At 38.8% G+C, this 72,089-nt stretch overlaps 2 protein-coding genes, 1 long non-coding RNA gene and 1 other non-coding gene across 9 annotated transcripts; 3 read left to right on the forward strand and 1 right to left on the reverse strand.

Annotated features, from left to right (window-relative positions):
- The first annotated feature begins 4,068 nt into the window (after positions 1 to 4,068).
- On the forward strand, positions 4,069 to 7,316 carry LOC122023992. Of its 6 annotated transcripts, none has more exons than XR_006123278.1 (6): positions 4,069 to 4,347; positions 4,457 to 4,641; positions 4,998 to 6,543; positions 6,683 to 6,731; positions 6,796 to 6,872; positions 6,959 to 7,316. It is a non-coding gene; the product is annotated as an uncharacterized LOC122023992 (long non-coding RNA). The 6 variants fall into 6 exon arrangements; XR_006123277.1 differs by having other exon boundaries at positions 5,038 to 6,543; XR_006123281.1 differs by having other exon boundaries at positions 5,091 to 6,543.
- Positions 7,317 to 10,168: 2,852 nt separating this feature from the next.
- LOC122022368 lies at positions 10,169 to 12,838 on the reverse strand. Its single transcript, XM_042580334.1, has 5 exons — positions 12,704 to 12,838; positions 11,862 to 11,914; positions 10,850 to 11,023; positions 10,613 to 10,693; positions 10,169 to 10,514 (listed from the first exon to the last, which is right to left on the reverse strand). The coding sequence occupies exons 1-5, from the start codon at positions 12,752 to 12,754 to the stop codon at positions 10,343 to 10,345; spliced, it is 531 nt and encodes a 176-aa protein (XP_042436268.1). The 5' UTR covers positions 12,755 to 12,838; the 3' UTR covers positions 10,169 to 10,342.
- A 12,911-nt stretch (positions 12,839 to 25,749) lies between these two features.
- Positions 25,750 to 28,420, forward strand: LOC122022915 (protein IQ-DOMAIN 19-like). The gene is made up of 4 exons (XM_042581021.1): positions 25,750 to 25,883; positions 25,961 to 26,123; positions 27,200 to 28,114; positions 28,191 to 28,420. The coding sequence occupies exons 1-3, from the start codon at positions 25,750 to 25,752 to the stop codon at positions 28,091 to 28,093; spliced, it is 1,191 nt and encodes a 396-aa protein (XP_042436955.1). The 3' UTR covers positions 28,094 to 28,114; positions 28,191 to 28,420.
- Positions 28,421 to 34,682: 6,262 nt separating this feature from the next.
- Positions 34,683 to 34,894, forward strand: LOC122026011. Its single transcript, XR_006123994.1, has one exon. It is a non-coding gene; the product is annotated as a small nucleolar RNA U3 (small nucleolar RNA).
- The last annotated feature ends 37,195 nt before the right edge of the window (positions 34,895 to 72,089 follow it).

The following is a 72,089-nucleotide window of genomic DNA, read 5'->3' on the forward strand; positions in this document are numbered from 1 at the left end:
GACTTCTCTGCCTTCAACGAAGGAGATTTTTAGTGCTTTCTTTTGCCTTGGATTAACAATCATGTAGATTGTAACCAAATAATTTCTTTGCCTCTTCTTTTTAGTTATTAATCTAATTGAGTATAATTGTGCTACTAATTAGAGTTAAAAGATCGAGAAATATTTACTTTATTTTACAGGCAATTCACCCCCCTCTTGATGGCCTACCTGCGCCAACATAGGATATATCGTGGATGTGGATATCAAGGTGTGTCACATGACAAACACAACTGTCAAATTTTGAAGCAAAGGTATGTGTAAATTAATACTGCATTTCTATTATAATTTTACTTGCAAACCCAAATTCTTTTTGTTTTATTACATTTTGTAAATATTACGGCATGTCGATTGTCAGATCAATTAAAGATAATCATCATAACAGCGTTCATTGTGATAAAAAGGCGAATACGCTCACCCCCAGCGCCCCCGATCATAACAGTGTTCATGACACATATAAAGAAAGTTTGATATCTTTAGCTGGTACTATCAAAATTTTATTTTATTAAATTGTAGTGGTTCATTGAGAAAATGAGATTAATAATTATCTTTATAATTGCAGGTTCTAACAACATGTGCTAGGATGTTTATAATTATCTATGGTAAGTAATCATCTATTTCCTTTATTTGTACAATTGGAAAATACATTTCATCTTATTTTTATTGAGCTATTCAATAATACAAATATAATTTCTAACTTGCTCCTTTTCTACATGATTTTCACTGCTAACTTTACTATGTTAATCCTTTTTCTAATTAGCTGCTTGATCAAATAGAATCTATGATCAGTTTTAATGCATCAATGAAATGCATTATTGATGCACTTTCCGTCTTTGGCTGTGGAAGTTGCATAGAATCACTGTGTTTATCTTCATTCTCTTGTCTTAAAGAATATTAATATGGGGTCTACTGTAGTTCATTTAACAATCTGTAAAGTATAAGCAATTTAAGTTGATTAATTACTGTTTGTCTTTTGTATTTTTTTTTTTTTCCGTTGAAATCTTCTGTTAATAATTGCTGTCTGTCATTTAACAATAAGTAAATGGAGACTTTTAGTTAGGATAATCAGAATCAGCACTTGTATTTTAGATGCTGCTTTTAACTTCCACAAATTGTTTGCTCAAGCAAATTATAGACTTCCTTACACTAGAATATTGTAAAAGGATCTAATGGAGATCTCTGTTCTAGGTTGTCATTGTTGTATGTATTGTAGGTAATGTTGATAAGTTGTCTTAATTCTCAATCTGTCAAGTGGAATCAACACGGTGAATTTCATGTAATATTGATGATTTGATCGGTAATTCAAGTGGAGCAAGATGTTAAGAGGTCTTAGAAGTTAAACAATTCTTAGATATGGTATTAGTTTGTCTTAATAAACAGATATCATCGGTTAAAAACTATTTTTTATAAAGAAAAATATATATAATAATAAAATAAAAGAAACAAACTGAATCATTAAAGGTGCTAAATTAAAATTAATTAAATTTGAACTAAATTTAATAAATTCAATAGATAAGTAAATTAAAGATAAATTTAAAAAGAATTATGTATTTTCGTTGAAATCTCTTTATTTTTTTCTCTCCTCCTTCTCTCTATACACGGAGTAGCCACACTGGGCCCCCGGGGCTGGATCAGTTGGTAAGTTGATGGTATGTTTGCCGCATGGTGCGACGGTTCGAGTGTCGTCAGTTGCAATGTCGGATAATATCCCCGTCTGCTGGCTTAAAGCCTCGAACAACCATCAACTTGCCAACCCAACATTCACCCTGATTTACCTTCCTCCTACAATACCATGGGGCAGGCGTAGGGGGCCGCTGGGCGGCGGAACCCGCCTTTTGCCGCACGGAGCAGCCACACTGGATCTTACAAGTCATCCGAGATGGTAAGTAGTGACATGCTTGCCACATGAGGTCGTGGGATCGAATCACAAGGTTATCGGAGCGTAAATCTTTAGATCTTGTGTAACTGACCCCATCATCACCTGTCCTCTCGACTGTCATGATTTATCTCTCTTGTGATGGCCTGAGGTCGGATGTGACGAACGATTTCATTTTTTGCCAAGGAGCAGCCACACTGCCACCCGTGCGCCGCCCCATCCCTCCGCCCTTTTCTTTTTCCCTTTTTCTTCCCCATTTCTCCTGTTCATTTTTTTCTCCTTCCAGCGTTAGCAAACTCAGCAGCCCCTTCCCTCTCCTCCTTTTCTCAAGGGCAGCATCTTGCTGCCGCAGCCACCGACCCTGCCTCTCCCTTTTCTCCCTCTCCTTCCTCTTCTCCATCAAAGAGTAGTAACATTTTTGTTGCCTTCTCCAACAGCCAACAGTAGCCGTAAGGGCTGCTGTCCTTTTTCTCTTTGAATTTAAAGTTAAAATTGATCTCGAACTTGAAGTTGCAAAGCAAGTTGATGAAAATTTTTAAATGTGCTTGAAAAGTTTTTCACGACTCTTCTCTATTTTTGTAAGATTGATATATGATGCTTTTAAAGTCGGTAATTTGTCTTGATGCTTTTATTCGCGATTCATACATATCCGAATTATGTCCAACAAAGATAACATATTTTTTCCCTACATTAAAAATAATATTCAAAATCTTGTATAAACAAAATATTAAAATTTAAAATGAAACAATTTACTATTCTTTGATAAATGGAAACGTGTTTTGCAGCACACAACAAAAATATGAAAAATAAATAAGGTTGTGTAACTTTCTACTTACCAAAGAAATAATTAACAGTTCAATTTTGATCCATCAACATATTGTAAAATAAATTACTAATATGTTAAGTATCAAATTACAATAAGTCTCAACGTATAGTAAGTATAGACAATAAATTATTCATATGATGATTCTTAAAAGAGAACATATCCTTTAACTTCATTTTAGATTCTAAATTGTTTAAATAGCATGGCTAATGAATCTCGTGTGAAGAATTTCAATCAATAACTTAGAAATAATATGTTTATATTAATCAAATTCCAAGAAACCATTTAATGAATCTATTGCGTGAAGAACTTTAATCAGTAATTTTGAAATAATATGCTTACATCAATCAAATTCCAAGAAATCATTTTGCTTTGCACATAGCTTATGCCTAAAGATACCAACAAAGTACATCAAAAAGATCTCTCTATGTTATTAGAATATCCAACCACATACTAATAGATTTACATGCAACAATATAGCAAATACAAGTTAGCAAGCATGGATCTCTATTTCTCTCGATCTTCATTTTAGCAAATTTAGAAGGAAAAAAAACACATTTATAGTAAATATATATAATACACCTGATGATTTTGAGATGTATGTATCAAATGAGAAGGAACTTAACAGAGTGTATAACTTACAAAACTTGGCGCAGTGATGAAGGAGACTATCAAGATAGATATTTGAAGCTTAATTATTCTCCTAATCAGCTTATCGACAGGAGATGGATCGGCGAGCGAGGAAAAAATTAGCTTCGTTACTATAAGTGAGGGACGCGTGGGAAAAAAAATTAGCTTAGTCATAGTATAAGAAAAACCTAGCTTCGTCAAGGCAAGGGAGGAGGCTCAGCGGGCGACGGTCAAAGTCGTGGTGAGGGAGGGTAGGGCACGGAAAGGGTTGGAAAACCTAGACTTACAGGAGGATGCGACAAGAGAGGGTAGGGCACAGAGAGCGCAGGTCATGATGAGGGAGTGCTGTGGTGCGCATGCTACAAGAAAATTGGGATTCTACAACACTTAAAAGACAACGTTTTTTTTAAAAAGCGTTGTCTTTTTTTTTTTAACAACGCTTTTAGTGAAAAGCGTTGTCTATTTCATTATTTTCTTATTAATAGACAACGTTTTTTTAAAAACCGTTGTCTATTAGTGATTTTTATGGACCAAAGACAACGCTTCTTAAAAAGTGTTATCTATAAGCATTTTTTTAGTGTCTATGACAACGATTTTTAAAAAGCGTTGTCTATTGTCAAATCCTCATCTAAATCTAGATTAATATGAACCGTTGGATCAACTAAAGGGTAGAAAAACTTTAGATTTAATTCGGCACCCACTTATCTCCCGAACCCCTATCACCCGAAACTCCCCTCTCCCTCCAACTTTGTGACGGGATCTCCTCTATGGTTCGCAGTTCGCACGGATCTGGGAAGATCACTATCGCTCGGCCCTCTCCTCAACTCTCCTCGCCTCTCTATACGCCTTCTTCGTCACCCTCTCTGTCATTTCCTCTGGCGTATGAGCTTCGTGAGGCTATCGACGGCGCCGGCCGTGCCTGATCCCATGGCAGTCGCACTGTACTCTTTGTCGATGAGATCCACCGGTTCTCCAAGTTCCAGTAAGACTCCTTCCTCCCTGCCATCGAAGATGGTTCCATTATTCTCATTGGTGCCACCACCGAGAGAACCCTAATCTCATTTTCCAATTGTCTGAAATTTTCTCGCCAGCGACGCCATCGCAGCCTCGAAAGCTCGCGTCCTCGCGAGCTCTGCAGTTCACGGGATCGCGAGTGTTGCTGCCTGCCGCTTGTAGCCTCGTGTGCGCTGTTGCCTGCCGCTCGCGAGTGTTGCTGCTTGCTGCTAGCGATGTACAGATTTCTATGGCAGCTTTCATTCTAACTTTAGGATCCATGGTATTCCCAATTTTGAATGTGCTACGTAGTATCTTTGATACACGATTTTTTTTCCTGGCTTACTTTTAATAGAACTAAAGTCATAATTTGGTTGAGTTTGTAAAGGTTGACGCTGCTAAGGAAAACTACAGGAAATATCAATGTTTCCCTCAATTCACCAATGAATGGTGAAGTAAATGTGTCTCTAGATATTTTACAAATTTATGATAAATTGTCTAGGGTTGAAACAAGGCCAATAGGAAATTTCTTTGATTCCTTAACCTGCTCTTATTGAGTGCTTATTGGGTCATGATGAAATGTAGAAGTATCTATTACTCGTTTTGCATGCTAAATATTTGTCTTATATGTGTTTGCAGACTTGCACTCTAAATTGACTCATGGGCTTTCTTAATGTAGTTGAATTGAGAGCATCAAAATATTAATCATCAAACATGGATCTACAATGACAGTATATGAAAGCTGGACAAAAAAATGAGTCAAAAAATATAGCAGATCCAAGGATCTACAAAAGCTGGACATACGAAAGTTGGACATGGATCTACTTCTGGCTCTACTGAAGTAGTGATCAATCCTCTTATTAAAATGAACAAGAAAACATATAGCAGATCCAAGGTGTCCAAGAGCAGTAAGATGAAGCTAAGTACTTTTGTTGCCCACAACTGTAAATTTAGTAAAAACTTATTTTTTTTAATTTTCTGATTATGATGGTGGCATGCAGCATGAATTATTTGATATTATGAAATGAGTTCATGAACCACAATTGCTTTAGCAATTACACCTACTAAAGCATTTAGTATCCATAAATTCACATCTCCTCTTTTATCCTCCATATAAGAGTGTTCAATAGTGATGTGGATGCAGAGGAATCATTCCTGTAAGGGTATGATTATATATGAAAATCTGGTTAGACCATGGGATTAACAAGAGCCAAGAGATGTTTATGGAAGTTGCATTATTTTATTAGGCTGTTCTGGCTGTTAGGCAAATTTATGCAGTTCAATAATGCTATAGTTGTTGATACATTCATTGGACTTGAAATTTTATACAACTCATCGTTTATCAAATTAAGATGGACTCAGCCATTGTCAAGTTTTATACAATAAATCTAGTCATTGTCAAGTGACTCAGCCATACCCCATCAAGTTTTTCAATTGGACCTAAATCCTAATCCCCTGCTGAACTAGTCCATAAGTCCTATTGATATCATATTTTTGTTTAAATTCAATTAAAAAAATACTTATTTATAGATGAATTTTTCAAAGTAGACTTTTGGAATTCTTTAGTTTACTTCCATGTACTAAACTGGAACAAATTAACTCCAGGGGTACTATTTCGCATGAGTTAGCTTAACATTTTGCTGCAATGTTTGAGTAGCAATCTCCATGTCTTATAAAATGGTCAATGAAAATGATAGAGAATCTTGAATTAGTATTCTGTATCTAATTTTCCATTTACCACTAATCATGAAAATAATCTTGCTAATCATGCAAAAATTAGTGCTATAGTCATGATGATATCATATTTTGGTCACCATCCAACATATATGTGATTCTTGATTCTCTTGTTGGTAGTTGCCGATATGATAGCTCTTTAGGTGATTGATTTATCTCACTTTCATAAAAAAAAGTCAAGTTTTCTTTATCACTGGGAATTCTTTTTCATCATCATCTAACTTCACCATCAAGGCTCTTTACCAAACGGTTTATCAATCTACTTAAACATGCACAAGATGACATTCTTGACTTGAATAAAGCTGCAGAAACACTTGAGGTGAAGTATATGTTGTTTGCATAATTGTTCTTCTTTTATACATAATTAGAATTTTACATGTAGGTGCAAAAGAGGCAGATTTATGGCATCACTAATGTGCTTGAAGGGATAGGATTTATGCCAATGCTGCAGGTATGACTCATCATTGCTTTCTTGGCAAAATCAAATAAACCCATTTTAAATCTTCATGTTTTGAGTAAGTTGCTGTTAAATTTTTTGCTGATATACAAGATCATCAAAGTTTGCCTAATATTTTCATCCCTTTAAACAGAAGTTGAAAACCTAGTCTCGCAAGAATGCCAGTTGGATGAGTGCATCAGGTTTGGTTCCAATACTAAATGTAGCTTCTATCTACTGATGCCTAACATGCTATAATATGCATAGTGTGCAGAAATGTTCTAGTTTTAAAGCAGAATGCAAGAAAGTATGAGTGTGTTCACTGAAGAAGAAAGTAATCAAAAGTATGTTATTTTTTTCTTACATTTGCCCACATATGTTGCTAACATCTACAAATGAAAAAAATGTTCTGTTACTTGTAAAATTTCAGGCCGCTTTACTTGACCAAAGATGACATCAAAAGCAACAACTATATGTTATGTGGCACTGCATCCGAACCTCAGGAGTGTGACTGAGAAGTACTTCAACGAAGAACTATCAAGAAAGCTTTAAGCGAGAAGATGGTTAAAGTCAATGATTAAAGAACATTTAAGTCAAGAGGATAAGTAACATTTATCAATATCCTTTAAGTTCATGCAATAAGATGTAGTCGATAGAAGTAGGTTTGAGTGCCTTCTAATTAAAATTTCTTTGTATGCAAGTAATTATGTTTATTATAGAAGTGTAAGAATGATAATTTGTATATTTATCTTGGTTGTTTATTTAATAATATGTTGTTGATTGAAGTATATTCGTTTTCATTTATTTGTTATTTGTCTTTGGTATTAAAAAATAATAGTTTAAAACCTCTTGTCTTTTGCTAAGAAAGACAACGCTTTTTTATATATCGTGAAAGTGATGTCTTTGCTAAAAAAAGACAACATTTTTTCTATGTTGTCTTTAAAAAAGACAACACTTTTTATGCGTTGTCTTTAAAAAAGACAACGTTTTTTATGTGTTGTCTTTGCAAAAACCGACAACGCTTTTAAAGCGTTGCAAAAAGCGTTGTCTTTGCTATAAACGACAACGCTTTAAAAGCGTTGTCGTTGAGCAGACTTTTAACAACAGTGCCTTTAACAACGCTTTTTCAGACACAAAGTCAACGCTTTAAAAGCGTTGTCTATTAGCTTTTTTCTTGTAGTGACGCATCACAATAAGGGTCGACGTCACGACGAGGGAGGGCAGGGTTTCGTAAGCGAGGGATTGCTATGGGGCGGTGAGGATAATCGCGTGTGGGACTACAACGAGTAGAATCGTGTGTGGGGTGGCAATGAGGAGAATGGCATGTGGGACAATGAGGAGGGGTTCGACGGAGGAAAAGTTGATTTTCTAAAAATAAAAGGAAAAAAGTGATGCAATTTTTTTTTAAAAAAAATAATGACACGGATTTTACCACATGAGCCGTCAGTAGAAGGAGAACGAAAACGCGGGTAGAAAATAAATGAGGTAAAATGAAAAATCTGAAATTGATCCATATTTTTTTTTTCATTGAATGGGGAAAAATGAGAGTAAAAAACAATCTCTTTCACCATTTTAAAGGATGACAATATAAGATCAATTGTGTTAATCAAAGCATTATATATATATATATAATTTTAATTGAATAATTAATATCTCATATTACTAGTAAATAAATTATATATAATTAGCACAGTTCTACGTCAAACCAATTTTTAAAAAGGTTCTATAAAGTCCAACCGCTATAAAAATGTTCCTCAGTTCAAATTAAACAAACTTAATCAAATAAATCTAATTTTAGGGGTGAGAGTAAAAATTTGAATAAACCGATTTAATTGACTAAATTTAAAAATCAAGTTTGATTATTTCAAAAAAAAAAAAAGCGAGAGGGAGAAGCGCATTGTGAAAAGCAAGAGGGTGAAGCGGAGGGAAAAAATTGCAAACTCCACCTCTGAAGCCAATGGTGTGCTCCATGGCCCTCGAGCTAGGGATGGCAATGGGTCGGGTTCGGGTCGGATTCTATATCCTCCGTACCCATACCCATCGGATATAGGATATCCAATGGGTATACCCATACCCATTAAAGGACAGGATATATTCTATACGTATAATTTTTCTTCTTTCTATCGAGCTATTATCATTCAACAAAAACATATTAAAATTAACATCCTATTAAAAAATATATATATAATTAAAAAAATAGATTAAACATCTATATAGGCCTACTAATATCAACAAAAAATAGTAAGTTGATTTTAGAAAAGGAAAATTTTCTTTAATATATGTATATATATTATTTAATCGGGTATTCGGGTCGGGTATCGGGTATTGATAGTCCCTCCATACCCTCCTCCATTCGGGTCGGATGTCGGATCCTCCATCGGGTTCGGGTGAAATTGCCATCCCTACCTCGAGCAGCTTAGCTAGGGCGGTAAACGAGTCAAGTTAAATTGAGTAAAGTTTTGAGATGTTCAAGCGTGTTTGATAAGATAATCGAGCCGAATCAAATCGAGTCTAAAATGCACCAAGCTTTTGAAATGATTATTCAAGCTTGGTTTGATTTATGTTTTATGAATTTAAGATTGTTTAAAGCTTCGCTTGAACTTGGTTCATTTAAATGTTATCGAACTCTCAATTTAGGTTTGGCTTGAGCTTGATTTATTTAGATATTATCGAGTTCTCAATTCAAGCGTGTTTGATTGTTTAAAATTTTTAATTGTTTGATTAATTATTGAACTTGATAATTCAAATTTATTATTTATTTTATTTTATTAATCATTTAGTATATTGATAAAAATTTTATTAATGAATATAATTCACGAACGTTAACGAGTTGAACACATGTGTTCAAACTTGTTTGTTTAATTTCACGAGTTGTTCGAACTTGTTTGTTTAATTTCACGAACTGTTCGAACTTGTTTGTTTAATTGATCTTGTGTATATTAAACGAACATAAACAAATTTACTAAGTCGAATATCAAATTTATTCATGAACATTTGGTTCATTTATAATGCTAAGCTCAACCTTGACATGATTTGCACCTCCGGAGCCATGGTCTGCTCCATGGCCAATTAGCAACACGACCTTGACCTCTCCGAATGCTGCTGAAGCTCTTCGTTCGTGGCACGAATTCTTCCTCTCCTTGTAACAGAACAAAGGAAGAAGAGGCCGTCATCCAGTCCGAAGAAAGAAGAATAATCAACGAAACCAGATCAAGAGAGGAAGGGAGGAGCCACAATCATACCTCATCCATCCCTAAATCTCTCCAGATTTATAAATCTTAAAAAAACCTTCAGTTAATTTTTTTTTTTTTAACCAATATATATTTTTGATTCAATTTATTCATTTTTTATTAAATTTTTTTCAATTAGTTCAAAAAATTTTGATTTATTTGATTTTGGTTAATTAAATTTGGTTAGATTTTATCATTTTAATAGAATACTCAACCCTATTTATAGTTTTATTACTTAAACAACATTGTCAACCCACTTCTACTCGCCTAGGTCGAGTTGTCTGTGGCTCGACTGACCCAATCCATTTCGACCAAACTCCAAGTGATTCGACTGCATTAAACCTGAACCAAAAACCATGTCGGTCTTCTGTAGCCAACTTTACTAACTGAGATGAGAAGTACACTGCTACTAGATTGAAACTTTTAGTAAGAACAATTATATACTCCAAAGATAATATGGCAATGTTACAACACCAAAGAGCGATAATAACGCATTGACTGAAATCTTCGGAAGGTTCAAACCTTGAAATCCAGTCTAAATTACCATATAAAGTTCCGAGACTAACTTCAACAATGGATACATACTAATTCTTACTCAACAAATTACCTTTGGATGAAATGAGTCGCAATGCTTGATCTGCATTTTTTAGAATGGCGGATGATCGTGAAACCTGCATCTTTCTCTTTTTTAGAAACTCCAAGGAACTCTCCAAACATTGAGGCGGAGGAATCTTGTTTAGGAGAATAGTCTCAGGACTAAAGAGAACAAAAATAGACTATTTAGCATCAATTAAAAAACAAACCATATCTTCAACTATTTGGGATTGATTTCATGAACATTGAAGAGTAAATACCCAGAATTTCTAAGCTTTTTCTTTCTTTTCTTAGGCTTCTCTTTTAAGGCTTCCTCCTCAGAATCCGATGAGAAAGTTTTTCTGTAGAAAAGGATTTGATCATCCATTAGTGTCAGGATCTGTGAACAATTGATTAACTATTATAACATGGCAAAATCCTAACGTAGTATATAAACATATCATCTAGCTGAAGATGCCCGATAACGAGAATGCAGGGATTATAAAAGTAGGGTATACTTTTCTCGCGCTGCTAGAATTTCAACAATGTTGCTTGGAAGCAATTCTCCAATATTAGGCAGCTCCTCTGGGTTTTCAGTTGCCGCAGCTTCAAGATCAACATTCTTCTTTGATTTTGGTCGAGTTTTTCTTAGCGCCCACTGTCTCCTGCGTTCTTTGTTCTCATGGGCAACCCTGAAACAAGTTAAATAATTGAGTTGTTTTGCTACTATTTTAAGCTCCAAAAAGAACAAAACACCAGAAGAGGGTAAAACAAAATTTCTATGCATTTATGCAATTGCACTGATCCTTTTAAGGCACCTAGATAATTCTTCACTAGTTATATCCACAACTCAATAGCATTATGCTGAAAATTGTTCGAGGGTTAATCACATGTAAAATAAGGTTGATGGCAAGAATCACGTTTAAATACAGGCTCTGATTACTTCACAACACGCAACATGAGAAAGTATGCACCTGTTCTAACTTTATATAATTCCAAATGAAAAGTTCAATTGAACTTTACATTTTATATAAATGAACTCTAGCAGCAGTTTCCAACCTCCTCCTCTTAGGTAAAAGATACTAAACACCATACAATAACTACAAACACATCATAGTAATCAAAACTCGTCAATAGCACGACTTGCAAGCATTAGTCTTTTCTTGTAGCTATAGTAGAAATGTAAATTCCTTCAAGCATTCCATGGGAGACATGTGCGAATGCAAAAGCTTGATAATGATCACCAATGCTTATCTCTTGCAAGGGGACCAAGTGAGACAGTAAAGCAAATAAAAAACTAAGACATCAAAAAGATCATGTAATCATAAGATGCATCACCATAAAAGCTAACACGACATTGTATCTAAAAACAACATGAAAAGGAAAAAAAAGAGTAACGTGCGTCTTAATGGATATGTAATTTGCAAAACATATACATACCATCAAAAAATTAGACAATGCAATTACCTTACCATAAGAAGGTAATTATAAATTAAAGTTAAAAAGTTGTGCAAGATAGAAAAATATTACCTTGTTAAATTCTCTCTTTGGATTTTTCTAATTTTTTCATCTTCCTCAATGCCCTGCAAAGCAACAATATTCAATAAAAATTGTGGACAAATGTAAGAACACAAACGTCATAATTTTCTTCATTCGAATCCCAACACAAATAATTGTTCACTGGCATACAAACGACATCATAATACCAACATTAAGAAATGCCACACTTTCCTGCATAATTGGTGTACAAACTTATTTTTCAGAAAGATTTTGAATTAACATGCGGAATGTAAAAGTCTGCATAGAGATTTTGAATTTGGAGAAATGATGAAGATGATAGTACAATTTTTGTTAGGGTTCTGTGGTGTTCTCATGGCATCGGTTCTTCATAACTTATAAGTTGTTCAAAGTAAACATAAACAACCATATTCTACTTGTCCACTATGCCGCCCATAGAAGAGGTAAATCTGACAATTCAAGCAAATAGGACACATACGGCATTTACAACTGGTAAGATCTAACATACACATAGCATTGAAAAAACTATCATATAACTAAGAAGTGAGCTCGCAGGCTGTAACAAAGACACATAGAACTCTACTGAAAGGGCCCCAAAAGACGATACGTTAATTCCAGACAGTAAGCACGAAACTCTCTCATTAATCTGATGCAGCAAAAAAAAAAAAAAAAACAAATCATTTCTTTTCTTCACTATATCATCACGCTTATATGTAAATCAATAAGAAACAAAAACGTCGAGGGAAAGCTCGAAAAACCAAAATCGATCACTTGATAATTAATATCCACATAATCAACGCAAAGCGTCTCCAATAACATTCCTCCTAAGACAGCACAAAGTAGGATAGCCGTACCTGGGCAGCGGTGAACTCTTCCGGAGCTTCGAGATCACTTCCGTCCGTCATCTCTTTCGACGCCCGCCGCCGAACAAGGTTTGGGATCCTCCCCGTGAGCCCTACTGCGTTCGATTATTTAGCTTCTCTAGTTCCGGTTTTAAGACTCTAAAACCGGTTCATATAAACCGGGATGTAGCAAAAGCCGAACGGTTCAGCGGCCCAATTTGACCAGAGTTCGGTCGGCCTAATTAAGCAAACCGGAGTGCAGTTGGCCCAATGACGATCAAAGGGTCCATTCCCTTATATGCCCCAAACCTTTGGTTCAAAATTAGACAAAATTGATGGCATCGTTGCTTGGCGATTGAAGCTGGAGTAGCCTCACAAGAAAGAAAAAGATAGATTGATAATCTTACTCTCTTATTCTTTTCCTCAAGGTTAAGCAAAGACTAGTAACACCTCTATTCTTCGATGTTTTTTCCTTCGATCGTTTCATTTCGGGTCCTAAATCAGAATGTAATCATGAATTAGCATGGCATCACAATCTTGCTTGGCAGACACATGACAAGTTAATTATGGAGAAGAAATCATGTGATGGCTGTGCCAGTATGATTGCCAAGCACATGCATTGTATTCTCAAGGCAATTAAAGTGCCCGATTGCTGCGTACTAAAGAATAACTTTTATTACTTTCTAAGGGGAGAGGGAGATTGAGACCTGCTGGTCCTAACATTGATAAAGTTGAGGTTGTTATTATTTTTAATATATATATATATATATATATATATATATATATATATATACAAAGCTGCTCTCCTGCGGAACAGTTCATGCGGAACGCTGATTTGGCGTTGCCACATCACATGCGGAAGAAGCAAAAAGAATTTAAAAAATTAAAAAAATTAATGCACAGAACATAATTAAAAAAATTAATGCACAGAACCCACAACTCTCTCTGCATGCTCTCTCTTGTAACGCACGAAGAAGTAAAAAAAAGTAAAAAACAAATAACCACAGAACCCATAACTCTCTGCCCTCTCTCTCTCTCGACGCACAGATCACGCCCCAGCGAATTAGGGTTAACAGCCGCTCCTCCCTCTCTCGCAACGCGCCCCCTTTCGCCGCAAGCCCTCCTCTCCTCCCTGCAAGCCCTCCTCTCCCCTTGCCGCGACGCGACGCGGCCCTCTTCTCCCTGCGAGCCCTCCTCTCCTCTCGCCGCGACGCAGTGCTCTCCTCCCCGCAAGCCCTCTCGTCGCGACGCGAAGCGGCCCTCCTCTCCTCCGACCGCGACGTCCTGGTCTCCTCTCCTGCGACGCCCTCCTCTCCACCCCGCAAGCCCTCTCGCCGCGACGTGCTACATCCTGTCAGGTTAAACAATTTTCTCCAGTGAAACAAATTGCCCACAGAACTGCTTATGTTTTTATTTCGCAAATTTGCATTTTTTTTTTTTGGAGTGCAATGTATCTTGTTTTATATTGTTTGTGCTGTTAAAATTACTTATTTGTGTTTCAATTTTGTTTCTGTTTCTCCAATAAAATTTACTTCTTTATTATTATTATTTTTTACAAGAAATATTTCATGTCCCTTAAAATTTGTGTTTCAAATTTGTTCGATGTTCTTGAATTATGAGAGAACTAATATGTAGATTTGTTTGTAAATGTTTCTTGGGACCTAATTTGATCAAATTAGGTTGAATATCTCTGGCCTATATAACTTTATGATCACTGGAATAGGTTTTACACGATGGGCAGGTAATGTTAAGTGTCACATTATTGGATTGAATTGAGACATTTTATGCACGTTTGTGGGTAATGTTAGCTTTTTTCGTCGAAAATTACATGCTTTAATTGATTTTATGTCTTTTCTCATATTGCTTCTATTCAGGCACTGATTGCAAGAAAAATCATGGAAGTCGGCTCTTCATCATCATCATCGTTCACTCGACGACGTACCAACGACGAGCAATGTGGAGCTCCTCACATATTGTGTTATTGTGGGTTACGAGCTACACTCCAAACATCATGGACGGAATCTAATCCAGGAAGGCGATTTTTTTCATGTCCAAAATATAGAGTAAGTTTTCGTTATATTAATACGGTGTTGTAAGTTTTTAAATTATTGAGTTTTGATTAAGTTGATTTGAAATTCAGCAAAGGGGATGTGGCTTCTTCTTATGGCACGACCCAGAATCGTCAGAGAGAAGTAAGATAATTATTAATGAGTTGAAGAGGAATAACAAAAAATTAATGTTGGATATTAGTGAATTGAAGAAATGTACTAGTTGTGAGGGTACAGTTGAATACAATGATGTTCTGGACGATGGAAACAATAATCAAGTAATTATGCGGATGAGTGATGAAATACATTCATTGAATAGGAAATTTAGATTTGTTATGGTTGTAGTTGTATGTTCTTGGATTTTGATGATAGCGATATGGTTGATGTAACTTATGTTTTGATGTAACTTGACATTGTAATATAATTCTAAGTGGTGTAACTTGTTTTCTAATGTAGCTTGTTTTGTTGTGTGTTTACAACTTTAAGATGGTCTTATTACCGTCAAAATAGAGAGAAGAAACAACACCTTGCTCAATATGGTTATGCATTTAACAATTTTTTTTAAATATAAATATTTAATATTCTAGAAATTTTATACGAATGTCTCTGACATTATTATTATCTAACTGTTATATTCCTTGTTTTATAGGTTACAGATTTAAATAGCCTTGTGAATTCATACGTTGTGATACATTTTATTTCTCCAACACTCCCTATCATTTCTCACTTGTGACATAGATAATTTTATGCCTATTCTCAAGATGTATTGAAGGCACTAGTTGTTCATGCACTTAGTACACATCAAAATTCTATATGAACTCAGCTTTCAGAGGGCTTAAACATGTACATTTTTTCCAATTAGACTTTTACTATTTATCTTCCAAGTTCTTGTAGATTCATTTTGGTGCTGGAAGTGCAAATGTTCTCACACGGAAAATTGTGGACTCACAAAACAGACTTAAAATTATTGAAATACTATTTATTTATGCTTAAATATTTTTGCTCAGTGGTTGTTGCCTAACAAAATCAACACTCAGAGCTACTTGAGATCTAGTATGTGAATTCTATTCTTTCATTAACCATGTGTTTATACGGAAGGTTTCTGTAAATTACGAGTTGATTGAATTCAACAAAAAAAGTTGAAGTTGATCTCGTTGTTTATAGCCAGTTCTTTGGGAATCACGATAGCTCATGCAAAACATGCACGAACTAGACGATGAATAACTTCCCGTCCTTTTACTTGAAGCTACATTATGTTCATTGATTCGAGCCGTCTTTTGAGGTAATTTCTTGAATTTAAATTGCTGATTTAGTCAGCCTATCAAGAAGCAATCAATAATTAATTATACATCTAAAACTGTAAAAGAAAAAAAAATAGTCTAACTGTACACGTAATTCTGAAAACATAAAAAAGATGCACAAGTATAGCTCAGACAAAGTTCCAGGCTTTTAAACACCAGCAATTGTGCACTACAATTGATAAAAGATTAAGAGAATAAAAAGGCATCAACGCATTCATGAATCGAATTTGACCATCTCAGAATATATGAACCAACTTGACAATGCGGCCTTAAACAGGCATTTCCCAACTCACAATCTACAGTTGAAGACAATGATACCCCCAATAAATTACCCAAAACTAAAAAAATGATACATAGGAAACCTACTCAAAAAAATGGTGTAGTTGCAATGGCGAGGGTATAGTGTGCTTGTTCCAAGTTGTTCTGGTTCTGATACATAGAAATCATACAAATTTCTGTAAACATTAGGAGAGAAATAAGTGAACAATGCAACTCAATAAATCATACAACACTGCAAAATCAATACAAAATGATATTAATGATGATCCTGTGAGACCAACTTGAGCCACCTTAAGCTTTTATAAAATGATACTAATATATCACCACTGCATTCAAATTTTAATAGCCTACAACACTTAATTCTTATCAAGAACATCAGTATAATATTATTAAACATATACCACTCCATTCTAAATTTCACAGAAGGATAATAATATTGATCCTGTGAGACCAAAAAAATCCATATTAACTCCTGTTGTTTCTCCACTTGCGCTGCTTGCAAGAACTTCATTTTCAACTTGCACTGTTATCTCCAAGAACTTCATTTTCAGCTTGCAAGAAGCATCCTGACAATTCAAAATACAATATGAAAGCATGTCATGAACCAATATCTCACAATTCAAAATACAATATGCAAGCATCCTGACATCGACAAGCTTGAACTTTAGAATTCAAAATCACAACCTACTTCTTGTAGAGACAGTAGGGACATACACAATATGCAAACATTCTAACATCCTAGCGCATGTTGTTAGAACCTGCAACAATAAAGCCAATTTATTAATTTAATTTTCTCAATAAACCATTATAATTTAACAAATTATAACTTTGATAGTACCAGCTATAGATCCCAAATTCGGTTCATATGTGTCGTCAACACTGTTAAGATTATTATCTTCAGTTGATCTGCTAATTAACACATTGTCATATTTACAAAATGTAATAAAATAAATTTGTGTTTGCAAGTAAACTTATAATAGAAATGCAGAATGACGCATACGTTTGTTGTAAATTTGGACAATTACGCTTGTCATGTAACACTCCTCGATGTCCGCATCCACGACAAAGCCTGGAATTTGAGGCTGATTTCTCCTTTGATGATTTCAATCTTTTTCCACATCCCTTAGTTCTTACTGCAGAAGGATCACTAATACCAAGGCCCTCATCAATGGATTTCTTTTTTTTTACTTCTATCATTGCATGTTGTACTAATGGACATCTCTTTCATTTTGTTGTAGATACAATCGAATTGTTCTTCCAAGAAGGTTGTTCTCTCATTACTCATAGATGCATCATCAACTAATACTGAAGCTTTATAGGACAATCTCGAGTGCCTCGACATCAAATACCTTTCTGAATCTGGATCATCAATGACATTTTGCTCCCCTAAAGCATATATTACTTCAACTTTTGCATCTCGTGTCCATCGTTTGAGTATATACATATCAGGCAAAAGAAACACTTGGTTAATACGAAAAAAAGCTAACATATGTCTGCATGGAATACCCTCAAACTCAAATTTTGTGCAGCTACACGATATGTAGTCCCTTTGTTTGTCATGCGTTAGCACTCTTGATTTTGAGGAAGAAGGACTTTGAAATTTCATCACATGGTAAACGGCTGAGGCAACTCCTGTAAATGTCTGTTGCACATAATAACTATGACTCTCGGTCATTTCACTTTGAAACTCTAGCCATTTCTTTTTTGTGTACAGCTTAACCATTTGAGCTTCCATTGGCCAGGTTGTCACAACTTTGGGATGCTCATTCATATCAACATGGTCCGCAACTAACTCATTATATCTTTGGTGTCTCAGTGCTCTATTAAAACGAGTGATAAAATCCATTAATGAGTTCTTATTTGAGACATATTTCTTGAAAAATGCATGTGAACCTTCAGATCTTTGACTACTTGACATTCCTGCAGAAAATACATGACTAAAATATGCTGGCACCCATCTGTGTCGCAATTCATACATCAAGGACAACCAATCATTTGTCTCTAAGTTAGCACACTTGATAGTCTCTTCCCATGACTTCTCAAAATCATCAGGTGTTGTAGAATTTACAATGACATTCTTTATGCTGTGATAGTGGTTTCGAAAAGTCAAAGGGTCTAATTTATCTGGAAATTTATTTAATATGTGCCATAAACAATATCGATGTACTGTTTGAGGGAAAACTTGTGCAATGGCTTTTGTCATAGCTGGATCTTGATCAGTGATGATAATAATTGGTGCACCTTTAGGCATGGCTTCTAAGAACTTTGAAAGCAACCAAACAAAAGACTCAGTTTTCTCATCATTTAGAAACCCACAACCAAAAAGAATTGTCTGATGATGATGATTAACTCCTACAAATGGTGCAAAAATCAAGCCATATTTGTTGGTGTTATATGTCGTATCAAATACAACTGCATCACCAAATACACTATACGCCCTTCTTGATACATGATCAGCCCAAAAACACCTACTAAATCTATTATCTGAATCAGTCTCATAATCAAAGAAAAAAGCAGAATTCTTCTCTTGCTCAGATGTAAATAACTCAATCAATGTTTCGGCATCAATGCCCTTTTGTTCATCCCTTAGATTCCTTTCAAAGTTTCTAATATCTTTTTCTGTACAACCAACCACCTCAGGGCCTCCATACTCTATCTCCAACAATCGCATTTGTTGACAAGTTGGTACATTAGCCTCTGAAAATTGTTTTGCCAATGTTTTCTTTGCTGCTGAAACATTACGATGCGAGCGTAACAAATGCACCTTTGATGGAGTCGAGAGTGGATGATTATGAGTTTCTATGAAGTTACTGACAACCCAATTAGGTCCCATATGTTTCTTGACAAGCGCAATATTTGCTTTACAACCCGTTCTAACTGCACCACGTGCTCTTTCCCTTGTTAGTTGATCAGCGTTTACATGCTTATTGTTCCGCATTATATCTGTATGTCCTTCTTTAAAGCATACAATTTGTTTCCACGTCACTTCATTTGTCATCTTGTTTTTCCTGCTCGTGTTATTCCTTGAACTAAATCCGGCTTCTCGTGCATATTGGTTATAGAACGAATATGCATCCTCTAGTGATACGAATTCCATTCCAATTTTTGGCTTTCGATCATCTGCAACTTGGGGAATGAATTCCTGATCATCAACTCTATTTTCTTCCATTTCTGGACACCCTTGCATTATATTTGACAATAGATAAATAAATAAATACTATAATTTTCTAAAACAAAATAACAGTAATTAACAATCAATCTTTCACAGATACACAAAGAATCAATGAGCAGGACACATTGCCCTTTAAAAAAAATGCAGATTTCAAAAATGAAAAATATCAATGAGCTAAGATTGATGTATCAAATATTTGTTGAAATTTACAAAGCCATAACAGATACTAAATAAATTTTATCAAGCTTACCGTCTAAAGGAGCAGTTATATTCCAACTTCAGGGAAATCTTCAGCCACTGTTGATTTTATGTTTGTAGCTGTTGCAAAATAAAAAACATCAATGAGCAGTTTTGTGGGCAAGACAGTTCTGTGGGCAATTTGTTTCACTGGAGAAAATTGTTTAACCTGACAGGATGTAGCACGTCGCGGCGAGAGGGCTTGCGGGGTGGAGAGGAGGGCGTCGCGGGAGAGGAGACCAGGACGTCGCGGTCGGAGGAGAGGAGGGTCGCGTTGCGTCGCGACGAGAGGGCTTGCGGGGAGGAGAGCACTGCGTCGCGGCGAGAGGAGAGGAGGGCTCGCAGGGAGAAGAGGGCCGCGTCGCGTCGCGGCAAGGGGAGAGGAGGGCTTGCAGGGAGGAGAGGAGGGCTTGCGGCGAAAGGGGGCGCGTTGCGAGAGAGGGAGGAGCGGCTGTTAACCCTAGTTCGCTGGGGCGTGATCTGTGCGTCGAGAGAGAGAGAGGGCAGAGAGTTATGGGTTCTGTGGTTATTTGTTTTTTATTTTTTTTTACTTCGTGCGTTACAAGAGAGAGCATGCAGAGAGAGTTGTGGGTTCTGTGCATTAATTTTTTTAATTCTGTTCTGTGCATTAATTTTTTTAATTCTTTTTGCTTCTTCCGCATGTGATGTGGCAACGTCAAATCAGCGTTCCGCATGAACTGTTCCGCAGGAGAGCAGCTTTGTATATATATATATATATATTAATAAAAAAAATGATTTTGTGGAATGAATATTTTGTTATCAGAAAAATAAATCGAGGATAGTTTTTTAGATAGTATTGTTTCATTTAAGTATTTTGTTTTAAAGTAATTCTTGGCTTATTTCAAGTAGTATTTTATTACTACATTTCATCTTCGGAAAGGATGAACATAGGAGGGACCCCAGGGGTTGGTGGGTCAAGCTGATTGGAGGAATAAGTTGAAGGTTAAGTGAGTTAGACGAATCAATTGGACCGTATGGATTGCACAAGCTAAGCTAAACACAAGTTAATCGGGTTAGAATCGGAATAGTGATGGAGTGCATGAGTCAATTATTGAACTAAGTAGAGATTTAACTGAATGAATTCCAAGAATTGGTGGAGCATGACAAATCAAATGGCCTGTCAAGTTGATCAACATAATATTTACCATGCGCCTACAGTACATGTACATATAATAGAATTATCCATAAAAATTGATGATTTATATCCTTAGAATATTCTAAACCCAAATTTAATTAGGTGGGTCAATCACATAACCTCTTACAAGAATAGACAGGTACACTAAATTCTCATCAGTGAAAAATCTCAAAAAATATATCCAATCATAGATTTTACAAGCTCCTCTTAGACCCCTCTAACACAAATATTGTGGTAATTTCAATTGATTATTAGATTTCCCTTCCAAAACTTAGGCATATTTCTAATTTCTTATCGGGGAAAAAAATAAAATGATATTGTTTCCTAATAAAATTTGCTTCTTTATTTTCTCTAGAAAAATAAAAATATAACAAAATAATAAATAAAATTCAAAATTTCTTTTCTATAAACTTCTCAATATTTTTTTTTAATCCAAGTGTCAGAATTTATAATCCTAGAGATAAATAGTCTTCTCCTTAATTTGCCTAAAGAATAAATTCGAAACATAATTTATGCACATTAAAAACTTCTCCAAAATATTCATGTCATTTAAGATTCAAATCTTCCTCTTTTTATTATTCTTTATCTTACCACCTCACTACTTCTTGATGTTGGTGCAACCATAGGTCAAGGTTGACCTGGTTGACCTGACTCGAGTTGACCTGACTCAAGTTGTATTTTGATGTTTGACTTAGGAAGATTGTTGGTGCAACCTTAGGTCAAGGTTGACCTAGTTGAGTTGTATTTTGATGTTTGACACTCGTGAAAGAGTTGTATTCTTGATATGGGACAAGAATAGATGTTTGGGAGATTATTGGTGCAACCGTAGGTCAAGGTTGACCTGGTTGACCTGATTCGGGAAAGAGTCCAAGTATGGAGACTTGGCAACGGAAAAAGTCCAAGCAGGGAACTTGACACTGGAAAAGTCCAAGCAGGGAGCTTGGCACGCGAAAAGTCCAAGTGTAGAGACTTGGCACGGGAAAAGTCCAAGTATGGAGACTTGGCACTGGAAAAGTCCAAGTATGGAGACTTGGCACGGAGAAGTCCAAGCAGGGAGCTTGGCACGAGGGAAAGTCCTAACTGGGATGTTAGGCAGGTGGAAAGTCCTGGTGAGTGAAACCAGGCAGTGGGAAAGTCCTAACTGGGATGTTAGGCAGTGTGGAAATCCTGGTGAGTGAAGCCAGGTGAAAGTCCTGGTGAGTGAAGCCAGGCAGTGAGAAAGTCCTAACTGGGATGTTAGGCAGTGTGGAAATCCTGGTGAGTGAAGCCAGGCAAGGGAAAATCCAGATGGATCAGGGATGATCGGACATCTGGTGTTGAGGAAAGTCCAAGTAGGTCAAAGGGATTGACCGGACACTTGGCGGGGAATTCTAGCAGGTCAAGGGAGTGACCAGATGCTAGGAATGAAGTACCAACAGGTCGAGGTTGACCGAATGTTGGTTTGGAAGGCTTGGGACTTGGTTTGGGCAAAAACCAAGTCACTAGTTATCTGATCGGTCTGGTGACCGATCAGTAACCGATCAGTGTGCTACTGATCGGTATCTGATCGGTCTGTAGACCGAGAGAAAGACGCCTGATCGGTCTGTGGACCGATCAGGAGCTTCCCTGATCGGTCGTGGCGACCGATCAGGAGACGATGTCGCGGAAGGAAGAGCTTCAAAGCCAAGAGTTGGGATCGGTCTGTGGACCGATCCAGCTGTGGCCTGATCGGTCCACAGACCGATCAGAGTACGCACAGAGTTTCTGTGCACTGACTGATCGGTCTGGGGACCGATCAGCGCAGGGCCTGATCGGTCCACAGACCGATCAGGGTTCTAGCCGTTGCAACGCAACGGCTAGTTTCTTCGCTGTTTCTTCTTTCTCTTCTCTTCTGCTACAGAGCTGCTGTTCTGGTGCTTGAGCTTTGTTGAGCTCTTCTTCGCAAGCTTCGCGTGAGCTTCTTCCTTCGGCTGGGACTCCGACTGAGCTGCTGCTGTGGTTGGCGTCTGAGAAGCTGTTGCTTCTTCAACAGTCGACAAGAAGGCAAGGGTTGTTTACATTTGCTGTGTATTTACTTCTTGCTTCTCTTGTATTTGTACTCCTTATCTTGCTGTTGCAAGAAGTAGTTGTGGCGAGGTTTCTCCACCCATAAGGAGCTCATATTTAGCCGGTTCTCCGGGGACTCATCCACCGACGAATTGGTAGGCTTCGTCCACCTTACAGACACGCCGAGGAGTAGGAGTTCATCTCCGAACCTCGTTACATCGGTTGTTTTTCTTCTCCTTAGTTTCTTCCTTGTATTTCCGCTGCGACTAACCCTAACTGTAGGAAGAACGCGAGAATTTAGGGCGACTATTTACATCCCCCTCTTTAGTCGAGTACGAACGATCCCAACACTTGAGAGCTATCAGTAGTTTTTTTTATATATATAATCCAAATATCCAAGCTTCGTCTAACTAATCGTTAATATAAATAGCTTTTCTTGATTCACCTACATAATAAATTCGAAATACAATTTATACACAAACTTCTATAAAATTTGTCTCAGTTAACATTAATTCTTATCACTGTCTATAGGGCAGCTGTTAGTTATTTTGACAGTGCCTTAAATGGTAAAACAAATAAAATAAATCGGTCCATAGAAACCAAACCAAAGTAAATTTGGATACTTTTATATAGGGCCGGATAAGTCACCTCTAAAATTAATCAATGAGTTATCCGTGCCAACTAAAAATAAAGATAAATAAATAAACCAAATTAAACCTTCCTAAAGAGTTGGACGAGTAAAGAGGTAGGATTAATGGCAGCATGTGATTGCCAACTAATCCTTAAATTAATTTGCCCAATTTAGTTTTGTTATGGTCCATGTCACTTCCATTAATTTGGACAAGGAGGTGTCATTAGGGTTAGGACAGGAGTCCTTATCCTTCATGAGGACCGTGCATTTGGTGGACATCGACTCAAAGCTGCTTCTTCCTACCTTAAAATGTGGGTCAACCCGCATGTGGTATGGTGCATGAGCCAACAATGCGAGCCAAAAACACCAATCAATATTTCTATTTGACTTATCCCCTTTTTAGTTAAGAACAAACAGTTTGAATGAAACATATCACTTCTACTAATTTAAAAGGAAAAAAAAAAAATTAACACTCGATCAAAATAAAGAGTGTCATTGAGTAGAATTAACGATCCATAGTCTATTGTTAACACGAACTTACAGTTACTTGCTCCTAGTTTAACAAGCCATGTTGAGGAAGGTGAAACTTATATCCTAATCTAAAGATGATTTAGAGTTTGAACTGAATAACCGAACAATCCTATGGAGATTAGAAAGAAAACCAAACTTAACAATGATAAGAACAAGGCACCATCATGCACAATGAGGATAATAGAATCCATACCAAAGAATTAACAGGCGTACCTTTATTGCCAGATCAATGGAAGCAGCAGGGCACCGCAAGCCAAAAGATAGGATGAACTGCCAAAGTCATTTAATTTGAAAAAAAAAAACAAAACAAAAAAAAGAGTTATGTTTAAAAACTTACTACTACCAAGAACATAAATTCTATGGAGGCTTCCATAGTGTTGTGTTCTCTTTGCCCTTTGCCTTTAGTTTATGCTCAAATTCATTAGAATCATTTATTTTATAGCAACTGATTTAGAAAATTGTACAATATGAATCTAAAATATATCAATTCGGTTTTGTTAGCAATGGTAACCAATTACAATGTCATCAGATAAGTTTTAAGTTCTCACCTCTTTATCAGTGGAGCTGGTGAGGCCTTCTGGATGTTGTCCCTGTGCGAAAGGAACCTGTAATGCTGCATGATCCGAGCCGATCAATCTCGGCTGTCCAAAACGATATGGATGGTTGGCATTTATCTAGTCGGAATCGAATAGTCATCTAGCTGCTGCTGATTGATTAATAGAAATGGCTTGGAATCAAACCCGGATCGAACTAGATGGCTGAAAGAGGACTCTCCAAAGGAAAATTCAACGAGGAGCCGGTCGATAGATTCGTGTGGTGTCAGCTGTTCTTTGCAAAGCCAATGATGTGACAAACCTTGGCGAGAAGAGATGCTGACAACGCTAACTGGCTGGCCATGCACCCTTCCATTCCCCACCACGTTCATGGCTATTTCCTTCACATGCCCCATTCCTTAATCCTTTTCCTTCACTGTTCATGTCTCCTTCACAATCCACACCCTTTCTATTTGATCCACCACCTCAGCGGTCCACTAGGGGCATCATCTGCATGAGGAAACAGACAACTTTTAGCAGTAAAAAAAATCCACGGATCAAATCTTGTAGAGATAAACAAAACGAGTGGCAATGAGAAGAAGGATGCCTTTTCCTGGAAAGCACCCTTGATTGAAGGTACTGAGGAAAGAATTGACCAATATAAACATATTTAGTCAAGTGTAACTAAGACTTGTAAAGTCTTTTATTATGCCAAAATTGTTAAAAAAAAAAAAAAGTTTACCTATTTAATATTGGAGTTAAATCAATATTTAAGAACGTATAAGAGTAACAAAACTGGATGAAGACTGAATCTGAATTTTTGGTCGAATGGACCGGTCTTAATGGCTATGAACATCACATCATTTTCTACAGGTAGTGTAATGATTAGAAATAAAATGAGAAGAATTTTAATGATTCTGAAATTTTAAGGAGCATTTTGAAAAATGAGGTAAACCTAAGGAAGGGTATGGAAATTTTTGGGTTAAATTCATTTTGGCCCTTATGTTTTACGTCCGTATCTATTTAGCCTCCTAAGTTTCTTCAGAACAGAGACATTCCATGGCATCCATTTGAATTAATGAATACCTTCTTGTCTGATCGAGCTTTTTCCAGCGTGCAGCCTCCTCGTCGTAGCAGAAGCGGGAATGGGGAAAGCAGGCAAATGGCTGAGAAGCCTCTTGATGGGGAAGACATCGTCGGACGAGAAGAAAGAGAAGGCCGAGCACTCCCTGCCGCCGTGGCCGCAGCCGGTGGCGGCGGTTCCCAAGGAGAAGAAGCGGTGGAGTTTCCGGAGACCCACACCCACCGGGATCAGCATAAGCATGCCGGGCCACCGCCCGTCAGAGGCTGAGTCAGAACAGAGAAGGCCCTCGCGGTGGCCACGGCCGCCGCTGCGGAGGCTGCTGTTGCCGCGGCGCAGGCTGCAGCCGCGGTGGTGAGACTCACCGCCGGTTCCAACCGGCCAAAGGCCGAGGAACTCGCGGCCATCAGGATTCAATCAACCTTCCGTGGATATCTGGTTCTCCTCTGCTCTTCCCTTTTTGCTATCTGATTCATGCGTCCGATCAATAATTCAGTAACTATAGCCTATAAATTGCCTAATGGAATGAAACAATTAAGAACATAGACATTAGCGCATCATGATTTTGAATTTTTCACAACTAAATTAGTGAAGTTTTAAAGATCTAACAAAGGATACTTTGGTAGGCAGATTGCATTCCAGCATAAATATTACAACTCCATCAAATTAGAACAGTGTTTTTTTCTAAGTATAGACATTAATCGGTGATATGAATATGGTTTATGATGAGCAAACGCATTAGAAGCCGCAACAAACATTATATCGATCTTCGCGTTAGAAGTAAAGGCGCAACGTAGAGCAGAGTCAATGGATCTGCAAAAAGGTTAAAAAAACAGTGAATCAAGTTCCAGTAAGGATTCGACGTACCTACTCAGGGCGAGGGAGGTGTGGATCGAGCTTCTCTTCTGCTCAATCAGGCGGATCAAGCGTGGATCGAGCAGGCAAAGTACAATCCGTTGAAGAGATTGAGGCAGAGCTCGATTTGTTGGAGATCAATTGAAAGGAAAATGATGTGTCGAAAATCTACCTCTTTGCTGGATGTCGATGATCATGAGGTCTCCAACGGTGGTGTTGACCAATCTGCGTGGAGTAACACACATTAAAGGGCACCGATGTGCTCCTCCGACGATCAAGTTCTAGAAAAAAGTGAACTTTAGAACGTAAGGTTGTCCACTACTGACTTGATCTTCGAAGGGACCTTGCAGGATTCCACGGGCGCCATCTAACGTGTTATGTGCAGGTTGACTAGCACCACTATCGGGGATCTCGTCATCGACATCTAGCAAGGAAACAGACTCCTTATCTTGCAGCAGACAAAGAAATAGTCAACTTCCCTGGTTTTAAGTTATTTTCTGTGAAACATATAGGGAATATAGATGACCTTAGGTGAAAAGGAATCTTAAAATCTTACGTAAAAGAATTGCAAACATAGATGATCTTAGGTGAAAATTATTCTGGTAGGAGAGAATTGTTCAAGGGATCTTGGTATAATCTTACCCTTTTTTTTTCTTTAGGCAAGGAAAGCTCTATGTGCATTGAGAGGCTTGGTGAAGCTGCAAGCTCTAGTGAGAGGCCACTTGATCCGAAAGCAAGCTGCTGCTGCTCTTCGATGCATGCAGGCTCTTGTCACAGCTCAAGAGCGAGCTCGACTGCAAAGGATCCAAATGGCAGAAGATTCTCCGATCATCCAGCAGCGTAAATCCATCCACAGGAGATCACCACAGCATCCGAGATGGCGACAGTCACACTCAAGTCCAATTCATGTTCTAGTAACAGATGAAGACATTGAAAAGTTGCAGTACAGCTTCATGGACAGAAATGCAGAGGAGGACATCAAGATTGTGGAGATGGATCTTGGGGTGTCGAGAGGCAGCACAAAGAGTAGAAACAGCTACTCGGTCACACAGAGCGAAACAAAACAGAATGAACTCTCAGGATACTATGGCCATGCCGGCACACCTTCGAGGGTCGATCAGTACCCAGAGTTCTCACCTTGCTCTAGAGCTTATAGTGAACACTTTGAGGACTTTGCATTTGCGAAAACACAAAGTAGTCCACATTACTTGTCCTCTATTTCAGTACCTGATGCAACAACACATCCTTATGACTGCCCCTTCTTTCCTAACTACATGGCCAACACTGAATCTTCAAGAGCAAAGGTAAGATCTCAGAGTGCGCCGCGGCAGCGAACGGATACTATTGAGCGGCAAATGAGCAGGCGGAGACCGTCGGTGGAAGGAAGGAACATTCCTAGAAGTATGAAGATGCAACGATCGTCCTCCCATGTCGGTATGATGGCCAGCGGGTACCAGTATCCTTGGTCTATCAAGTTAGATAAGTCCAACATGTCATTTAAAGACAGCGAATGTGGTTCAACAAGCACAGTGCTTACAAACACCAACTACTGAAGATCACCGGTGGGAATTGAGGTACAAATTCCTAAAATAGGCAAACAATCTCTTTGTCGTAAAATGTGTCTAATATGCCAAAATGTTGTGCTTTCAGGTTAACAGAAATAAGCATGACTAGCTATTCTAACAGGAGTATGCAGCAAATGAAGCTGGAAGCCATGCAAATCTGGTATCTGACTTTCAATGTACAATTGCCATTGTCCTTGAAGTGTAAATGTGAGTTTGTATGATCTATATTGTTCATGCTATTTCTGCTTAAAGTGGACTTTAAATGTGTTGTAATCATGATTTGGTTAAGGGAAAACAAGTACAATTTCGCCCCTATTTGAACCAATTTGTGTTGTCATCAAGACCTTGAATGCGAGATGGAAAAAAAAGCTAAGAAATTTTCTAAAGACACTATTCAGTCTACTTTGCAGAGGGAATTAAGAAAACAGTGACAAAGTCACTTGAAGAGGAAGAAGATAACTAAAAAATATTTTGAGGAGAAAACAGGGAACAAAAGGAAATACAACTTTACAGTAAACAGTGAACAATAAAGGACCCTAACAAGGCACTTTAGATCTCAGTTTGCAGAACATGCCATGAAATTTGTATCTCTTATTTTGTTTCCACCTGCAGGTTATTCACGTTACTATATAAAATGTTAATATATTATGTAGGTTTCAGGTGTAGATTGATAAGAAAAATGAATTTTATAAGAGTAGTTGTATAGGTATTGTATGACCAAAGAAATCTCATAAATCCTTCAAATGGTTTGAGTTGAAACTCAGAAGAATTTACCATCCAATACCCTCCAGATACTCTAGGACATGTAATATCATCCATGCACTTTATCATCATTATAAAATCACGTGTCCCAGTTGTTGGAGATTGGATACATCAAGTTTATCCCTCTATTAAGTTCCATGAAAAGACTATATCACTAATCATTTTCAAATCAATTGAAGCACTTGTGAATTCATTTTACTGACCTTCAAGGAATCTAGAAACTGTATATTACCAAAATATGAAAGAACTTAAAGAAATTAGGGGAAGGCATATCAGTCAATCATTTTTCTTCATCAATGACATTAAAGGGCAATTTGGTGTACGAAGCTCCCGCTATGCGGGGTCCCGGAGAAGGATCCATTGTACGCAGCCTTATCCTATTTTTTTTTACAAGAGGCTGTTTCCAGGATTCGAACCTGTGATCTTTTGGTCACATGGCAACAATTTTATCGTTGCGCCAAGACTCCCCTTCCAATCCAATTCCAGTCCTAGCAAATCAAATAGACACAATAAAGTCATTCATCAGATCAGGAAGTGAAGCACCAAGCTTCCCAGAGCATTTTAAAATCTATAATAACAACACTATGAATTGTATAGGAAATGGCAAGCATATATCAATCAATTAGAAATACACAGTAGTGAATATACAATTTCAAAATTAGAACCCCCTTTTTTTCTTTCCTAATAAAGCCCTGCACCCCCACACACACAAAAAAACAGTGGATTCTAAAATAAATAGCTTTCACTCTCCCACACATACAAATCAACAATATACTAGGCATTGTAGGAAATGCCAAGAGTTGAAAACACAGTTACTTCTCAAAACCTAGAACAAAGGACTAATAACCTAAATAGTGATTTCCTACAGCACAAGATAGCCAGTGTATTTGAAAATCTATAACAACATACAATTCACTTTCGGAAATGCCAAGCATAAATGATTGGGAACCCACAGAAACAAATAATTTGCTTGTCAAAAACGCTAAAACGATTTTAGATTCCAGTACCTATAATAAAGTAAATCGATTTGCCACCAGAAAAACCTAAATAGCTGATTGAAAACAGAGCAAGAGCATACTAAGCACTGTAGAATGTCACTCATATAACAATTAAAAACAGAGTAGTGAATAATCTACTTCTCAAAACCGTAGAACGACGACAGTTCCAAAAGTTTTTGAGAAAAGAAAACGATCTGCTTCAGGATAACATAAATAAAGATTACCTTTGAGGATCTTCTCGATTCGGGAGATAACGGCATATGCATCAGAATGGCGGAGTTCTTCTGGCGTTCGCAGAGAGGAGAGAGGAAGGGGAAGCATGAAGCGGGAAATGGGAAGGAGAACATGTAACGGATCGGACCGGCTCATGGACCTACTTTATTGGGCCTTTAAATGATTTATATACGAAAATTTCCGGAACATTTTATCAAATTACACCTTATATAGTTACCAAATTATTGGGCTAGCACATGAGATGTTGCCACACATGAGATGTTGCCACCAATGAAGTCTGGGGTTTGAATCTCGGCAAAGCCGAGGTAAATGCCTCCCTTATGTGCTAGTCACTATTCCAAAGGCTAGTAGCCACCCGTGATTGGATTAGCGGGGGGAGGGGGGGGGGGGGGGGGGGGGCGCTGGGACGAACGTATTGACATTTTTATCACCAAATTAAGCTCCTACCACAAATGTTTTACTTAATTTGCCCCAAATTGATCTTCTTGTCAAAATATCTTCGAAATCTTAAAAAAGTTAAAATAGATTTCCTTTTTAAAATTTTTATTAAAATACAAAATGATATTAGAACATATTTTTCAATTTTAAAAGATATTTACATGAGTTATATTATACGAAGTTAAATGTTTAGATATGAAATAAACACACTAATAAAATATAAAAAATCCTCTGGATGAGAATGTTATCATGAATATGTGAAAAATAAAAATATTAAAAAGAAAATTGATGTTACACTTATTGAAGATAATATTATTAAAAAAAATTAAATAGAAGGGTGGATCCAAGAATGAATGTTATCATGAATATGTGAAAAATAAAATATTAAAAAGAAAATTTACGCTTATTGAAGGTAATATTATTAAAAAAAATTAAATAGAAGGGATGGATCCAAGAATGAAAGGTGGGCTGGCTGATCTTGAGATGGTCTAATTCGTCAAGAGATCCGAGTTCACTTTATGCGAGCATATTTTCATCTCGCTTTTTTTTCTATAATATACTAAATTTTAAATTTTTATTGAATAATTTTTTTATTATTTATAAAATTGCTAAATTATTTTATAGGTAATGATATATAATTCGTAGACTGTGAGCATGAGCGCGGTGCAAGGTCATGCTCAAGCATCTCACACAGGACCTCAATCAAAAGCTACTTGCTTCCAACATAGATGTAACTCGTAATAGTACATTGACATGGAGGACACGTCGATCTGGTCATTGCAGCCCAACCGAGGGCAACCATGTCGACAACTATGCATCCGAGGGAGAGGGCCTGGCGACAAAGGGGCTTGGCGACGAAGGGAGTGGTCATGACCATGAGTGACCACGAGTGGAGGCTTATACGTAAGACAGTGGGAGCGAGATGACACATGTGGAAGAAAATAAAAAGAAAAGAGAAGAGAGAATATATTTTCTTAAAAATTCTCCAACTTTAAATCGACTAAACCGACTTGACCCAATTAAATTTATTTTAGTCATAACTTAGTCAAATCAAGTCTAAATTAATCCAGATTTGGGCTAACATATTTTTTATCTCTATACCTACCCAATGAATTTTATCTGATCCCAATCCAACTTTAATTCAGCACCTTCATTTCATATTTGGTTTGTATTGATCAAAATTTATATAGATAATAATAATAAAAAAGGTGGATTATATCCTTAGATAGTCATGCACATGCATCCGTCCACGTGAAGGAAGGAGAATATCATAAGAAGTTATAGGATAGATGTATGTGAGAGGGGGAGGGAGTGAATCATGTGATTTTAAAAATTTATTCTTTATTAGGTTTTGAAACAAGTGTACAACGGAATTTAAAGAAGACAGAACGAAGTAAAAAAAAATACGTGATCGATTACTTGGTTTGGAGCATTCGTCGACTTTTACTCCAAGACCCACGATCCCTCGGATCGTATCAATGGGAAATTCACTAAAAACATATTCCGGAACCCCTGGAAAAAGGAATTGAGTACAAGAACAAAGTAAAGAACAGTGTAACAACGTGCATTGCCCTAGTAACAAAATAAACAACTTAAACTAAATTGTTACCCACACAAGATTATCAAAGTTGAGTGTTTAGGTGTTGGTGTCAGTCTGCTGATAGCAGTCGGATGAAATAGAACAGTAGCGTGGCAACAACATAACATATTTTACGTAGTCGAAGTAGTAGAAAGATCGTTGAAACTTGTATATGAGCTATGTTATTGATGCTGCTCATGACTTTCTTTTAAAGCTCATTAGAGGTGCCTCCAATGGCTCTGAGGTGCCTCGTTTGAGGCTTATCAAATCGGCAATGACCATAGAATATCCGCGCAAAGTCCACAACTTATGTGCGCGAAGGCACCTCCAATAGATGCGTGAGGGCGCCTCTAACCCGTGCTCGAGGGCACCTCCAACACTTGCGTGAGGGCGCCTCCAGCTTGTGCGCGAGGGCACCTCCAATTTGTCCAGGACACCTCCAGCACTGTTCATCCAAGGCTTAAAATGTATTTCACCCCTGTAAAATGTGTTAGTTCAAATAATAAATTATACTTTGCAAAATAGAGTTAACACAATTAAATATAAGATTTATGAATTAGATCATATCTTTCCAAGACCATGATCTAGTCGTGGTCTTAGCTTAGATTTCCAAAATAGCTCTAAATTAGACCAACGCCTATAGTCCTATCAAAGCTCGTCCTCATTGGATCACTGTCCTCTAATTCCAGTGACTTGCCTCACTTACTATTTGTAGTCACTTGACTTACCTTTTAATCCACCAGGTCTTCTTGTTAGATGTTAGGTCCCCAGACCTAATTGGACTTCAGCCAGCTGTTAGGTCCCACAGACCCCAGCTGGGCTTCCTGTAAGATATTATGTCACACATGTAGGATCGGTGCAGCCGAGAGAAGGGGGGGGTGAATCTTGATTTTAGACATCAGTAAAGGGAATTAAATAAATAATTTTACCCTTAGTATTTAATGTATTAAAAAAAGAATTTAAGTATCTTCACTTCATATTCAATAATTGGTTGATTTATTTATTAAATACAATATGTGATTAATATTTAAGAATAAATAATTATGAAAAATTTTTAAAAATAATTTTAATGAATGATATTAGATTAGAATTTAATATCTAATATTTAATTATTATTCATTAATTTAAATTCCAAGCTTTGGCTATATGTGATTTTTTCTTTTTTTAAATTTTTTTTTCAAGTTTTAAAATTGAAAAATTTTAGTAGGATCGGTTCAATAATTTTTTTTTATTAATCATGCGAATAAATTAAGAGGTGCTCATAAATAGAATGCCAATATTTTTATACCCTATTTAAACATATAAATTTGCTATTTTTATTTTTTTGTCAGCAATTGTTTTTCTTACTACATTTTCAAAAAAAAAAGTTTGATGACATTTTATATTTGTTTATCACCTCGTTTGATCACTAAGTTTGTGATTTTTAATTTGTTAGTAAAACAAATCCTGGATTTTAATTGGGGCATGTGCTAGTTTAATTGGATGGATGCTTAATATTAGTCCCACATCCTTTATTTTTGAAGTAAATGAAGCTTTTATTATTGCAGCGGTAGCAAAGTTAAGCATGATCATACTTGAACAAGATATGTTCTATAGGCTCGTACAATTGTATCCTTGAGCCTAAAGGAGATAGGCAACCACTTTGGTTGATGACAAGATTTTGCTGGGGTGGTCTCGAGATTGTCTGACAGACATCAATATTTTTATTTTATTTTTTTTGTGTCTGGTTTAATAAGCTTACGTTTTCTAAATTTGTCCTCATATAATAATTAAATAGTAAAGGGCATTTGATTCAGATTTGTAAATTGGAATAACAATGACTTTAATTATATGATCAATAAGAATAAGAATTATATTATGAGTGTTTTGTTTAAATCGACGTTAGTAATAGGAATTAAATAAATTTTAAATTTTATCCTTAGTAGTTAATGTATTAAAAAAATAATTTGTGTATATTCACTTCATATTCAATAATTGATTGATTTAATTATCAAATATGATATTTGATCATTATTTATGAATAAATAATTATGAAAAATTTTTAAAAATAATTTTAATGAATGATTTTAGATTAGAATTTAATATCTAATATTTAATTATTATTTATTAATTTAAATTTCTAGCCAATCCTACTTTCCAAGCTATCAGCTATACGTGATTTTGTTTATTTTTTTGAAATATTTTTTCCAAGTTTTAAAATTGAATAATTTTAGCGGTCCGATAAAACTTTTTATTAATCATGTGAATAAATTAAGAGGCACTCATGAATAGGACGCCACTATTTTTACACCCTATTTAAACATATAAATTTGCTATTTTTATTCTTTTGACAACTATATTTTATCTTAATACATTTTTTTAAAAAAAGTTTGATGACATTTTATAATTTGTTTATCACCTCGTTTGATGATTGAGTTTGTGATTTTTAATTTGTTAGTAAAAAAATTCTTGGATTTTAATTGGGGTACGCGCCAGTTTAATTGGATGGACACTTAATATTAGTCCCACATCCGTTATTTTTGAAGTAGATGAAGCTTTTATTATTGCAGCGGCAGCAAAGTCAAGAATGACCTTACTTGAATAGGATATGTTCTATAGGCTCGTACAACTGTATCCTCGAGTGTAAAGGAGACATGCAACCACTCTGGTTGATGACGTAAGATCACGAGATCAGAGCATGATTAACGGTTCTGGTCCCTTGGGATTCCTAGCTGTAGAGGATTGTTCCTGTTGGTGTAGTTAACACTAACGATTTAACTCAGGTTTTGATGAATGATAAAGTAGGTTAAGTTAGTTGACAGGTTGATCGGACGTCTGGTAGGTAAGTGAAGGTAAGTCACTGGAGGGGAGTGACAGCGAGAACGCCTTCCCGGGAAGGGAACATTAGGCGTCGATCCAACTTAGATCCATTTCGAAAATATAAGTTGAGATCGTGATTAGATTCTGATCTCGAGGAGATGGAATCTAATTAATACTCTGTTAAGTTGAGATCGTGATTAGATTCCGATCTCGAGGAGATGGAATCTAATTAATACTCTGTTTGTTTATTATAACTATGCTAACACCTTATTTTGCAGGGTAATATATATTATTTGCATTTTGCCTTGGACTAACTCTTTCTTGTAGGAGAAGGACTTTCTAGAGAAGAGTGGTTCAGGCGCCCGAAAGGGATCCGGACACCTGGAATACAAGTTTTATCCCCATCAGTGCTTCGCCACGTGGAGTTTCATGGTTGGCTTGGCTACGTCACACTCCAGGCACCCGGAAGGGATCCGAGCGCCCGGAGCATCCTATATAAGGAGGATGCATCCTGGAGCAAAGAACAACAAACAACAAGATCTTCCAACACTTGCTCTGCCGTGCTGTGCTCCTGCAACGTTGCAAAGCTCCTCCGACAATGCGCTTCTTTTTCATTCATTATTGTTGTCGGTATTTTTCCTTTAAAGCAATTGTAATTTCACTTGTAATGTAAAATACCGAAAAAAGGACGAATAACCATAAGGGATTTTTCTAGAATTTTTAGAAATTTTTCGAAAAATTTTTAGAGCTCGTATGACTTAGGTTACAGGGATAAATATTGGGTCGGGAAAGCCTGTTTAGGCTATCCCGTTTTAACGAGGAAAAGTTGAATTTTTTCCTTTTCCTTTCTTTTTTCCTTTATTCCTTTTCCTTCGTTTCTTTCTCCTCCGCCGCGACACCGAACCCGTGCCCTAGCCTCGCGACGTTGTTTCCTCCCTTTCCTAATCGGTGCCACACTCGACGGTTACTTCGTCGCGATTAAAGCCGAGATAGAGGGATTTTCTTGCATCTCCTTCTTCTCCTCTTCCTCCCCGACTCTCTTCCTCGCGATTCCTCTCTTCACGACCGGGGATCCTCTCTTTATCTTCTTGCTGTTGCCGACACAGATTGATCTTGGAGTGTGGAGGAGGGAAGCCCTTTGAGTTTCCGGCCTCCTTCAAATCTCCGGTTCTTTCTTCTCTTCGGTCATCACTGCCCAAATTGCTTTCGTCGGAGAGAAATCAGGGCTATTGGCATCGGATTTGTCCAGCGACGACGATGAGGGTGAGGTAACAACCCTTGTCTTCACTGTTTTTGTTGAATCCTCTTCTCTGTTCACCTATCCTCTATTCTTGATCCTCATTTTTCTTCGCGGTTGATTTAGATCACAGATTTGTGACGTTGGGGATTAGTGAGGTGTGCTTGGGCTGTCGGGCAGAGACTAGAAGGGTTGTAGCTTGATCAGTGACCTACTGCTTGATCTGATTGATATCAGTGAGGTAAGATTAAGTTGTAAGATAGATTGTTGCTTGATTTGTGATCCCCACTTATTAATCTAAACCTGATTTGATCAGAGGGAAGGATTTCAGCAGGGAAATTTTGTTCCGTGGGGTGATCTTGGTTCCGGCAGCAACAACCATCTTGTTCCAGCAGTAAACAACCCTTCACCAGCAGAAATCATCAAGCACGACTGTGAATAAGGCTGTGAATTGAGGTAAGGAGTAGGGATTTAGTTACATGTTGTGGATAATGGATCTTTGTGGTAGATCATGGTGTAATTTGATCATTTAGTAGTTGATTGTGCTTAGATTTATTTGTTTAGATTAATCTAATGGGATGATTAGGGTTAAGGCAAATAACCCTAGTCAACTGTTGGATTTATTTTAGGTTTGAATTATTAATCTAATGGGTTGATTGGGGATTAGGTAACTAACCCTAATTAACTGTTGGATTTAATTTAGGTAGGTTGAGGTTTATGGTTTAGGGGGTTTTCCTAAATTATTTTTAAGGATTTTATTTAGCTATTCATTTGAGTTGTAGCTAAATAAAAATGTATATATATTGGTGACACAGGACTTTGACGTGAGACGAGCATCTCGACGTCGGATTTGGATCGGATTGGACCTTTCTATTAGAGGCGGGTACATTGACTTATCTTTTAGATAATGTCTTGTTGATATGCTTAGTAGATTTTAACAAGTAGTAATAATTATGTTTATATCTGCATCGGTATGCCACTATTTGTTTCTGAGCATGTTTTGTTTGTTACCTGTTTAGCATTCACGCCCTTGGTTATTATTTATGTTATAGAGGTAGTGACATACCATGCTATGTGATATACTGGACTAGTCATTTACCATATTTGACCTATGTACCTAGATCGGTTTATTTGATCCATTTATTTTTGATACATGTTTTATGGAGGTAGATATGGTCAGGATTTACATGCTTAGTGTCATGCACCATCTCGCATGATTGCATGCTGTGCGATAGTCAGCTCCATTATTGTTGAGCACATCGCCAGTTACATGGATCTACATACACAACCACTCATGGTTAGTGGTTTTTATTCAGGCAGGGTGTGCTGCAGCAGATTGCTCTGTTTGGCTCCGTTGGTGCGCTCATGGATAGTAGGACTCAGCGTGGTAGCCGGCAGGGATCCCTCATCTGGATTGTCTCAGGGAGATGAGAGCATTGCACTCCCCCACTTATGATTTGGGGTAGGAGGATAGGTATACTCCGATAACATCCCGCCCACTCGGTCACTCATCAGGAGCAGTGACGACAGAGTGCACGACTGTCATAACTCTACCCACTCATTCTCACCATTGTGTGTGAGATGACTGACTAGAGTCAGGGGTGACCAGGACATGTCATTGGCATCATATGCATGATGCATTTATTGCTTGTGTTTGCTGCACTTTGTTTGCTGCATATTGGATGGATGTATATGATTGACATGCATACAACGACATGTATTTTCGGTCTGACGACCTTGTTATCCTGATAGGAAGTCCTGGTGAGTACAGTTTCTCCCTTATCTTCAGTTGTGCATTGTTTCATTACTTCTAGAGATTGTACACATATTTATTATTTACTATACATGTCAACTAGGTATCCACTGAGTGTTGGACTCACCCCCCATTATTATTTACTATACATGTCAACTAGTTATTATTTACTATACATGTCAACTAGGTATCCGCTGAGTGTTGGACTCACCCCCCGTTATTATCATTTTAGGTTGAGGTTGTCTAGAGGAGTTCCAGTCGCTAGTTCCCCCTTCAGGTTGCGAGGATTTCCGTTTTGGATCTTCTTTTTGGTTTCTTATTATGTTATCGTCTACGTTTTCAGACTTGTACCTTTTGGCACTTGGATCTTGTATGATCCCTTATTATCGATGAGTTTTCGTTTGGATGTATGCTGGTGATTTAAGTTTTATGGGTGTAGTTGAGCAGGATATAAGATTTGAGTTTTATGGGTGTAGTTGAGTAAGATATTTGAGATGTTTTCCTTATCATTCCTTATGTTTGATTTTTACTATTAAACTATGTGGGTGCTTGCTTAATATTTATTATTATTATTCCGACCGTGTTGGTCGAGGTATATGTGGCCCTGAGGGTATTGTAGGAAGTTTCATATTGTCACTCGTACAGGGGAGATGCTGCCGAAATTTCTTCTGGCAGGGACTACCTGGGGCATGACAATATTTTTGGTATCAGAGCCAAGTTATACGATACTTGCTTTTCGTTTTGGATTTTGAGTTAATTTGATACCAATATTTTTGGTATTAGAGCAGGTTTGCGATACCTGTTTTACATGTTTCAGATATTTGTGTTCTGAATTTTCGAGTTAATCTGATACCAACCGGAAAGGTCGTTGGGCGTGAGAGCATGCTCAATTATAACTCGCACTGAGGCGAGAGTCTGGGACACCGACCGGGAAGGTTGTTGGGTGTGACAGCATGCTCACTTATAACCCGCACTAAGGCGAGAGTCTGGGACACCGACCGGGAAGGTCGTTAACAACATGCTCACTTATAACTCGCGCTGGGGCGAGAGTTTGGGACACCGACCGGGAAGGTCGTTGGGTGCGAGAGCATGTTCACTTATAACTCACGCTGGGGTGAGGGTCTGGGACACCGACTGGGAAGGTCGTTGGGCATGAGAGCATGCTCAATTATAACTCGCACTGAGGTGAGAGTCTGGGACACCGACCGGGAAGGTCGTTGGCCATGAGAGCATGCTCACTTATAACTCGCGCTAGGGTGAGAGTCTGGGACACCGGCCGGGAAGGTCGTTGGGCGTGAGAGCATGCTCACTTATAACTCGCACTGAGATGAGAGTCTGGGACACCTACGAAGAAGGTCATTGGGCGTGAGTGTTGGTTGATACTCGAAATATCGTACCAGTTCCCCTGTAAAAATTTTTTGTACAAGTTCTGAATCATTCCTAACAACCTATTGTGTTCTTTAGAAATTAAATTAGGAATCGCAAGCGGAACTTAACATTATTGATTCCAAATTTAACTTATCTGTTCTTAGAGATTTAGACTTGGATCGCAAACGATGCTTAACATTATTAATCTAAGTCCACCCATGTTACAAAGTTGATTAAATATTTATTTCTAAAATTGGCTTCCAGGTTAAACATGGCGAGACACTAGGCCTTCTTAGTTATAGGATCATCCAACACTTCCTTGACAAAGCCTTTTAAAGAAATTCAATATTCAATCTCCTTATAGTAATCTTAGGTTTAACCAAAAAGAATAATCGAATCACAAGATCAAAAAAGAAAAGAAAAGAACACAAAACTCGAATCACAAATTTGAAACCTAGAATCATATACCTCTCGTGTTTGGTATTTCAAAATTCATACAAAGAAAACTAGTATGATGCGGAATAGAATTACTAGTTATACCTTTCTTTGTAAACAACAACCTCTTGATCTTCTATCGTATTCCTTTTCTTATCTCGGACGTTGTGTGGGCAACGATCTACCGAGATGAGAACCACCAAGACTCCTTCCTTCTTGCAAGTTTCGGCCACCAACCTTCAAGCTCCAAGGGATGCAAGAGCAAAGCCTCCTTTATCTCCTTCTTCTCCTAGCAAGAACCGGCCACCAACAAGAACTCCAAGAGAGGGATGCACCGACCACTAAAGAAGAAGAGAAGAGGAGAAGAATAGGGCCGACCACACCAAGGAAAAGAGGAGGGGAATACTAGAAGATATGTTGTGAGGTGAGGCACCTCTACCCCCTCTTTTATATTCCTTGGTCTTGGCATATAAGGAAATTTAATCATAATTAAAATTCCCTTATTCTCCTTGCCATTTATTAATAAGGAAAATTTAATTAAAAATTCCTTTTAGCCCTTTACATGACTGGCCACCTCATGTGCTCCAAATAAGGCAAGTTTTAAACACAAAATTAAAACTTCCTTATTTGTTTCCAGAAATTTTTAAACTAAAATTTCTCTAATAATTTTTCCCTTCATGGTTGGTTATAAAAGGAAATTTTATAAATTAAAATCTCTATATTAAAACACGTGGATGATTTCCAAAAAGGAAAGTTTTCTTTAAAATTAAAATCTTTCTCTCAATCTACAAATAAGGAAAGATATCAAATCTTTTCTTAATCTTTTGTAGAAACTATAATAGGAAAGATTTAATTTTAAAACTCTCTTTTAAATTATGAAGATGGTTACAAAAAAGGAAAGTTTTATAAAAATTAAAACATTCCTTTTAACTACAAATAAGGAAAGATATCAAACCTTTCACTTAATCTTTTGTAGAAAGTTATAAAAGGAAAGATTTAAATTTTTAACTCTCTTTTAAAATCATGATATCCACATAAGAAAAGATTTTAAAAAATAAAATCCTTTTATTTTATATGGCCGACCACACCAAACTTGGGCTCCAAGCTATGGTCGGCCACCCTACTTGGCTCAAGCCTTTGGCTTGACCGGCCCAAGCTTGGGTTCCAAGCTTGCTTGGCCGGCCACCTAAGGGTGGGTAGGAAGTGGGTATTTGGTGGATATAATTCTCTCTATATAAGAGGCTACGATATGGACCGAGAGGAGGAATTGGTTTTGGTCTCCCGATGAAATTAAGCTTCCCGTGTTCGCCCCGAACACCTAACTTAATTTCATCAATAATAATTCATACCACTAAAGAATTATTATTGAACTACTGCACCAATCTTAAATTACATTTTGGGCTCCTTCTTATTATGAGTGTGTTAATCTCCCTGTGTTTAAGATGTCGAATGTCCACTAATTAAATAAGTTACTGACAACTCTCTTTAATTAATATCTTAATCCAAGAGTAGTACCACTCAACCTTATCGTCATGCTGGACTAAGTCCACCTGCAGGATTTACATGACAATTCTTATGAGCTCCCCTTGGGGACATTATCAACCTAGATTACTAGGACACAGTTTCCTTCTATAATCAACAACACACACTATAAATAATATCATTTTCCAACTTATCAGACCTCTTGATTTATCGAGCTAAATCTCACCCTTTAATAAGTCAAAGAAATAAATACTAAGTACACGTGCTTATTATTATATCAGGATTAAGAGCACACACTTCCATAATAACAAAGGTCTTGTTCTTTTATTAAGTCAGTATAAAAAGAACTTACCTTAAACGGTCCTGCTCAATACACTCAGAGTGTACTAGTGTAATTTTATAGTTAAGATAAACTAATACCAAATTATACTACGACTATTCCAATGGTTTGTTCCTTTCCATCTTAGTCGTGAGCGACTGTTTATAATTTATAAGGAATTGATAACATGATTTTCTGTGTGTGACACCACACACCATGTTATCTACAATATAATTAATTGAACAACTACACTTATCATATAAATGTAGACATTTGACTAATGTGATTTTTTATTTATAAAATAAATGTTTATACAAAAGCTAGGATTTTAGTATACACTCTAACAGTGAGAGCATGCTCACTTATAACTCGCGCTGGGGCGAGAGTCTGGGACACCGACTGGGAAGGTCGTTAGGCGTGAGAGCATGCTCACTTATAACTTGCGTTGGGGCGAGAGACTGGTACACCGACCGAGAAGGTCGTTGGGCGTGAGAGCATGCTCACTTATAACTCGCACTGAGGTGAGAGTCTGGGACACCGACCGGGAAGGTCGTTGGGCGTGAAAGCATGCTCACATATAACTCACGCTGGGGCGAGAGTCTGGGTCACCGATTGAGAAGGTCGTTGGGCGTGAGAGCATGCTCACTTATAACTCGCACTGAGGCAAGAGTCTGGGACACCGACCGGGAAGGTTGTTGGGCGTGAGAGTAAGCTCACTTATAACTCGCACTGAAACTAGAGTCTGGGACACCGACCGAGAAGGTCGTTGGGTGTGAGAGCATGCTCACTTATAACTCGTACTGAGGCGAGAGTCTGGGACACCGACCGGGAAGGTCATTGGGCATGAGAGCATGCTCACTTATAACTCGTACTGAGGCGAGAGTCTGGGATACCGACCGGGAAGGTTGTTGGGTGTGAGAGCATGCTCACTTATAACTCATGCTGAGGCGAGAGTCTGGGACACCGACCGGGAAGGTCGTTGGGCGTGAGAGCATGCTCACTTATAATTTACACTGAGGTGAGAGTCTAGGACATCCACCGGGAAGGTCATTGGGCGTGAGAGCATGCTCACTTATAACTCGCGCTGGGGCGAGAGTCTAGGACACCGACCGGGAAGGTCGTTGGGCGTGAGAGCATGCTCACTTATAACTCACGCCGGGGCGAGAGTCTGGGACACCGACCGGGAAGGTCGTTGGGCGTGAGAGCATGCTCACTTATAACTCGCACTGAGGCAAGAGTCTGGGACACTGATCGAGAAGGTCGTTGGGCGTGAGAGCATGCTCACTTATAACTCGCGTTGGGGCGAGAGTCTGGGACACTGACCGGGAAGGTCGTTGGGCGTGAGAGCATGCTCACTTATAACTCGCACTGAGGCGAGAGTCTGGGACACCGACCGAGAAGGTTGTTGGGCGTGAGAGCATACTCACTTATAACTCGCGCTGGGGTGAGAGTATAGGACATCGATCCGGAAGGTTTCAAGGAACCTGACCGGGAAGGATCCTAGAAATCCGCGTCGATACTTCGCCCAGGAATGAGCTGCTATGAATATCTTGAAGATCTTTTTCTGGAATCACAAAGTGCCTTGTATAAGACTTAAGAGAAAATAAGAAATATTTAAAGCTCACTTTGGTTTCGAGACGACAATGAGAAATGGAGGTGTAGAATTCGAATTAGCACTTCCCGCCGCCCTCCTCACCATTTCCCGAGATACCCGCATGGCCATCTCAGTCTTTGAGGTATGGTCCTCCAGAAGTGGGGCGCTTCCGTACGCATATCCCCCTTTATGATATCTTTGTCACGTCCATCATTAATACACTTCCTAGAGGAATGCCACGTACCCCCTGTCTTTATTGCTTACTTCTCATGAAAAGCCCCTTTTGTTCACCCCTCCCGATATCTGTAACCCTTTTTGATCTGACGACGATCATACGCCTTACCCAGAAAGATACCCAACTCATTTTTCGATACCTCTTAGGATTTTTGACTTATAAACTCTAAAGGCTGTCCGCCGTCACCTTCTCACCATTTCGAGCGCTTTCGACTCTTCACCTTCTTCTTGTTTTCCCCTAAGTCTTCCCTCTTACTTGCCTTTTGTGAGTGCTTCTTCTTTTCGTCTTCATCCTCCCTAGTTTCTTCATGGCTGAAGGTAAGGAGATGCCCTGGTATTTGTATTACATTTCGGACTTAGACAGCAGCAACTTGTTCCATATCTATGCTAGTCTACACCTCACCGAAGATTACCAACTATGACCTCCCAGGCCCGATGAACACCCTTTTTCTCCTCCCGAAGGTTTTGTAACTTTTTTCAAAGACCAACTCTTAGGAGGTCTTCGCTTTCCTATTCACCCATTTTTCTCTTCATTGAGCCAGTATTTTGGTATCCTACTTTCTTAGTTTGCTCCCAATGCATTTCGTGTTGTCTGCGGAATAGTCATCCTCTGTCGTGTCTACCAAATTCCTTTAACTGTCCAGCTTTTCCACCACTTTTATTCTTTCAAACGATCCGAGCCCGGCGTGTTTATGGTACAATCTCGGGTCGGGTGTAAATTCTTCTCTGACATGCTCTCCTCCAATAAGGGTTGGAAATCTCGCTTCTTCTTCATTAGGCTGCCCGAGTCGGTGCCCTGGCCGACCAAATGGCGTTCCAACCTTCCTCGACCACCTTTTGAACTACCCGATCATAGGCACCAACCCATCTGCCATGCAGCTTCAGAGAAACTGAATGGAGTACGCCTTCTCCTATCCATAATATTGTCAGAAGGCTTTTTACATCTTTTTGGGCTTAGCCCGATCTCCGCGGCTATAAGAGCTCCATTTGGTAAGACTTTGTTTTCCCTTCCGCTAGTCTTCGCTAACTGAGGTATTTCCTTCTTGCTTTGTAGAGGCTGCTATGTTTCGGGCCTACTCGGTTGACTTGACCAAGATGCCCAGTGATATTTTGAAGGCAATGGGCGAATAAGTTGCAAAAGGCCTCGCCGTTCCCTCAACAACTCCCTCAAATGAAATAACGGAGGAGCCGACAGAGTCCTCCACCCAACTCCTTTTCGAAGCTGCCATCCCTGAGGCTGGCTCTATACCCCTAGAACCGATCGAGGAGGAGCAAACTCCTTCTCCTTCTCCAGACCAGCGCTTGCGCCTGCAGCGCAAATGGAAAAGGGTCATGCCTTCGGTTCAATCCTCTCCACTTCCTCCTCTTGGGCGGACTTCCTCCAAAACCCTCAAGATCCCGACTAAAATGACTAAAACCCTCGTCTAGGGGTCTCCTCTTGTAGCGAAAGTCCCAACGCCTACTCACATCCGGGTCTTAGTCCCCGAGCAGGTCAGCTCCTCTGCTGGAGACCAGCCCGGGAATTCTACGACCCCTTCTATTCCTCCTGTCGCTACCTCCCCCTCAGCTTCTCGCCCCAAAGAACAACCCAGGTGGAATAAATACAACTTCTCAGCTTCCTAGAGCCTGCCCTCTGCAGCTGGATTGGATTCAGCAGATGCCGGTGATACCTCTCCCATCCGCGGCTAGGTTCAACTGTATGGGGCCTTAGCCACCTCCCGGCGGTCGACCAATGAGCAATTCTGGGGAGGCTCCCTGTTGGAAGGGATAGACCTGGTTTCTCATCACATACTATCAGTGAGTCTTCCTTTTCCTGGTCTGACTATCAGAAATTAATTCTGACCCTCCTTTTTATGCCGAGCAAACCTACTCCATGGGCTTAAGCTTGACCTAAGTTGCCACAGATCTGCTGCGGGAGAACGAGTCGCTGAAGGCTCGTGTTCAAGAATTGGAGCTGCCACTAACTCCTCGTAATCCGCTTGACCCTCTGACTTCGGATGAACCTCTACATTCCTGTCTTCATACGGTCGGGGAGTCCACTCAGTCTGCTAGGAAACTAGCTTAGGTATCCTCAGAAAAGATAAAGAAACTACAAGCGGCTCTATAGACTAGCGAATCTAAACTGAACATAGAGGGGTAGCGTCGTCACCAACTTTCGACTGAGCTGGACGAGAGAGAATCAGAGCTAGCCACTCTCTCTCTACAGATCTAAAGGCGCTTCAGGAGTCTTATAAGGTCCTGCAGAAAGACCTGGGAGTTGCCCAAGTAGACCTAGTTGTAAGTACCGACCGAGAAAAGACTCTCAAGGCTCAGTGGGACATTGACCAAGACACCATCAAGTCCCTCCAAGCGGATCTTCTCAAGGCCCATGAGGCTGCTTCCTAGTGCAAATAAGAGATGACCCTGGTGCGGGCAGATGCAGATACAGTTAAGGGGGAACTAACTGCTTACCGAGCAGGAGAGACTGACCGCCTGAAGGCGTACAGTCTCACCTATGTTACATCCCCTCTTTTTGGAAATAAAGTGGGTGCCCTGATTGATGTGATGATATGTTATGGCGGCGTGAGCACTGTTCGTTAATTGTTTGAACAAGGGTTCCTGCGCTCTGCTCCCCCGGATAACTTCTTGAATCGGAGGCACCTTATGGAGGAGCTGCCTACTAAAGCTTTCCCCTCCTTCAAAGATGATAACTTTGAATTTTCTCTCGTACCTATACCATGAATTGTGTTTGGATGCTAAAGCCTCCTTTTGAATGTACCTTTATTAATGTTTATTCTACGCTTGCTCCTACCTTGTCTCTCGCTTGAGGCTTTGCCGTAACCTTGCTAATATTCCGATCAATGCCACAGACCTAGCCTTCTAACCACGTGCTCCAAGCTTGACTGTGACATCGTTAATATCCCAATCCATAATACAACAAACTTGGATCTCTTCCTACTTTTGTATCTGTTTCCTGGTCTGTTCTTCAGTACAGTCTATTCTTCGATTTTGCTTGTTGATGTCCCGACCTGTACTACAAACCTGTCCTTCTAACTACGTCCGCCTTTTCCTGGTCTGTTCTTTAGTCTGGCTATTAAAAGGTGAAAGCACACATATGCAGATTTCCGAGAGACTCGACTGTAGCTGCGTTCCTTCCCCAGGTCACCATCCCTCATGATTACCCTCGTACACTGCACCATTTACTTTTTCTGACACCTTCCTCTAGCTTCGTTTTCTGTGATGAATGTTGATCCCATGGCTCCTTTTACTCGGATAACTTGAACCTCCTTTATCGCAAGCCGTTGTATGGTGGTTGACCATAATGGCCTCATGAGTATCAACTATAAATATACCTCCCACTCCATCCCTTGGAACTTTTTCACCTGCCTCCTCCTTCTGTTCTCGCGCTCTGCTCCATCTTGCCTTTCGCTTCCTCTTGCCCTCTGCCTCATACTTAAATTCCTCCTATGACTTTTCCTACCATTGTTTACCCCCCTGGAGTCTCTTCTTTCGTTGGTGTGGATCTGTACAATCTTCGTTTCAACTATGAAATCTCAGAAGACATGCACATTATTATTCCTAACTTGCTATACCGGGCCTCCTCTTCTCCAGAGGGATATGCCACTTTTCACAAGGAACAATTCGTCACTGGGCTTCGCTTCCCCATTCACCCTCTATTCACTGATGTAAGTTGATATTTCAGAATTCCTCTAGGCCAACTAACTCCCAATTCTATACGGATCATATGCAGATTCGTTATCCTGTGTGGAGTCTGCGACATACCCTGGTCTGCCCGGCTGTTCCACTATTTCTTTACCCCTCGCCAGTAGAGTGAGGGCTTGTTTCGTTTTCAGGCCCGTACCTGCACTATTTTATTTTTTCCTATTCCCTCCTACGACACGAATTGGAAGGACAAATATTTTTTCCTTAAATTTTCCTTTGGCGTGGAATGGCCCACTCGGTGGCAATGATTGCTTCTTGCAGCACCTTACTTAGGGGACTTTAGTACTGATCTCCTCTTCACAGAGGCTTTGGCTCAACTGAGATGTTGGAGACTAGACTTAATGAGACTGCTGACTGAGGACGTGCTATCCATTTTTAGGCTGAGCCGCATTTCCTCCGCCGATCTGCCTCACTCACTGGATGAGTCTTACCCAACCTTGACTTATTCCATCTTGTTTTTTGGTATTGCTATTACAACCCTAGTTTTCCCTGTGCAGCCAACACCATATACCATGCATCAGATGTCCAACCTCTCCCCCCTAAGCGATCAGGAAATAATGCGCAGAGGAAGGATTATATTAGAAAGAAGACCCCTTCCTCATTCTGCCCCTACATGGCTGGGATCAACTACCGTTGTAATTCCTCGGTCGGTCTCTCAAACAACTCCCCTCTCCGCCTCTCGATCAGCTCCTGAACCTGCTTCCCGATTGACTCCCAGACCACCCTCCAGGTCAGCGGTCATACCTCCTGCCAGTCCCACTTTCCGAGCAACTTCTCGTGCAGCTCGTCAGGTGCGTTTTGTTGTTGATCCCAAAAGTCAAAGTGCCGCCTCTCTTCTGGCTCGTCGATCCCGACCTCCACCTAAAGATTCAGATTCAGGCAACCAACCATTGGTACGCTGATTTTGACGCATAGCTATTGATCCTATCTCCAACGATCCGCCTGCTGCTCGACCTTCCTCCTCACCTCCAATGACCACCTCAAGCCCGGGATTCCCGGGTGCTTCTGTGACTCCTTCAGAGGCCCTAGGGGGAACTCTTCGAGGAATGCCCCCAATTATCCCCGAAGAAGTCCGGGACGAATCTCACCTGCCCCCCATGGGTACTACTTCATCACATGCATCTCCCCCTGCATCTCCGCCCTCTATGCCCCATCCTCCAGAGGCCCCAAACGCATCTGCAAGACCTTCAACTCACTTCTCTCCGGCTGTGGGTGAAACCAGACCATCTAGCTCACGACGCCCAACCTACTCACACTTCAGAGCCACTTTACCCTCAGAATGGCACCTGCAACGTCAAGAAGATGCCCCTACTAGCCGCATAACTCTGAGAGGACTATTATCCAACCGTTGGCAAGAAAATTTGGAGCAGATACATGTCATTTTGGTGCCGCTCTAGTTGGACCTGATTGCAGAAGGAGCTATAGCCGTAAGCTTCCTTTATTATTTCCTCCCATTATTTCTATCATTCCCTTATGCCTGTCCCTCTGTAGAGCCTTGCTGAGTCTTTGACAATGAGTCACACACTGCCCGCCTTATATCAAGAAAATAAAGCTATGGAGGACAGATTAGCTGAAGTGGAGCTTCAATTAAATGACTCGGCGACAGCTAACCATATACTGAGGGCTGAGATAGAGACCTTGAAGAGAGCGAATGCTCTTCATAGGCAATCCCTAAGAGAGGTAGATCAAGAAATCAAAGGCCTTTGTGAGGAAAAGAGTAAGACCGAGATTCTTCACCAGCAAACTTTGGATCAGTTGACTAAGGAGCTACAATCTAAGGAGGCTCTTCTTTGAGATCAGGGCCGAACTTTGGAATCCAAGGTTGCAGAACTATGTGCAGCTCAAGATGAATTATCTCAAGCTTGTTCTGCCACAACTGGTATTACCACGACTCTGACAGTATATAGGGAAGGAGAAAGCGAGCATTGTAGGTTGAACTGAGAGGCCTACTTACACTCTTGGGAGTTCGACATTTAGGTAGGGGATCGCTTTGTCTCAGCGGTCGCTTATGGTGCTGCCGGGGCTCTTAGACAGCTGTATGAGCAAGGGTACCTTACCTCCGCTCCCCCTGAAGACTTCCTAGACCATCACCATATTTTGAGAGAAATACCTGACGAAATCTTTTTCTCTTTTAAGTAATTTGCATCTATAAACTGTGTAAACTGAACAACCTTATGCTTAATGTTCCATCTCGTCTATTGTTATCCGTATTCTGGGTATGAATATGCCAGCACCTAAGTGCTTTACTCCATGTTTGAATCCTAAATGAGTCTGTTGATTTTTAAAGAGTAAGGACATAACAATCCTGACCAGGCTAACATTCTGAATGGTCGGTCGAGCGAGTATTCCCGACCTAACTTATCATACCTCAATCAGACTCACTCTTATCAGGACTAGACTTTATAGAAAAGAAAGTTATTTACATGCGATAAGGCCAAAGATAGTTAGCGCTCTAGGGCCGGTCTAGCTTCCTACCCTAGTCATCTTGCAGGTAGTAGGCACTTGACGCCAACTTTTTAACAACTTTATAAGGCCCATCCCATTGGGGTGCTAGCTTGGCTATGTCCTCCACAGGCTTTGTTTGTTTCCATACCAGGTCCCCTTCTTCGAAGAAACGAGGAACCACCCTTCTATCGTAATTTTGCCTCATCCTTTGTCGGTAGGCCGCTAGCCTGGCTACTGTCCGATCGCGGATTTCACTAATAAGGTCCAGCTCTGCAAGTCTTCGTTCAACATTTTGTTCATCGTATAACATTCTCCTAGTTGAGGGCACCCCGATCTCTATAGGCACCACTGCCTCATTGCCGTAGACTAGATGAAACGGAGTAAGGCTTGTACTCTCCCGGGGCGTCGTATGGTAGGTCTAGAGAATACTTGGCAATTCTTCTACCCAATCTCCTCCAACGCGATCCAACTTAACCTTCAATCCCCGCACAATCTCTCGGTTAATAACTTCTGTTTGACCATTACTTTACGGGTATGCTATGGATGTAAAGGCCTGAGTAATGCCGAACCCTTGACACCAGGCCTGGATCTTCTGACCTTAAAACTATCTTCCATTATCTGAGACCAGTTTATGGGGTATGTCGAATCTGCACAGAATGTTTTTCCACAAAAACTGAATGACTACTCCCTCTGTAATTCTGGCAAGGGCTTTGGCTTCTACCTATTTGGAAAAGTAGTCCACTGCCACAAGCAGAAATTGCTTTTGAGCGGGTGCCATAGGGAATAGTCCTATAATATCTATACCCCACTGATCGAAGGGACAATAAACTATAGATGTCTTTAGCATCGAGGTGGGCATATGTGTCAGATTCTGATGTTTCTGGCAAGATAAACAATTGTTCACCAATCGCTGAGTATCTTTCTGTAAAGTAGGCTAGAAATAGCCGACCAACAACACCATACAGGCCAATGTTCTGCCTCTAGTATGACTACCGCAACACCCTAGATGTTTCTCTTGTAAGGCATGATCAGCCTCTTCCATACCTAAACACTTGAGTAAAGGCCTGAAAAATGCCCGCTTGTATAACTGATCTCCTATCATGGTATAGGCGTGGGCCTTTTTCCTGACCTATCGTGCACTCCCAAGGTCGGTCGGTAGGATACCGTGCTGAAGATAACTAATCATCGGGGCTCTCCAATCAATAAGCTCCCCCATGTTATTCTGAAGATCTATCTGGGCTAAGAGGAACATCTGTGCTATTGACTTATCTAATACCCATATGGTCAGAGAGCTGGCCATTTTGGCTAACTCATTAGCTCGACCATTCTCCATTCTGGGAATCTTGATTACCGTGATCTCCTTGAACTCTTCTTTCATTCTTTCATAAGCCTCTCGGTATACCTGTAGCTTATCGCCATTGACCTCAAAGTTGCCCGCTACTTGTTGGGTTACTAATTGAGAATCTGAATAGATGATTACCCGGGCAGCTTCCATATGCTGGGCTGCCTGCAACCCTGCCAACAAAGCCTCATACTCTGCCTCATTGTTAGTGGATCTGAAGTTTAACTGAACGGCTATCTGTAGTATGTCCTCTTGAGGGGATATCAGAAGAACTCTGACGTCACTTTCCTGCAGTGTAGCCGATCCATCTATATACACCTTCCAAGTCTCTTTGGAATCAGCTTGATGAATCTCTGTCAAGAAATCGACCAAGGCCTGCGCTTTAATGGCCGTGCGAGGTTGATAGGCTATACCATATTCTCCCAATTCTGTCGCCCACTTGATAAGTCGGCCAGCAACCTCTACATTGGTAAGGGCCTTACCCATAGTGCTATTGGTCAAGACTGTAATGGGATGTGATAGGAAATAGGGCCTCAACCGTCGGGCCATGAGCACTAGTCTGTAGACTAACTTTTCCAGAGTTGTGTATCTAGACTCAGCCCCCTTTAGTAGATGACTAGAAAAGGACACTACCTGTTGTACATTGTCTTGTTCTTTTACCAACACTGCTCCCATGGCCTCAGGGGTGGCTGACAGGTAGACCCAAAGCAGCTCTCCCGTAATAGGCTTGAACAAGGAAGGCAAGGTCTCCAGATATTTTTTTAGCTCTTCAAAAGTCCGCGTGCATTCCTCGTCCCACTGGAATTTGGAAGCTTTCCTGAGCACTTTAAAGAAGGGTGCTGCTTTGTCTGCTGATCGGGAGATAAATCTGGATAGGGCTGTTATCCTGCCTACCAACTTCTGAGCCTCCTTCAGGTTTTGGGGGGCCTTCATGTCCCAGAGTGCTTGGACCTTCTCAGGATTGACTTCAATTCCCCGCTCAGCCACTAGGTATCCCAAAAACTTCCCTCCTTTGGCTTTGAACAAACACTTCAAGGGATTTAATTTTAACCCATACTGCTGGAGGGTGCCGTAGGTCTCCTCCATGTCAGTTATTAGGTTTACGGCTAAAGAGGACTTGATGAGTATATCATCTACATAGGCTTCCACGTTACGCCCGACTTGTTCCCGGAAGATCTTATCCATCATCCTTTGGTAGATAACTCCAGCATTCCTGAGTCCAAAAGGCATGACAGTGTAACAAAAAGTACCATTCGCCTTGATAAAACTGACCTTCTCCTGATCCTCTATGGCTAGGGGGATTTGGTGGTACCCCTGATAAGCATCCAACATACAAATCCTTTCATAGCCTGCGGTTGAGTCTACCATCTGGTCAATTCTGGGGAGAGGATAACAATCTTTAGGGCTGGCACGGTTGTGATCCCGGAAGTCTTTGCAAACTCTCCACTTATTATTGGGCTTCGCCACCAGGACCACATTAGAAAGCTAGGACGGGAATTGTACTTCCCTAACATGGCCCGCTTTCCGAAGTTGGTCCACTTCAGCTCAGATAATTTTATTTTGATCGGCCGAGAAATTTCTCTTCTTCTGCTTGATCATCCGGGCGTCAGGCAAGAGATGTAACTTATGTTCTGCTATTTCAGGCTTGATTCCCGATAATTCTTCAGTAGAACAGGCGAAGACATCTCTATTGCGAGTCAAGCATTGAATCGATTCTTTTTTAAGCACGGGAGGTAAATCAATGGCTATACGTGTAACGCCCGCCCTTCCCACCACTTAGAAAGGGGGAGAAGGACGGGGTTACTTGAAACATACATACGTGCATATATGGCAGCGGAAGTATATAAATCTTTTTGTACTTTTTTTTTATACAAACTAGACTAACTAAAGTATATAATCATGTTATCATAGAAGCATGTATCCAAACATATCATGTGAACCATGTATTAGCATTCATAACTTGATCTAACATCTACTACTTGCTACGTGATGCATGACGTTTTTCTTGAATAAAGCATACTAGCATGGAACATGAAAACATAAGTTCATAGTGGGTAACCACCAATAAGTATCATCCTCAAACGTTATGTAGCAAAATAAGATCACACGTAAAGTTTTAGAATATATTAGCAATAAGCATATCTATTCCACCATGCCACTGCCACACACATTCTTGCCCTTCCTGCTGCTCCCTTTTAGTTCAACCATTCTTTTCCTTTATCTGCAGTACAAGGAAAATTAAACTATAAGCACATAGGCTTAGTAAGATTCTTTCCTACTCACAAAACATAAATCATGCATCTAAACATAAAGTGGTGACATGTTCATTTAACCAACATCCAGATATAAATTTGCATGCTAGCATAAAGTAGAGTCGTACTCATGTAAGTAAATCATAACATAACATGTGAGAGCTCATACATAAAGTAGAAGCATGATCATCTAGGCATCATAGACAATTTTTTTCAAAAAGCATCTTACTAAAACATAAAGAAAACATTTAGCATGAATAGGTATATGCAAGATGTCCTTTTGAAAACATGTTTTATGAAATGAGCATATGCAAGATGTCTTTTGAAAACATATATATCATATAAATACTTAAACATAATCTCATCATGAGGGCCCGACTTTGTACCACATGCATGAATTTACGCGCATCCTAAATAGATCCGAGGTAGCTAATCCCGAACCTATTAGGAACTAGGCCCGTTTCCTTGACCATCGACCTAGGGGCACTTAGGAGCCCATCCCTTACTAGGTCCGTTTCTTTGACCACCAACCTAGGGGCAACTTAGGAGCCCATCCCCGGTACAAGCCATACAAAGTAAAATAACATATCATGTTTCTTATCATATCATAGCATATCATGTTCTTGTCATATCATGTCATATCATGTTCTTGTCATATCATGAAAAGTGCTCTTAATCCCAACTTAAGGGAAGCATCTCTTAGGCTTTTCATCATACATAAGCCTTGCATAACATAATGACATAAAGTGCACATAACATATAGCATATCATAGAGAAATCATACATGATGGCATAAGTGCACATAACATTTAGCATATCATAGAGAAAACATACATGATGGCTTAGTGCACATAACATTTAGCATATCATAGAGAAAACGTAACATGATGGTACAAGTGCACATAACATATAACATGGTGACATAAAATCCATATCACATCATAAGGAGTCATTATCATGCATGGTTGGGGTTTTGATCTTCCTACAAACCCTAAATCATAACTTGGCCGAAACTTGTAAGCATGATTCTAGTTTTCTTTTATCAACTTAAAGCATGAAACTTTCATACCATACTTAGTATAGCAAGAGAGACTCCTAATGGGCATAAATGAGGTTCTAACCCTAATGTTCAACCCTTGGCCGAAACCTCTAGAAGCATGATTCTAAATTTTTAATGCAACATAAGGCATGAAACTTAAACTAAAAATATATATAAGATCATACATCATGAGGAAGCATAAACCAGCATAGTTAGGTTTCAAAACTTTTCCCTAAACCTTTTATCCATTCTTGGCCGAAACCTAAAGGTAGGGTTCTAGGTTTTTTTAACCCAATCATGTAGCATGAAAACTTCAACTAGCCATATATCAAAGATCATACATCATGAGGAAGCATAAACAAGCATAGTTAGGTTTCAAACTTTTCCTTAAGCCTTTCATCCATTCTTGGCCAAAACTTAAAGGGTAGGGTTCTAGGTTTTTAACCCAACATGAAGCATGAAAACTTAAACTAACCATATATCAAAGATCATACATCATGAGGAAACATAAACAAGCATAGTTAGATTTCGAAACTTTGCTCTAAGCCTTATATTCAATCTTGGCCGAAACCTAAAGGTAAGGTTCTAAACTTTTTAATACCACATGTAGCATGAAAACTTAAACTAACAACATGTAAGAGATCATACATCATGAAGAAGCATAAACAAGCATGGTTAGATTTCAAAACTTTGCTCTAAGCCTTATATTCAATCTTGGCTGAAACCTAAAGGTAAGGTTCTAAACATTTTAATACAACATGTAGCATGAAAACTTAAACTAACAACATGTAAGAGATCATACATCATGAAGAAGCATAAACAAGCATGGTTAGATTTCAAAACTTTGCTCTAAACCTTATATTCAATCTTGGTCGAAACCTAAAGGTAAGGTTCTAAACTTTTTAATACAACATGTAGCATGAAAACTTAAACTAACAACATGTAAGAGATCATACATCATGAAGAAGCATAAACAAGCATGGTTAGATTTCAAAACTTTGCTCTAAGCCTTATATTCAATCTTGGCCGAAACCTAAAGGTAAGGTTCTAAACTTTTTAATACAACATGGAGCATGAAAACTTAACAACCATAGGAAACCACAAATCCTTATCTTGGTCGAAACTTGCAAGGTAAATTCCTAGGTTTTTAAAACAACCTTTTAACATAAAGCATACGAGAGCTACTTGTACTGCAGGTGAGGGAATACTTACATCCTTTCGCTAAGAAAAATACCCTTGTTTGAGAAGTTTGCCTAAGAAGAAAATCCCCTTTAGCTTGGTTTCAGCAAATGAAGGAAAATGGTTGGGAATTTCGGTGGAAGAAGAGAGGAGGAAATAGAGAGAAGACAAAATGAAATTTTCCCTTCCTTTCTCTTATTTATGCCAAAATGAAGGAAGAAGGCAAAACCATCTTCTCATTGGGAAGGAAGAAGGAAACTCAAACTTCTCCTTCTAAGTGAAGGGGCCTTCACCTTAACTACAATCTCCCTTCTTTTCCTAATAGCACACCCCTGCTGGGGCCACTGGTTATCACTTGAAATCACTTACCAATAGGTTCAAGGTTCAAACCTTGGTTATGCCTCTTTTTGGTTCTATTCCCTTTTTATTTTTGAAACATCTACATAAAGCCTATTTTAATCATGAAAAAATTCATAAAATTGCTAGGGATCCTATGGGTGTTACAATACGAGTGAGACTCTCTGGGCGTTCAGGATATAATTGGACTTCCTCCCAGGGAATGGGATCTTCCGCTATAGGTATAGGTTCTTCTTGGATGACATGAATGACCCCATCCTGAGTCCTTTATGCCTTGCGAGCTTCTACTCTGATCATATCAATATAGCATCGACGAGAAACCCGTTGCTCTCCTTTAACTTCCCCGACTTGCTCTCCCACAGGGAACTTGATTTTCTGGTGGAAGGTGAAAACAACAGCTCAGAATTCATGTAAAGTTGATCAGCCCAGAATGACATTGTAAGAGGAGGGCGAATCTACCACGATGAAGGTACTCCTCCTGGTTCTCACTAATGGTTCACTTCCTAAAGATATGACCAACTTGATCTGGCCCATGGGATTTACCTCGTTATCAGTAAAACCATATAAAGAAGTAGCTACTGGTTGAAGCTCGCTGGCATCAATATGCATTTCTTCAAAAGCAGTCCTAAACAACAAGTTGACAGAGCTCCTGGTGTCAACGAAGACCCTGACTACGTGACTATTTGCTATGACAGCCTTAATGATGAGGGCATCATCATGAGGTAGCTCCAATCCTTCCAAATGCTGTGGTCCAAAACTAATGACAGGACTAGCAGCCTGCTCCTGGCTGCATCCAACAGCGTGGATCTCCAGCCGGCGTTCGTGGGACTTGCGTGCCTGATAAGCCGAAAAATTGAGTGTCACGAATGGACTTATCAAATCATCAAATAATATCCATAAACCCCTTACATACACAATGATGTTGTAATAACGAGCCCAGGATCAAATCTCTCGAGGAACAAACGGTAGGATGTAATCTAGGATTATATGTAATTCCTATTTTTGGAGTTTTTAATAGGAATTGGGGGTTTTAGCTTTAAATCTAAATCTAATAAATGGAAAGCACATCAATTAAGAAATTAATCTAATGCATAAATGAAACCTAACTAGGTGTCACCGATCAGTCCAAGACGCATTGTCACACTACGTAATGAATCTCATCTTCAACACACTTAAACTAGCAATGAAATAACAAGACACATTTAAAATCTAACCTAAAGCATTGAATAAAATAGATAATTAAATGATAAGTCCAATTTAAATATGATCTAAAGCAGAACTTAACCCTATCTAAAAACTCAACCTCTTAACAATTAACTAAGCATCTAACAAGACTAAATTGCATTAAAGAAATTACTACTAATCATGAATTAAACTTCAACAAGACAAAGAAATGCTAGATTACTTAATAAGAACATAACAAACATCAAAGGAAATATGTTCTAGCTACAAAAACAGTAACAAAGTGAAATAAAATGATAAGCCGATCCAATCTCACAACCAATCTAACCAAACAACACTTCTTGCCATCACACAAGAAGCCGGAGATGAGAACGCCCAACTTTGGTCATCAGTGAAGAATCTCAGCTGCAAATGAATCTAGGAATGCTCAACAACGCCGGCGGAACGCCTCCGGTACGCTAGAAACAACCCTAATCCAATCAAATGTTGAAAATTTGTCAACAAGAATCTTTGAATCTGGAATGTGGTTGCAGATACTAAATTGTCGTCGAATTTGGCTCAGGACCATCAGAGGAACACCGCCGATGATTCTGTGGAGAAATGGGAACCTTGATCGGAGGAACACCGTCGATCTGTGGCGGAAACAAAGACTCACAGAGGATGGGATCGCGCCGGAAGGAATGCCTGCCAGTGTCTCCAGATGATCGAAATCCAGCTACCGTGAAGCTCTACACCAAAGATGTCGCCTGAGAAGATGATCGGAGAAGAAATGGGGCCATAATCTCGGAAGAATGTCGTGGGATGCGAAGCTCAGTGCGGAGGAGATCGAAAAAACCATGAAGCACTGTAGCTTCTGTTTTAAATCAGATCCAGATATGAACGGATGACTGAGAACAATTCAGATCTTGATCAACGGTGAAAAGTCGCCTAAACTCTGATCCGACGGTGCTGATCTTAATCTAGGGTCTGGATCTACTCTCCCTTAGGTTAGATGGACCAGATCTTCTATGGATGGATCAGATCTATCCAATTTTTGATGAACGGTCCATAATACTCCGCAACTTGATCTTCTCGTTTAAACTCCGATTCAAGCACAAATTCAGTTCAAATAGATCCAAATCCAAGATCCTTTAATACCTACAAAATAAGAATCAAATATTAGCATCAAATAACATAAAAAATAAAATGATTTGCAATTAAGTCCAAGAATAAAGACAATGCACGAAATGTGATGCAAATGTATGTTTCATCTATTAAAACAATATCAAACAATGCATGTATGAATCAAAATAACACAGTAAAATCATGGTTATCAGTGCCCTGCCCGAATCTCCATCAGTAGGCCCTCCAGAGATCATACCTATGTCCCGGATGGTCGCATTGCCCCTATTCTCTACTTTGCGGGCTTCTCCTTGCTCCCTGGTGAGTCCTTGTTGCTGCACGCTAGACCCCCCTGCTCTGTTCGGGGTCTGCTTGCCTGCCCCATAGCATCGTGTTGCTCCTCCATAATTCTTTGGACCTGGGGAGCCAGCTCGGGTGGTGGTAGGCCCAGCTCAGCAGCACGGCGAGAATCACGGGCGAATTGAAAATAATCGCTGGTGGCATGCATGTGTGATCGATGATAAGTACAATAGCACGGTCCCCAATGCCCAGGTCAGGGAACATGGACTATGGCCACATGCGGGATCGCCCAAACATCTTGACCGGGAAGGAAGGTAGGTCGGGCTTCCCGAGCGCGCGGGAGAGGTTGAGCGGGCGGTTGGGGTATTCTTCTCTCAGGCTTATTGGCAGAAGAAGGCGGTTTGTCTACCTTCCTTCGCGCCACCTATGCTTCTTCCACATTGATGTAGCTGGCGGTTTTTCTAGCATCTTATCAAAATTTCTTACGGGATTTCTGATGAGGTCCCTAAAGAATTCTCCCTCTGTTAATCCATGAGAGAAGGCGCTCATGAGTATTTCTGAAGTGGCTGCGGGGGCGTCCTGGGCCACTTGGTTGAAGCGTTTGATATAACTCCTCAACGATTCAGAGGACCCCTGCTTGAGAGCAAAAAGGCAGTGGTCAGTCTTTTGGTATTTCCTGCTGCTGGCGAAGTGGCGCAGGAATGTGGTCTTGAAATCTAAGAAGCAAGTGATGGACCCGTGCGACAGTCCATTGAACCACTTCTGTGCGGAGCCCGATAGAGTATTCAAGAATACCCGGCACTTAACGACGTCAATATACTTGTTGGTTGCTACTCGAAATACCGTCCTAGTTTCCCTGTACAAAAATTTCTACAAGCATAGAACTATCCTAGCTACCCATGTGCTCTACTAAAGTTAAATTTGGATTGCAAATGATGCTTAACATTATTAATCTAAATTTTCCTTTAGAAGTTAAACTTGGATTGGGAACGAAACTTAACAGTCTTACTCCAAGTTCAACCGATGTGATCTTTCTAAGTTAAACCATATTACAGAAGTTATCAAATATCTATTTCAAATATCGGTTTCCAGGTTAAACATGGCGAGACACTAGGCCTTCTTGGGTATAAGATCATCCACCACTTCCTAGACAAAGTCTCACAAAGAAATCAGATATTTAACTTCTTACAGTAAACTAGGTTTAACTATAGAGACCTCAATAAAAATACATTATCGAAACATGAAATAGAAAAATAAAATCGATAACCTCTTGTGTTTGGTTTTACAAGATCTATACAAAAGGATGAACTAGTCATGATGTAGAAACTAATAACTAGTTATACCTTTCGTAGCTTATAGACCTCTTGATCTTCTATTGTATTCCTCTCCTTCTCTTAAACGTCGTGTGGGTGATGATCTTCCAAGAGGTAGTCTACCCAAGCTTCTTCCAAATCTTCCAAGATCCGACCACCAACTATCCTCCAAGGGATGCTAGACAAGAGAGCTTCCTTCTCTTCTTCTTCTCCTTCAAGCAACCGACCACCAAGTGATGCCGCCGGCCTCCAAGAGAGAAAACAAAAGGAGAGAAGAGAAAGAGCAAGGGCCGACCACCAAGGGAGAATAGAGAGGAATAGAAGATGTGTTGTTGGGTGAGGCACCCCCTCCTTCTCTTTTATATTCCTTGGTCTTGGCAAAAAAGAAAAGTTTTGTAACAAAAAATAAAACTTCCTTTCTTATCATAGCATGGTCGGCCACAAGCTTGTTCTCCAAGCAAGGATAGATTTTAAACAAAAATTAAAATATCTCTTTTAAAATCTCTTTTGTGGATAGTTATAAAAGGAATGCTTTATAAATTAAAATCTCTCTCTTTTAAATCCTTTTATGGATATCTATAAAAGATAAGATTTAAAATAAAACATGATTTCAAAAAAGGAAAGTTTTATAACAAAAATTAAATTCTTTCTTTCACATTATAGATAACTACAAATAAAGAAAGATTTCAAATCTCTCTTTTATTCCTTTGTAGAAAGCAATAAAAGGAAAGATTTTAAAATTTAAAACTCTCTTTTAAAACCAACATAAAAGGAAAGTTTTTAACAAAATAAAAACTCCCTTTTATTTCCTTTTATGACCAATCTAAAAAAGGAAAGTTTTATAATAAAATCATCATTTTAAATCCTTTTTATGGATCTCTATAAAAGGAATGATTTTATAAAAAATAAAACTTCCTTCTTCTTGTGTGTAGTCTGCTCGTTGCTTGGGTACCAAGCAAGGCTTGGCCGACCCTAGCTTGGGTTCCAAGCTTAGCTTGGCCGACCCCTTGGTTGGTCTCCAAGCAAGGCTTGGCCGACCCTAGCTTGAGCCTTAAGAAGCTAGGCTTTGGGTGGATATAAGACTTTATATAAGAGGCTACAATAGGGACCTAGAGGAGGAATTGGTTTTGATCTCCCGATGAGCTTGAGATTCCTGTGTTCGCTTCGAACACCCATCTCAAGTTCATCAATAATAACTCATACCACTAAAGAGTTATTATTGCACTACCGCACCAATCCTATATTACAATATGAACTCCTTCTTATTATGAGTGTGTTAGTCTTCCTGTGTTTAAGATATTGAATGCCCACTAATTAAATGAGTTACTGACAACTCACTTAATTAATATCTAGCTCCAAGAGTAGTACCACTCAACCTTATCATCATGTCGGACTAAGTCCACCTGCAGGGTTTACATGACAATCCTTTTGAGCTCCTCAAGGGGACATTATCAACCTAGATTATTAGGACACAGTTTCATTCTATAATCAACAACACACCATATAAATAATATCATTTCCCAACTTACCAAGCCTATTTATTTATTGAGCTAAATCACACCCTTTGATAAATTAAAGAAATAAATATTAAATATACGTACTTGTTATTATATCATGATTAAGAGTACACACTTCCATAATAATAGAGGTTTTGTTCTTTTATATAGTTAGTATAAAAAGAAACTACCTCAAATGGTCCTGCTCAATACACTCATAGTATATTAGTGTAATTTATTAGTCAAGATAAACTAATACTTAATTACACTACAACCACTCCAATGGTTTGCCCCATTCCATCTTGGTTGTGAGCAACTATTTATAATTTAAAAGGAAATGATAACATGAACTTCTGTGTGTCTCCTCACACCATGTCATCTATAATATAAATTAAACGGATAACTACACTTAGCATAAATGTAGATATTTGACCAATGTGATTCTTATTTCAAAATAAATGTTTACAAAAAGCTAGACTTTTAGTATACATTCTAACAATACTGGTATAGCAGTGCCGTATTTCTAAACTTACAAAGATGATTTTCGTGATCTTTGCTACCATCATATTCCCCAATAGCAGGGGGCCTATATCCTTTGGGCAACTTTTCTTCCAATATCTTGGAGGAGAAGGGAACTTTCTCATCTGGCTCCACCCGACATTCTTCTCGGAGGATGGTAGCCTTTCCCCTTCTTGAGTCCTTAGGTAGAGAACTTTCCGCCACAGAAACCTGTGGTTGCTCCTTGTGGCTGCTCCTTGTGGCTGTAGCATCCAGGATCTGGTTGATAATAACCCAGGCCGGGCTCTCTGTAGAAGGCAGGGGAAATTCTATTGGTTGCTTTCTCTTGGAACCTCGATCCGAGGCGTGGGCCGGCTCTTTGGAAACTTCAGGCAACTTTCACGGTTGGGAGGCGGTAGTTTGCTTCTCAAAGGACATCCATTTCTTGGCTTCCTTGAATAGTTTATACTCTTCAGCTGTCATGGTTACGTTGATTTGACCAGAGTCCTCCATCTTTATGTTCTAGAATAGGTAGATGTGTTCTGACAGACGGCGCCAAATTAATCCCATCCAAAAGCTGAGTCAGACGGAGGTCGGCTGTACTGTCGTTTGCGTTGCTGGTGCTATACTTCCTGCAAGGGCTACTGTGGGAGGATGACAAAAGACGATGACTGGGACGACGAGGTGAGGGTCTCCTGCGCACACTCAGACAAGCACCCTCTATTGGATCGTAAGCTTTCGATAGAGGGGGGGGTGAATATCAATTTAAACTTTTTCGTAGAGTAAGTGCACAGCGGAAAAAAGAATGAACAAAAAGAAGTGACACAAGTAGGTTTTTTACTTGGTTTGGAGCTTGTGTCGACTCCTACTCTATGACCCACACACGAGGGTGCTTTCGATGGGCAATTCACTAGCAATTCAAAAATGTTTACAATTTAAATTACACGAACGCTAATAAAGAAAATAATATTGACAAAAATGAAGAATGAAAAAGCAGAGCGTTGTCAGCAGCGTCGCAGGAGCATCAGAGATTGAATTGAGAGTTGATGTTAGAGCTTCAGCCTTGACCCTCCTTATATAGGAGGTTCGGGGTGCCTGGAACCTTCAGGGCGCCCTGAACATGACGTAGCCGAGCCAACCAGGGTGCTCCACATGGCGAGGTGACGTTGAGGATAAGTTTTTGCCTCCGGACTCCCGGATCCATCCCGAGCGTCCGGACCCCAGTTTTCCAGCAGCTTCCTCCCTGTAAGAAAACATTAGTCCTGAGGCAAATATATAGTACATATATCCTGCAAAACAAAGTGTTAGCACAGTTCAAGTTTAACAAGTAGAGTATTAATTAGATTCTATCTCTCCGAGATCGGAATCTAGTCTAGATCTCGACTTAGAATTCTGAAATGGTTCTAAGTCGAATCGGTGCCTAAGTTCCCTTCCCGGGAACACGTCCTCACAGTCACTCCCCTCTAGTGACTTACCTTCCCTTACCTGCCAGACACCCGATCAGCCCTTCGACCCGTCTGGGCTTCGTGCCAGCTATCCAGTCAGCCCGTCGACCTAGCTGGACTTCGTGCCAAACGTCGGTCAACCCGTCGACCCTTTTGGACTTCGTGCCAGCTATCCGGTCGACCCGTCGACCTAGCTGGACTTCTCCTGCACACTCGATCAGAGTGTTAGATAACAACGAAACTAACTTAATCTATTTTGTCATTCATCAAAACTTGAGTTAGACCGTTAGTGCTAACCGCACCAACAATCTCCCCCTTTTTGATGCAATGATAATCTGGTTAAGTTAGTGATAAATATGCATGTAAGAAACAAGCATAAGTTATTAAGTTAACTTTTAGATTTTGTTCTGTTTTTGTTTGTTTAACTAACTTAACCACCTAACGCTCCCCCTTTGACATTCATCAAAAAATAACATAGAACAACAAGGTAACTTAAAAAAATGCAAGGTAAACGAAATTTAGAAATGTAAGTCAGATTATTTTAGGGGAGTATAAAAAACTGACTTAAGTTTAAAAAATAGCCGCTATTAATTTTTTAACAAGATAATTGCAATTTAACTTAATTTTTCAAAAAGAGTTTTGCAATTTGGAAACATAATTTGCAAAAATATTATGGTTAATTTTCAAAACTGAAGAATCCAATTTTCAAAACCAACTTTTTAAAACTAAGTTTAGAAGATTTAAATCAGAAACCAAGTTTAGAATAAAGCAAATTTTCAAAAAAATAATTTTTAACTTTCAAAAATAATTATGAAAAATCCAAAGAAATTGTTAAAGTACTTAGTTTTGATTTTAAAAAATATTTTGCAAAAATTATTTTTAAACTAAGTAAAAAAAATAATTAACCTCTCCTGAACCTGACATTATAAAATCTGTCTAACCTATTAGCTACTTACTGACTATTCAGAGGATAGCAGCTTTCACTTGGTTAGTCAAGTTAAGTCTAAGCATCAGTTAGTGTTTGACTAAACTGAATGACTTAACTGGATTAATATCTATTTGGTATTTAACACCCAGACTTATATCAATGCACTGATATAAGCATCTTAAGTCCAGGCAATTTGCCTATGCATCTCACTCCTTTCTATGTTTGACAATCACAAATAAGGGAATCCTAAGGTTTTGGTGAGATGCTCAAGTACTATCCCTAGGGGAACATGCTTTCTAAGGGATTGTCCTAGTTTAAGGCTAAAACTATTTTAAAATTCTAAAAATAGGAAATTTTAAAAACATAAAAGTATTTTGCCTTAGAATTTGAAAGTAACCATTTTTGAAACCAATTTAAACTTCTTAAACAAATCATAATCAATCATTTTCAAAGTTGAGAAATACCTAAGTAGGTGTAGCCCAGAACATCATAAGTCAATATCAAAGTCAAGGTACAATGATCATAATAAAATATACATAGTGATCAGGAAGTCTATCAAGATGAGAAGGGGGGTGGTCTGGGTGGGCCGGATCCCAAGGAACGGAACATCTCGATCAGCTTAGTGTGATGGGTCCGGGCATTCTCTCGGGAACTGGATAGATCACGTCGTAGGTTAGAAATATCCTGTCTCACGTCTCATCTCAAGTTGGAGACCTGACGGAGACTCGTCATGGATATCTCGAGTCTGACAACTCAATCGCCTAGAGTGCGAGGAGCAGGACGAGGTGCTCGGCCTGGAGGTGGAGGTGGTACATGGGCCAGAGCGTCGTCACCGAATAATGAAACCATAAACTCATCATGCTCTGCCTCCTCTTGAGCATCTGGGTCTGGCTGGTGCTGTGCCCCCCTCCGGCAAGACATGACACCATCATCATCTACATGGACACCCGCTAAGGAAAAGCTCCTAGGTCCTATGACGTCGAACTCAGCCATGGCCCGAACATTACCTCGGGTGACGTCAATATGTAGGTGGGCGAAATATGCCGTCAAAATATGACAGTATTGTTGGTGTGTATACTAAAAGCTTAACTTTTGTAAACATTTATTTTGAAATAAAAGAATCATATTTGGTCAATATCTACATTAATTTGTTAATTGTTCAATTAATTTATATAGTAGATAACATGGAGTGTGGTGTCACACTCAGAAGATCATGTTATCAGTTCTTTATAAATTATAAACAGTTGCTCACGACTAAGATGGAAAGAAACAAACCATCGAAATAGTCGTAGTGTAATTAAGTATTAGTTTATCTTGATTAATAAATTACACTGATACACTTTAAGTGTATTGAGTAGAACCATTTAGGTAAGTTCTTTTTGTACTGACTTAGTAAAAGAACTAAACCTTAATTATTATGGAAGTGTGTGCTCTTAATCCTAATATAATAACAATCACATATATTTAATATTTATTTCTTTGACTTATCAAAGGGTGAGGTTTAGCTCAATAAATCAATATGCTCGATAAGTTGGGAAATGATATTACTTATAGTGGGTGTTGTTGATTATAGAAGGAATATGTGTCCTAGTTATCTAGGTTGAGAATGTCCCCAAGAGGAGCTCATAAGGATTGCCATATTAAACCCTGCAGGTGGACTTAGTCCGACATGACAATGAAGTTGAGTGGTACTACTCTTGGAGCTAGATATTAATTAAGTGAGTTGTGAGTAACTTACTTAATTAGTGGACATTCGTAATCTTAAACACAGGGAGACTAACACACTCATGATAAGAAGGAGCTCATAATATAATTTGGGATTGGTGCGGTAGTGCGATAATAACTCTATAGTGGAATGAGTTATTATCGATGAACTTGAGTTGTGTGTTCGGGGCGAACATGGGATACTCAAGCTCATCGGAAGGCCAAAACCAATTTCTCCTCTAGGTCCATGTCGTAGCCTCATTATAGCCTCAAGTCCATCCAAATGTAAGGCTCTTCTTGGTGTCCAAGAAGGGGGTCGGACCATTGCTTGGTGACCAAGCAATGACCGGCCACATCCTCTTATAGGGGCCGACCCTATTGCTTGGTGACCAAGCTTGTAGGGGCCGACCAATATTAATTCAAATAGGAGGGTTGTTTTGAATTTTTAAAATCTTTCTATGCAGAAAACTATAAGTTTTAAAAGAGATATTTTAAATTTTGAAACTTTCCTTATTTGAATTAGGTCACATGTTTTAATAGAGAGTTTTAAAAGTTTTAAAACTTTTCTTTTTTTAACCATCCTCATGATTTAAGAAAAAAGGGAGATAAGTTTTAAAATTAAAATTTTCTATCATCATGTTAAAAAAGGAAATTTTGTTAGAGAAGTTTTAAATTTTAAAACATGGTTTTAATTTTTAGAACTTTCCTTTTTTAACTCCTACTTTAGGAAAGAGAGCTTGTAAATTTTATCAGAGGATTTCTTCCTGTAAAATTTTTAAAAATTATATTTCCTTTATTCCCTTGATGAGGTGGCCGACCATAATAAAATAAATTAAAATCATCACAAAATCAAATTTGGTGATTGATTCAATCAAGAGGAAAGAAAAGGAAAAATTAAAAGGGAAAAGGAAAAACTCTTGGATGATTTTATTTTTTGTTAAAAGTTTTTCCTTATTTGCCTTGGGCAAGTAATATAAAAGAAGGGGTGAGGGGGCTTCATGAGATACAATTCTTATTCTCTTGCTTGGAGATCATCAAGTGGCCGGCCCTCCCTCTCTTCTCTCTTTTCCCTTTTGCTCTCTTCTCCTTGGTGGTGTTGGTGGCCGGATTTTAGAAGAAGAGGAGAAGCTCTTTTGGGTGGTGTTCATCTTGGAGGATCGTCGCCCACACGACGTCCAAGGCAAGGCGAGGAATACGGCAGAAGATCTCGAGGTCATTAGCTTACAAAGAGAAGATATAACTAGTAGTTTTCTTCCGCATCATACTAGTTATTTTCTTTGTAAGAATTCTAAATACAAGAGGCAATTAGATCTAGTCTTTCGAATTTATTTTTCGAGTTTGTGTTTTCTTATTTTTTGAATTTGTTATTCGATTGTTCTTTTTGGTTAACCTAGAGTTATTTAAGGAAATAAATATTAGCTTTCCTTAAAAGGCTTTACCTAGGCGGTGGTGGTTGCTCCCATATCCAAGAAGGCCATGTGCCTCGCCATGCAGTCCTGGAAGCCAATTTTGGAAATTAATATTTATGGAATTAATAACTTAGCTAGATTTGAATCAATAGTGTTAAGTTCCGCTTGCGATTCAAATCTAAACCATTAAGAATAGATAAGTTAAATTTGGAATCAATGATGTTAAGTTCCGTCTGCGATTCCTGATTTAACTTCTAAAGAACACAATAGGTTATTTAAGGAAAGGTTCGGCACTTGTATAAACATTTTTGTACAGTGGAACCGGTACGTTTTCCTAGGACTAACCAACAAGTACGACATATGAACTCGAGCGCTTATAATGTATCCAACTGAGTAGATAATGGTCTGAAAGATATGTAGACTAATATCTATGTCTAACCTATGGCAAAGGGCATACAGGAGAAAAGAATGAAATGGACGCATCATCGCTATGTCGCGAGTGGATAGTGGTAAGATGTAGAAAACTAAAACCCTATAAAGTGGATAATCGTGAACTCGAAGGCCTACTGACCTAAACATGGTCACTGTGGGTACTCGCTCCCCTCCGAAGAAATACGAGTAAATCGTATCGAGAGTAATGTGTGAGTAGGGATCACCAAATGGTAGATCCCTAGGAGGGTAACACTCAAAAGGACACATAGATGGTCGTAACTCTAAAAAGTCCTGAATAGTGGTAGGAGATAATGTAATATCCGTACCAACTACCCTATTAACATAGGTAAGATCATCTACCCTAACCAAGTTATTATAAAATTCAGCACATAAATTTATGTTTACTGAACTGGTATAGTAAACAAGGTTTCGCAAGTTATAGTGGCTAATAACCTTTATAATTGGAACACAGGAACGCAAGAAAAACTCTCTATCTAAGCATTTAGTCCTAATAGGCATATAGATGGTCAGCTCAAACTTAATCCTAAGTTCGTCAGTAGGGAACCTAGGGTCAATACTAGCAATAGAGGGCCCAACACCAGATCTAGAACATTTTCTACATTTTTGAAAAAACTATACTAAGCAAGAAATCAGTGAAATATTTAAAGAAACTTAGGAGGAAAAAAAAGAAATTTTACCAAGGTATCATGAAGAAAATTTAGAGATGACGATCTCGGTTGATTCGCAGCAGTGTAATAACCACTGAATGAAATAACAATTTAATTTTGATCACTCTCGCGGTAAAGCTCTGAAAGAGCCTTCACAAGAGTGAAGAGGATGTGGTGCAAAGGGAGAGGGCACCCCTGCCCCTATATATAGGGGGCTGCGGGCGCCAGGACCGTTCCCGGGCGCTCGGGATCAGGCGGGGCGGGGCGCCGAGAGTCCCATCCGGGCGCCTCGGAAGGGAATACTAGGGGCGCACACCCCTGGTTTTTGACTTCGTTTTTAACCCTTTTTTTTTAAAGGATTTTTTTTTAAAAATAATTTTTAAAGTTTTTAAAAGAATTTTTAAAGTTTTTAAAAGAATTTTTAAAAATATTTTAAAGTTTTTGAAAGAAGTTTTAAAAAGTTTTTTAAAAAATTTTTAAAAGAATTTTTAAGGTTTTTAAAAGAATTTTAAAAATAATTTTTAAAGTTTTTAAAAGAATTTTTAAAATAATTTAAAAAAAGATTTTGAAGTTTTTTTTAAAAAAAAAGTTTTAAAAGAACTTTAAAATAATTTTTAAAGTTTTTAAAAGAATTTTAAAATAATTTTTAAAAAGGATTTTAAAGTTTTTTTTAAAAGAAGTTTTAAAACAATTTTTAAAAAGTTTTTAAAAGAATTTCTAAAATAATTTTTAAAGTTTTTAAAAGACTGCTTAAAATAATTTTTAAAGTTTTTAAAATAATTTTTAAAGTTTTTAAAAGAATTTTTAAATATTTTTTTGTAAAATAATTTTTAAAAATTTAAAAATAATTTTTAAAGTTTTTTTAAAAGAATTTTTAAAACAATTTTTTAAAGAATTTTTAAAATAATTTTTAAAGTTTTTAAAAGAATTTTTAAAATAATTTTTTAAAAAGATTTTAATGTTTTTGAAAAAAGTTTTAAAAGGTTTTAAAAGAATTTTTAAAATAATTTTAAAAAAGAATTTAAAGTTTTTTGAAAGAAGAATTTTTTAAAAGAATTTTAAAAATATTTTAAAGTTTTTGAAATAAGTTTTAAAAGAATTTTTAAAAACAATTTAAAGTTTTTGAAAGAAGTTTTAAAAGAATTTTTAAAGTAATTTTTAAGGTTTTAAATGAATTTTTAAAATAATTTTTAAAATTAATTTAATTTAATTTAATTTACTTATAATTTAATTTAATTATAATTTAATTTAATTATAATTTTAGTTCTTAGTCATCTCACCCGATCTACATTTTCAATCAGGGAATCTTATAATTTTTTGAGATGAATTAGGTTCAATTTTAGGGGTTGGTTTAACTTTGTGTTAGATTCAGGTTTAGCTTTGGGTCCAATAAATAGACATTCTCTGGATAAACTTCTGGGCTATGGTGAGTCACTTGGACATCATTAGAGTAACCATGCCTTCGAGGTTTTCCAAATAGTCCTATCCACTGGACTTAGTATAAAACCTTGGTCTAACTAGTTAGGATCCATAAAAGGGTAGCTTCGGTCAGTTCCACTTAGCCAAATGCACCAGGTCAAAGCCATATCTTCCTAGACATGCATAGACTGAGCTTCCCTAACATACTATCATCCAAAACTTCACCAGTACCATACGTCAAGTTAAACTAGGTCCCTTTCTAATTAGTCCTTATTACCCTACCGGGTAGGTTGGTTTGGGTTACCCTGTCGGGTAGGTTAGTTTTGGAGGTGGCAGCTATTCTGGAGCCTCCCCTGAATTATTGGCCTTTAATTTTTGGTTCTTGGTTTATGTCTGTTCTTTTTGTATTTGTAATTTACATGATGATATTCTAAGTCTTGGTGTGGCTTAAAATATTTAGATTTTGAAATTGTTGTTCTAGGTTTATATTTTAATTTTTGATTTGATTTATTTGGTTTTATATAATGTATTTTTTCTTTGGGTATGTAATATTGGTTAAATCCTACTTGCGTGGTTAAGCACGCTTTCGGAACCCAAGCTTTACTCGATTGTTTACGTTGGGTTATTATCGATTTAAATGTTTTATTCGAGCTTGACTTGTAGCCAAGTCTGAATTTGTTGTAAATTACTTTTTGATTATTTAATATTAGATCTAAATTCTGAGATCTAGTTGTAAATTTTTCTAACATTTCTTTTAATTTGTTAATTTATATTTTTAGTGATAAATTTTCTTCCTCAAGTGTTGGATCTTGAGTTGGATTTGATTTTGTGCTTTGTTCCTTAAGGTTTTGATTTTCCTCAAGGAGCATTTTATTTTCATTTTATAAAGTTATCAATTTCTTATTCAGGCATGAAATAATTTTAAAGAATTTTTTATTTAAATTAACATTTACCTCGCCGATGCCTTCGGAAACGAGTATGGACTCGTGGCTCGATTCGGGTTCGGACCCGTCTTCCGATTCTTAGTCCGATTCTTCTTCGAGGGCCATCAGCGCGAGGTGGCTCTGGTGCTTTTGATCTTCGGCATCCGATTCGTCCGAGGAGGAGTCGCCCCAAGTCGCTTTGAGAGTCTTCTTCTTGAATGCCTTTGTTTTGTCGTTCTTCAGTTTTGGATACTCATTCTTGTAGTGTCCCTTTGTTGGAGCAATCCCAATGGTTCGTGGGACCATGTGTTTTGGTGTTTGGGCAAAGGGTTTAAGTTAGGTTTACCCTTGTTATTTAATATGTGTACTTGAGTTGTGCAGGACTGCAGGTGACACATGTGACTCAGGTTGACGGCTTCGGGTCCGGTGAAGGATGGAGCATCCGAGGGACCGTGGACAAGGCAGCAAGGACAAGGGCCGAGGGAAGCGACTTCGAGGCATACGCGAAGGATGGCATTGGGACGAGCCGCGGGCTTGGATGCATCCGAGGGACGAGAGCCAAAGGAAGTAGGCTTGAAGGCAAGAGGTCAAGGCTGCAAAGAAGAGTCAAGTGAGTCGTGAGGGTCCGAGTGCGAGTGAAATGTACTCGGGATGGGAAACCCTAAGTTTAGGGTTGTACGACAGAGACCATTCGACTGGTGCAAGGACCAGTCAACTGATAGATAGCCGTTGAGAGAGCGTTGGGTTGGCACCAGTCGACCGGTGCAAGGACCAATCGACTGGTAATGGCAAATCAGCTACTGATTTCCCCAAGCTCTATAAGAAGGAGCTTGGGATGGCCGGTCAACCTGACGAAATTAGACTTGGTTAAAGCCTAATTAGTAGTCACCAAAGTGCTCAAGGTCTCTTGTGTCCAAGTGTTCTTGGTTGGTGTTGTGGTGAGGTTTCTCCACCCACAAGGAGTTGCTTGAGTAGCCGGAGTTTACCGGGGGCTAATCCACCGAAGGATCGGGATCGTCCACCTTACGGACAGCCGTGGAGTAGGAGCATCATCTCCGAACCACGTTACATCGACGTGCATTGGTTTGCTTGTTCTTTTCTTTGTCATTAGCTTTTGTATTCGTTATTAGTATTTGTATTTCCGCTTGCGCACTAACGAATACGTAGGAAGCGAGTATTTGGGGGCGCCGTCTATCCAACCCCCCTTCTAGCCGGCCGTAAGATCCTCCAACAAGTAGTATCAGAGCGAGGACGCTCTCCGTTGGACTAACCGCCAAGGAAGCACAAGATGGCCGGGTTTATTGTCCCTCCAAAATTTGAAGGAGGAAGCCTTGGGGACATCATGTATTGGATGATGAGGATGGAGGTTTTCTTCAATACGGATTGGGACATAATGATGGTGGTCAAAGAGCCATTCAAAGTCCCAAAGGACAAGAAAGGAAAGAAGTTCCGAACACGACATTGGACGGAAGAGCAAACCTCACGATCGGAGGCAAACTCAAAGGTAATAGCAATTTTAATTGATTTATTGCCTCCTAATGTGATAAGTGATGTAGGTAAATATGAGAACGCCCATGATTTGTGGAGCAAGGTGAAGATGGTTCTACGGGAAGAACCT

The sequence above is a fragment of the Zingiber officinale genome, chromosome 9B (assembly GCF_018446385.1).
Source record: "Zingiber officinale cultivar Zhangliang chromosome 9B, Zo_v1.1, whole genome shotgun sequence".
Lineage (NCBI taxonomy): Eukaryota > Viridiplantae > Streptophyta > Magnoliopsida > Zingiberales > Zingiberaceae > Zingiber > Zingiber officinale.

Excerpts from the sequence above, each read along its gene's own strand:
- LOC122022368 (XM_042580334.1), bottom strand. The coding sequence starts at position 12,754 with ATGACGGACGGAAGTGATCTCGAAGCTCCGGAAGAGTTCACCGCTGCC. Across the intron at positions 10,694-10,849 it reads ATTCTAGCAGCGCGAGAAAA|AAAAACTTTCTCATCGGATT; the intron begins GTATACCCTACT and ends CCTTTTCTACAG. Across the intron at positions 10,515-10,612 it reads AAAAAGCTTAGAAATTCTGG|TCCTGAGACTATTCTCCTAA; the intron begins GTATTTACTCTT and ends TGTTCTCTTTAG.
- LOC122022915 (XM_042581021.1), top strand. The coding sequence starts at position 25,750 with ATGGGGAAAGCAGGCAAATGGCTGAGAAGCCTCTTGATGGGGAAGACA. Across the intron at positions 25,884-25,960 it reads GTTCCCAAGGAGAAGAAGCG|AACAGAGAAGGCCCTCGCGG; the intron begins GTGGAGTTTCCG and ends AGGCTGAGTCAG. Across the intron at positions 26,124-27,199 it reads CAACCTTCCGTGGATATCTG|GCAAGGAAAGCTCTATGTGC; the intron begins GTTCTCCTCTGC and ends TTTTTTCTTTAG.